Raw genomic sequence first — 72,089 nt, forward strand, 5'->3', positions numbered from 1 at the left:
GAAGATGCTTGGGTCCTTAACTCAAATACGTTTTTTTTTCTTCATTTAGATCATTGTTCTGGGGTGGGGTTGGGGATGACTTGTTCAGTATGTAGATTGTCCTAGGCAGAGAGGACAACCACAGCTTCTTCTCACCACAGCAGATTAGGGACAGGTGAGAAATGCCTATCCATGGCCAGTGCAGCTCCATTGGGCACAGCTGGGAGAGAGACAGAAACAGACAGACACACAAATAAACTTTCTGAAATATATAGTAAATAGTTATCCCTTTCTCAATCACTGCCCCCTACCGGCCCAATGGAGTTATAGTTGTCCTAGTCCCCATCTCTGGATCCTTGCTGCCCCACAAAAGCTTATTCTGCAGTATAACACTCTCCTGCCAGAGCCTTTCCTTTCCCTTTTATGAGAAACAATCCAATTCCATGCACATCCTATTATCCTGGCACAAGGAAAACCGGACACTGCTTTAAGTTATGATAAAAGGGAGCTGCACACCAAATGTGGTGGTCCTAGCTCTTACTATTTAGGAGGAGTTCTTGAACAAATGGACTCACAGATGGACAGACATACAAACAGAAGCACATTTCTAAAATATATAGTAAGATTTCTAGCATTTTGTTAACAGTTCAAATTCAGATTTTGAATATCAGACCTTTGTAAAAAATTTATAGTCCAACCAAAATTCATAGAAATAGTTCACCAGAAAAATTCAAGAAAGTTAGATGTTTGTGCTCAATTTGATAACATGAAGAGCATATCAAACTATTTTGTTAGAACTATTCACTATGAATTATTCACTCATCTGCATTGTATATGTTTAGTTTAGATCAATTCTATAGTGCTTTGCAGATTATCTAACCAGACCAGGAAGGAATGATACCATGCACTTGGCTCAAGCCTTTTTCTCAAGGCTTCAGCTTTATTTATTCTAACTGGAACTAGTACAAAACATCAGTCAGCCCGCATCTAGGGTATTCTAGGGACAATCTATTACCCTCAGGTTTCCACTGTAGAAGCCCTTCTGAGAGTCACCCTTCTCCAGGGCCTCACACAGGAGTCAGCCTGTAGCATCCTCCCCATCCTAGCACATCTTCTTCGTGGCTTTATAATCTCCTGATCGCTGGCAAATCAATTACATCTGAATCTGGGCCCAACTTCCCTGTTGTGGTCAATTGCGGAAGAACTTTGTACATGTTAGCTTAGGGGTAGTGAGGCCTGCATTCTTTCCCCCACTTTCCCTTTTCCCTACTACTGATGAGCCAGAAGCAAGTACGCCATTTAAGATAAGCATTGTTGCCAGTATAGCAAGAACACGTATGAGATAAGGGTAAAGGGCAAGAACTCATAAACAATTCTGTTTACCCTAATGTACTGATCACGTAAACAAGACCAAAGGACAAGAAGAGCCAGATCACAACCAGATAGATAACTAACAGCTAAGCCCGACATCAGCACTAATGAGTAAGCTCTGGAAATTTCCAAACTGCCAAACAAGGCAGGAAAACTGTATTTAAGGCTGCATCAGAGCCTAGCAAATTGGACTTCACTGATGAGCTTTGGGTACCAGCACCTCGGAAGCTGAGACAACCTCCCACTTCGTCCGCAGCCTACCTGGAGTCCCAGGCTTGCAGGAAGGGATGTAAGATATGCCGCTTTTTTGTTATGTTGTTCTTCCATTATGGGGCACAGCTGTTAGTTGTCAGGAAATAAACTACTTGGCTGTGTCTACATTGGCACCCTTTTCCAGAAAAGGGATGCTGATGAGACCAGTCGGAATTGCAAATGCCATGGGGATTTAAATTTTCCCCGTGGCATTTGCATGAACATGGCTGCCGCTTTTTTCTGGCTCGGGGCTTTGCCGGAGAAAAGCGCCAGTCTAGACAGGTATCTTTCAGAAAATAAAGCCTTTTCCAGAAGATCCTTTATTCCTGATTTTAAGTAGGAATAAGGGATCTTCCGGAAAAGGCTTTATTTTCCGAAAAATACCTGTCTAGACTGGCGCTTTTCTCCGGCAAAGCCCCGAGCTAGAAAAAAGCTGCAGACATGTTCATGCAAATGCCGCGGGGAAAATTTAAATACCCGGGGCATTTGCAATTCTGACTGGTCTCATTAGCATCGCTTTTCCGGAAAAAGGTGCCAATGTAGACACAGCCCTTGTGTTTGACAGATACCTGTGTAGCTTCCTTTGTACTTTGGGAACCCAGTGTCGGACACTAGACTTACTCTTGCCGACTACATTCCCTTAAAGGACTCGCTATCCTGCAATACTAGCTACATTTCAGCCCAAAATGTCACATCTTATCTCATGAGACCAGATTTCTACTATTTTGACCTATGGAGCTCTTCCTAGATATTTTTTTCACAACTTTTTGTCTATACTAAAGTTTTCAAGCTTTTTTCAACAGAGTTTGAAAATAGTCATTTTTCAATTTCAAATTTCACCTAGAATCAGTGCTGATGTTTTGAATACAACACTCTTCTGAAATTAAAAGGAACATTGGGATCTACAGAGCAACACTAATTTAAAGAAGCTGAGGAGCTCTCTCAAAGTCTTTGGCATTTGAAGATGCTTTCTTGCCCATTCCTTAATAATAGAGAGGTAGCAGTGTTAGTCTGATCTTGCTAAAACAAAAGGAAAACAATGTAGCACTTTAAAGACTAACAAGATGGTATAATAGGTGATGAGCTTTCGTGGGTCAGACACAATTTAATAATGTGTTCACTTTTTTTCATTGTATTCCTTTGGTATATATGGTCATGCCAATTCTCATTCAGAATATGATCTGAGGAAGTGGATCTGGCTCACGAAAGCTCATCACCTATTAAATCATCCTGTTAGTCTTTAAAGTGCTACATAGTTTTTCCTTTTGTTTTTGCCCATTCCTTGTGATTATATGACAACTTTCATTGTGGGTGGGGGATGTAAATAACTGGGAGCATGACACCAAAGATAAGGCTGCTTTTAATCAGACACTGTTGTACATGAGTCCCAAATTTCAATGTAACGAGAGGATGTGTTTCTAGGACAAACGTGTTTAGATTTAATGCATTACTTATAATGTCACTATCTACACAGTTCTTTGCTTTAATGTTCCTTTCATCCACGCTAGCTATGGGAGTTTGACTTGCTCTCTTGTGAGGTGAAGAGCTGGTTCTATAACAAACCACCTTTTACTCATCTAGAATGTGATCTTTTGCTAGATATTAAAAGACAGCCCAGTTTACATAAATTACCCTCAATTTTCCTTTCTTGGGGTTTCAAGTGTTTAATATGATTTTGAACTGTATTTGTTATTCAGCATTTGAGTTCCACTTTTGAAAAGCACAACCATTCCCAGTTTCTATAATTAGAGCCACTATTAAAGCTCTTCAGTACAGGCTATAAACTCATGCTTTGTGATTTATCAGGCTGCAAGTTCTCTTCAATGAATCTTTTCTTCTGGGGCTTTGATTGACCAACTGTATTTATTATTCACTTCACACGTGTTTTCTTTTTTAAAAGGAATGAAGAGCAGTATTTCAGCTGAACCAGATTGTTCTATAATGTCTGTTCCTGCACCAACACTTACAGCAGCTAAATCTACAGTAACCCTAACTTTTCCTAACCTCTAAGCAGAGATAGAGTTTCACTTAATATTTGAAAGCTGGAGACTAAAACACAAGAGGACATTTACTTACTGCCTGGTTCATAAATCTCTGGCATATTTCTGCAGAGTACATGTGTACTCCATAGGTCTTCAAAATGTGACTACTCTGTAGGGGGAATGCTGTATGGAAATGGTTGTTTTTTGGGATTTTTTTGCCAGAATTCAAAATAATTTTCCCTTCAGGTCAGGCATACCTCACTTTTAGGTCACAAGCTTAGCACACAGCAAAAGATCAAAATAAAAGTGACTGTTTCCACACATACACATTGCTGATCACCTCTAATTTATCACACACACACTTGATAAATGGCTGAATGAGTGAGTGCTTGGACTTTGAATACAATAGCAAAATTATTAAATTACTTTATAAAGAGAATTAACTCTCCTCTTTATATCTCTCCTATGCAATGACATACAATACCGGAGGTTTTTCAAGATAACAGGTCAGTGTGAACTAGTACAAATTCTTCCTTAAAAGGTACAGGTTTATTTTCCTGTGGCTGGTAGAGACTTATGACTCACCTTTTTTCTCAAGGTATATAATTATATTTTACTTTATAGAAGAAAACAGATCAGATAACAAATATATACTCCACATCAGTGGATAATTACCCATTATACACTCATAAATTCAGGACATTCAAATGACACTTGTGATTTCTTATGGGGGTTGCTGACATTGCCTTCCCAGGCTTAGAAGCAGGTGGCTTTTTCTCCTCAGACATTTGAGTCTGCTTCTTACCTTCTGTTGTCAATGTAGCATACTGGCCTGGACTAGAATGGATCAGGGCTGGAGCACTATCTACTACCAGAGGTAGCCAGGAGCCAGTCTCCTTCCCATTGAGCAGCCAGTTGTCTTCTCTTCTCAAGTACTACTCCACTCATTTACAGTTGGCTAGCATTCTCTATCCCAGATCTTTCCACATGAGTCCCATGGAAGAAGTTCTCATGATCCCTGATTCTACACAGACAACCTCTTTCAGCTCTATTACCTGTTTTGAGGGACTCTACCTACAGACACTTCTCACATCAAATGGTTCTCCAAATGGTTCTCCCAACCTGCTTTTCTTCAGCAAGGACTTGCAAGCTGCAAGTCAAGACCAGAGCCTGGATAAAAACCTGGTTCAGAATGCTTGTCTGTGGGAGCGCTCACAATTGCAGACAGAAGAATAACTAGAAGCGCATTACAACTTCTTCCTTAGAGTACTTGGAAGTGAAGGGAATTTATGTCAGTCACTCAGTAGATACATTTTCAGAATGACATTTCCCTAATCTTTGGGTCTTAGATAGGATACAGGAGACCAGATGTCTGGAGGTAGAAGCCTGAATGCTGAGAAAACTTTTATCCTGAAAACTTGGGTGCCAGAGGCGTTTAGTTACCTATAAGAATTAGCAGAAATTGTGGATCACAGTGGAGCCAAAATTAGAATTTAGGCACCTGCTAAATTTACTAAATGGTAAAATTTAGGTGGCTAAATTCTAGTTTTGGCTCCACTGTGGTCTACAATTTCTGCTGAACCCTGTAGGTGCCTTGAGACTTAGGTCCTAATCCCCAACCTTAAGCACCTTTGACCCTTTATAGAGTGTATCCAACATTCCATCATAGAGGCTACAGGGAGCTCACATATCTCCTGCAGCTCCGTCACTTCGACAGTATGATTGTGGTTCTTCTGTAAGAAATAACTTCAGATGGCTTCCTCATAAAATATTTAAATACTGGAAATGAAGAATTAAGGCAAGAACAGAACAAACATACTTAGTTTCTTGCAGGGAAAAGATTTGGGCAACATGAGTTGTTGCCAGTCAATGTTGAGATGAAGAAGGAGGGCTTCTACAAATATATCAGATGGAAAATAAGGGAGCTGAGGTGTGTATATGAGGAAACATCTGAAGATCTAAATAAGATGGTAAAATAATGACTGAAGTCTGGTGATCTAAACCCCAAGGGAATCAGTGAAAAGATTTCCACAGAAAACAGGAACTGAATCAGGCCTTCAGTAGTGAGACAATAACCAGTACCAAGTATTTGGATCATACAATCATAAATCATCTCCCTTTTGCACACTCAGTAGTACTTTATTGCACAATTAGTCCTAATAGTTTCAAAGGGACTACTCATTATGTTACTAGCTAGCATAAAGACATCAGTATCTGGTCATAAGGTTGAGATAAATTGTTTATTTTGGCACAAAGACATATAACTAGTAAATACTAGATTATATTACTGTTTCTGAGTATCAAAAAACTGTGTTTAAGATTATATAATGGATTTCCATGTTGAGCTGGTTGAAATGTTTGGAACAAAAATGAGTTTTGCTGAATATTGATAGGTAGAAAAGTAATTTTTTTGAATTTTGTTGGATTTTTTCCCCTACTTTCTAAAGAAAAGCAACCTTTTTGAACTTTGATATTTTTATTTAAATATTAAAATTACAGACATGTTTCTCAATCCCCATAATTTTTCTATAATTATTTACACATTGTTTTTAGAAAGGGGTCTATTTTGAACACTTCAAATGTAAATAATATTGAATTTCTATTTCTCAAGTTGCTTTTCATTCCTAGGAATGTGACAGAATTTTTCACCACTTGCATCATATATACTTAAATTAATACATGGGGAACAGTACTGGCCATAGAGGCAAGTACACGGGAACTCATCAGGTTATTCCATCTCTATTTTTTATGAATAAAAATGAAGTAATAAAACTCTCCCATTCTATAATACTCAGATTAGTGCTACAGGTGCTACCATTATATATGGGCTTAGAACTCAGGAACTGCCAGTTCCAAATGCTATTCACAGATACCAAAACATACTTCTCTGATTTAGCATTCAGAGTCTTATTTTTCAGTTCTACACATTTTTTCAATACATACATTTCTACATGTAGGACTTTTGACCCATTTAGAAAATCCTAATGTTGGTGTTATTTTAACTACTATAATATTTTTGATAAAGCCCATTATGTAAAAATTCATCTTAAATTTAACGCAGGCTGTATGAGCAGAAGATGGATAGTCTTTTGAAAGGTTATACCACATAGCATCTTGTTTTCATCTTCACCCACAGGATTTTACCTTCCCTTTCCACATATGCAAATCAAGGCTGATATAATTTGGGGGACAGAAGAGTAATTTCCATATACAAAAAACACATAATATTCACTTCCCTGAAAGCTTTTCCTAAGTTTTCTGATTTCCTTTTGCCAGAATTTTTCTTTGTGTTTTGTGGTTTCTGCCAAAACACACCTGTATTTGTCAAAAAGGGAAGACACTTCTCCTTCCTGTAATTTTAATGGAGTACTCTTTCATATTAAATATTATGTAATTTTTATGAACAATATATTGTAGCAGGATATTCACACTTACACCAAATGAGTTCATTATGGTCAGCATTATTTGGCAATCAGATGGCATTCCAGGAAAATAATTCTTTTAAAATAAGAGTAAATACAGGTCCTGTAAATACAGGTTGAACCTCCAAAATCCGGGACACTCTGGTCCAACATCTGTGTCTGGCAGGACCATGGATGTTGCTAGATCAAGGAGCTCCAGCACCTAGGAATGTGAACCACACTTGTGAGCCGCATCCCTGGGGAGCACTGGCCGGGTGGGGGCAGTAGCTGGGCAGCCAAGGGCGAAAGCAGGGCAGACAGCAAGTCTCATCCCCGGGGATCCTTGGTGGAGCATGGAAGAAGCAGGGAAGCTGACAAGCCCCATTCCCAGGGATTCCTGGTCAGGTGAGGGAGAAACAGGGACATGGTGGCTGGGGAGCTCCATCCCCAAGGCCCCCCAGCTGCCCACAGCCTAATTCCAAGCCCTGCAGGCTAGAGCCCAGTGGCAGTGGGGCTGGAGCAGAGCCAGCTGCAGGGAGGGGGAAGAGTTCTGCAAGGCTGGTGGCAAGGGACCTCCTCTGATCCAGCAAATTCCCTCATTCAGGATGGGTCAGGCCCTGAGGGTGCCAGACAAAGGAAGTCCAACCTGTAGAATACTAAAATAGTGTGAATAATAGTTATACTTGTTATGTAAAGAGAATTTACGCTATGTCTATTTCCAATTAAAGAGAAGGTGCAAATGAATATTTCTTTTGAAATTATGTCATGCCATTGTGCCACTACTCCTTAGTCCTCTGTGAGTAAGTAACCAGGACCTGGCCCTGAGGCAGGACTTTCAGTGATATATACCTATTTTCATCTGGGAAAACTGCTCTCACTTTTTATAACTGTTTTCTTAACAGAAGTGAAAGTGCAGATTGATGCAGTGTGAACTGAAATACATGTTCTCATTATTCATGGATTTATGAGCAGGCCATGTTATTGAATTATCAGCAAATGGTTGAGTCCATCAGAAGTTGGGCCAATTCCTTTCCATGATAGCTTCTAGTATGTAGTCTAATCATTACTCACGTTTTATGTAATCCTTTTTATAGGAGCCCATGTCAAAACAATGCGTGGGGATATTTTGTTAGCCTATTTTTTAACTCTATGATCCATGTCCAATAAATTACACAGCAGTACCCAGTGAAAGTTTAACAGCAGCACCTTCTCTTTTCACACTTAGGGAATTTATTTTTCATGTCTTTTCATAGTTAGTGGGTCTGATTCTTCATTCGTTATTCGGGCAAAATTTCCAATGAAGTCAAGTAAGTTTTCTATAAAATTGGACTATCAATCAGTTCCTGTATGTCATGGTGAAAATGTACCACATAACAAAATTGTTATTCTGAGCATACAGAGATCAAGCATGACCATATTTAGTAAGATTATCTGGTCAGTTACCAACTTTCCAACAATAAATATATTTTATGCAAACAGGGAAAGGTTTCCCTAAATTAAAGAGAAATTAGATTGTAATTATAACTTTTAATCACCTGCTGTCTCAATTTAAAATGGACTTTCCCCCATTCTTGAAGGAGGTCTAGTACAGCTTTCACATAAGCTCCTCCATTTGTTTCAAGATAGTGAATATCCAAATTTATAAAATAAATTATTATCTTTTTGAGATTCATCTTTCAAAGTCTGTTTATAATATACATACATTTTATCTCCCCCCTCCTTCTCAAGCAGACTTGCTTATACTTAGTAGCGAACTGCTATATAGCAACAGTTCTAGACAGCATCAAACTCTTGCCTATAATTCCATTAATCCGTCTATTATTTTTAAGCCATCTTCTCTGATCCTGTTATCTCCTGTCTCTTGTACTCCAGCCCTCTCAAGTCCTGCTTCATTGAATTCAGCCTCATGCCCTGCATCAGTGGCTTTCTGTGCCATTCTTTACTTGCGTTACAGTATCTTTCAGTTGTCTGTCCTGGTCAGTCAATTGTCAGCTTCTCTTTTATTCCATAGTTCCACTCTTGTGTCTTGCTTCATTGACAGCCTCCTCTATTATTCCCTCAACTTTAACTCTGTATTATCCATTTCTGGCTCACTGCTCTCCTTTATATTTCCAAGCTGTCCCTTGTGACTATACTGAAATGTGTTTGCAGGCTTCTTTTTTCCCCTTCCTTGCTCTGCAGTTACTTATCTAATGATCTTCAGGATTATTTCTGTTCTTAAACTTTCAGTTTTGTGCATTGTACCAACCAGATTTTCCATCTGCTCACTCTCGCCTAGGTATCTTCATTCTTTCCCCACACATTGTCTGCAATGTTTTCTAAGTATTTTCTAGTGACCAGTACAAGTTGAATATTTTTACTGCTTACTTCTATCTTCTCCTATCATCATTCTGGGGTTAATGTACAACATATTACTGGTGCAATTTATTTCAGTAAATGATTTTTATACAATAAGAACTATGTTAGATATTTCTATGGCACTGTTTTTTTCAATACTGTTTGTCTGTATTATAACTGTACTGTTAGCTATGTACTCAAGGTTGTTTCTCAAATGACTGAGCTGCAACTACACAGTCAAGTGAAAAATAAAGCTGATATTAAGGCTTTAAAATCAACAGATAACTAGATCTCTTGTCCCGAGTCTCAGTTCAACATTTTTGTTATTTTTAAGGTGCCTATAACCATGACTTCTAATATTTTAGAATTATTTACTCAGTTGTTAACAAATTTATAAAGACAATTATGGTTGAGCCTCTAACCCACATTCAGGCTAGTTGTCACATTAAACCATCAGGAATAGGCAATATTTATCCAAATAAGCATTGAAGGATTGCAACCTATACCTTTGTGCTTCTCAACACATTTATGGTTTGATACCACTGAATGTCACAGTGTATCAGCCTCCTGTTATCCTACTGTTACTATTATAAGGTCAAATCCCACTTGCATTCCTCACATCAACAGTACTATAGAAACAGGGGATTATTCATGCGAGAAAGGTGAGTGGTATTTGATCTTTATCCCTGTTTCTGATTATTATGTCTGAACACTTCTTTATAGATTTTCCCATGGAGGTCAAGCAGAAATGGTGTGAGGTTTGTTTTCTAGGTCTACCCAACAGCTTAATAAAACCCTGCTAAGTGAATGAGATTCTAAAGGCTTGACTAAAATGAATACAGAGAAAAAGAGGTTACTACTGAGAAATGCAGCCTGTAATGTTGAAGTTGATTTGTTTAAGTTCTGTAAGTACAGTGACTCATATAATCATAGTGAGAGAAAAGTCAGCAATAACAATAGTCCTGATTACAATTTTTCATATTTCCTTTTAAAGAAACATTATACCAAGCCCTTTGACTACACTTTCATAAGTTTCCCTCTAGAAATCTTTTCCTGTGTCTTGTTTAGATTCAAGTTAAAATTCTAATACAGTGTAAAACAGGTTGATAGTGAATACTTTGACAAGCCACTATATAGAAAACAACTCTGGTTGGAGATCACCCTTTGGAATATAAGACTCTGAACACTTTTACTCTTTTACCCAAAAGCCCTACTAATACAGGATTTGGTGCTTTCTAGTTTTGCTTAAATGAAATTAGGTTTCATATTTCTATTATTTTAAATCCTGTTTTAAAGACACTGAAACAAAATTGCTGGAGCCTGCCATGCAAAGACTCAGCCCTGGAATTCATTCTAGCAACAAATCTAAAAAATTAAAATAATCCACACAATCAGCTACTCCATAATATCACTAATTCCTTTTGGTAGTTTGAAACAAAATATTTAGAAACAGCTGAAAATAAACCCATATAAAGCCCCATTACTAAGTTTAGATTTTCATGTGATTCTCCACCATTTTGAATATGTGTTCATTATATATATTTGTAATTATGTATAATCAACAAATTAAATTAAATCATTTACCTAAAATCTCATCACTACCAAATGGAAGATTCATAGTTGAAGAAGACTTTTTGAGACTTAGTGATAGAAATGTAGCCGTGTTAGTCTGGGGTAGCTGAAGCAAAATGCAGGACAATGTAACACTTTAAAGACTAACAAGATGGTTTATTAGATGATGAGCTTTCGTGGGCCAGATCTGAGGAAGTGGGTCTGGCCCACGAAAGCTCATCATCTAATAAACCATCTTGTTAGTCTTTAAAGTGCTACATTGTCCTTCTTTATTCCCCATTGTCCTTCTTTATTCCCCAAAGAGACTTATCTTTGTTTGCTTGGGTGGGAGAGAAGAGCACAGACTAAAAGTTAGAAATGACATGAAAATATACTGGCACTGCAATCTGGAATCTTCGATCTCTCTACTATGGATTTATTTGTAAATTACTGCTTATTGATTGCTCTTGCAAACTGAAAAGTTTATAAATTAATGTTTATTTATAGTAGCACCTACTTTGAGTAGACACTTGCCAAACACTCAAGGGCTGAAGAGTTTACATTTTAAGGCACTGGAAAAAACTCTAGGCAATTTATATGCATGTCAATCTGATACACTATAAGGTCCTATCTATACACAGTGTTGTGCTATTCCTACAAAAGGAAAGGGAATAAGTTTTAACAGCATAATGGTGTCTTAGGGTGCATTTACACTGCAGGGTTTAACTCGAAATAAGCTATACAAATTGAGCTGTCAATTGTGAAGCTTTTTTTGAAATAAGGAGCATCTACACAGCACTTATTTCAAAATAGAGCACTCTTACTGTGACTTCCCTTACTCCTCATACAATGAGTCTACATCTACATTGGCAAGATTTTGCGCAAAAGCACCTGCTTTTGCGCAAAAACTTGCTGCCTGTCTACATTGGCCACGAGTTCTTGCGAAAGAACATTGACGTTCTAATGTAAGAAATCAGTGCTTCTTGCGCAAGAACTATGATGCTCCCACTCAGGAATAAGCCCTCTTGCACAAGTGTTCTTGCACAAGAGGCCAGTGTAGACAGGTAACATGAATTTCTTGTGCAAGAAAGCCTGATGGCTTAAATGGCCATCGGAGCTTTCTTGTGCAAGACAGCATTTACACTGGCACGGATGCTTTTGCGCAAAAGCACATCTATTGCGCAAAAGCACATGCCAGTGTAGATGCTCTCTTGTGCAAATACTTTAACGCAAAAACTCTTGCGTTAAAAGTATTTGCGCAAAATCTTGCCAATGTAGACGTAGCCTGAGTGTTACAGGAGTTGGAATAAGATTTCCTCCAGTTTGACAATATTGTGACACTATTTTGAAATAATTGCTTGCTGTGTAGATTCAGACTAAGTTATTTCAGAATAGCTCTAGTTACCCTTAGACTGGTATAACTGAATGCTAACTTTCCACTGATTTCTGTAAGTTATCGTTATCCCACAAAAGAGAAAGTTATATCAGTCCAAAAACTGCGCAGACTGGGCATAAACAGGACACAAGATGCAATCTTTACAAGGAACTAATTTATTACTCCTATGCTCTCCACAGCTATTTAAAAACAAATGTAGAAATAAACATTGTGTTAAATAAACTTTAAAAGTTTGAAATGGGTATCTGTTTTAGTATGTATCTGCAAAAACAATGAGGAGTCTCGTGGGACCTTATAGACTAACAGATTTATTTGGGCATTTATATGTCAGTTGCATCTGACATGGATTTTGCCCCCAAAGCACATGCCCAAATAAAGCTGATAGTCTTTAAGGTTCCACAAGACTCCTCATTGTTTTTAAAGTTTGATGCTCTCAACCTTAACATTATCCTACATTTCCCAATATAGCTGTGATTTTTCATGGTACATGTGATTTGTTCATGGTACATGGTTCATGTAAATTTCCTATGTTTATCATTGTAAGTGATTTTAATTTTCAACAAATTGAAGGGCTGACAAAAGTGGTTCAAACAAGACATAGAGGCTATGTCTACACTTGCGACTTCTTGCTTGAGAAATATGCAAATGATGCTAGCGTGAAATATCGCCAATCCTCATTTGCATACCTAATGAGCTGCCATTTTTGTAGAAGAGGCTCTTGCACCAGAAGGAGCTGTCTACACTGCCCCTTATTGTGCAAGAAAAATGCTCTTTTGCAATGCCATTATTCCTGAAAATAATCGACGTAGCGGCATTGTACAAGAGGGCTTTTCTTGCACAAGAAGGGGCAGTGTAGACAACTCCTTCTGGTGCAAGAGCCTCTTCTGCAAAAATGGTGGCTCATTAGGTATGCAAATGAGGCTTGGCAATATTCCACGCTTCACCTCATTTGCATATTTATCACGCAAGAAACCGTGAGTGTAGACATAGGCAGAGTGTGCAAGGTCTGAGAGAACATCTCTGTCAACCTTCTTCATACCTGGCCAATGGTATCCCAGGTATTCTAGTCCCTGACTACTCCTGAGCACAGATGTTCACAAATGGGTAGGTAAATAAAGTAATTCATATTTTGGGGGCATAATGTAGAATTGAACTCAGATCTCCAGAAGCTCCATGAGACTGTCACCCATCTCTGTCTAATCTCCCTCTTTACCGTACTAAGTAGTGCTATTCTAAATCTGTGTGGACTGGAGTTGTAAATAGTGCAGTATATTAATTTGCACAATATAGTATGTTTTCCTGCAATTCTTTTTCTAGCCCAAAGTTCGTTTCAGCTGTTATCTTACTTGCATGTAGATGTGGTTAATCCCCTGTTTCTAAAAGAGCATGCGTAGACCATGACTATCAGAGGGGTAATACACTGCAAAAGGCAACCCAAGACTGTTTGTCAAGGATGGCATGCTGATGAACAGAAGTAGACTAGATGAAAGTGGCTGTTATTGAAGTAGTACAGGGAAGTTTCTAAAGGAGTCAGGCACTTCTCATCATGAATAGCAGTAATCTTCAAACCCATGGGTAGCAGAGATATTAACCCATCCATTTTGAACTAATGCTCCTGAAGCAATGTATTGCACATTTATTCTCTGAAGAAGGAAATGGCTCTAAACACAGAAAACTCACTATTTTAAACCGAAACAGTAATTGTGCTGCGGCAGCTTTTATCTCAGGCTGGCCAGAAAATTCTCTTCCCATTCTGGAAATGGAATGAGATTTTTTATTTTGCATTGGAATGAAACTGAGGCCTTTTGAAAATTTAGTCCTGAACATGAAACCCAGGGAAGTCTTCATTGACCATTGATGTGTTTTGACAAAATATTTTCTGAAGGGGGTTGTAACAGAATTTTTATTCTAATTAGCTCTATTTTGTCTGAAGACAAATCTCGTCATAAGAACTGTTTGGGGCTTAACTTTTAGAGTATTAGCAGCTTGAAAATTTCTAGCCAAATAGATGCTTGGATTTGTGCATATTTATTTTCCAAACCACACCAAAAAAACTCCATTAAGATCAAGCATACATACAACCTAACCAAGCCTTGTAAATAGAGAAAATTCAGAGTTAAGGTTTAATTTACAAAGAAGCCAAACAGGTTAAGCATGGCAATAGCCAGCTAAGGGTATCCTGTAAAAAGACACTATTCTCTTAGGGTATGTCTACACTACAAACTTAATTCGTACTAGCGGAGCGCTTAGTTCGAACTAGGTAAACCTCATTCTACGAGGACTAAGACTAGTTCGAACTTACTAGTTCGAATTAAGGGGTGTGTAGCCCCTTAATTCGAACTAGTGGGAGGCTAGCCCTCCCCAGCTTTCCCTGGTGGCCACTCTTGCCAACACCAGGGAAACTCTATTGCCCCCCTCCCGGCCCCGGACCCCTTAAAGGGGCACGGGTTGGCTACGGTGCCCGTGCCAGGTGCAAGCCTGCCAGCATCCAGCTAGCAGACCCTGCACCTGGCACGGCTCAAGCCAGCCATCCGATGCCCCCCAGCCCTCCCCCTCTTCCCGGGACCAGGCTGGCGGCTCCCGAGAGCTTGCCCGGGACCGCAAGAGGCGGGCACCCGCCTGGTCTAGTGCGGACATTGTGGATCTCATCCATGACCTCTGCACTAGGCACAGGAAAGTGGCAGTCTAGGGCAGGAGAGCTGCCAGCCTGGCCACCCAGGAGCAGGTGTGCATGAAAATCAAGGTGGTCCACCAAGACCCCCGACCCTGAGCTTACAATGGCCGTCCTGGGTCGGACCAAAGGTCCATCTAGCCCAGTAGCCTGTCTGCTGACAGCGGCCAACCCTAGGGACCCTGGAGGGGATGGACCGAAGACAGTGACCAAGCCATTTGTCTTGTGCCATCCCTCTCCAGCCTTCCACAAACTTTGGGCAGGGACACCACTCCTACCCCCTGGCTAATACCACTCCATGGACCCATCCTCCATCACTTTATCTCACTTCTCTTTAAACTCTGTTCTAGTTCTAGCCTTCACAGCCTCCTGCAGCAAGGAGTTCCACAGGTTGACTCTTTGCTTTGTAAAGAACAACTTTCTGTTACTAGTTTGAAGCCTGCTACCCATTCCTTTCCTTTGGTGTCCTCTAGTCCTTCTATTATGAGAACTAATGAAGAACTTTTCTTGATGCACCCTCTCCATACCACTCATGCTTTTAGAGACCTCTATCCTATCCCCCCTCAGTCTCCTCTTTTCTAAATTGAAAAGTCCCAGTCTCTTTAGCCTCTCTTCATATGGGACCTCTTCCAAACCTCTGATCATTGTAGTTGCCCTCCCCTCTCCCACCCTCTCTCTTCCCCCTCCCACCTCCTTTTCCCAGTCTCCCCAAGTTTTGTTCAATAAAGAGAGATTCTATTTTTGACCACACGTTTTCTTTATTTTGTACATTAGGAAGGGGGGCTAGGGAAGGGTAAGTGGAAGGAGGTGAAGGAGGAATGGGGTACAAGCCCCCGATGGGGAGGACTCGGCTGGCTCTACAGGCCTCTGGGGGTGGAAGCTCTCCTGCAGCCCCCCAATTACCCCCTCTCCCCAGATGGCAGCCTGCGGCAAGTGCAGCCGGTCTGATGGCCGAGTGCTGTAATGTGCCCAGTGTGGGCACTCAGGGCACTCCAAGACAGGACTGCTTTGCAAGCGGGGCACCCCTGAGAACTGTCTGTCCGGGGTGGGGGTCGGGTCCCTTTAAGCACAGCCCTCGGCTAGCCTGAGGCAGCAGCTCCACGCTCTAAGTCCTCATCTGATGCTCTGCCGGCACTGCTTCCGGCCATTCTTAACCCCGGTTCAGAGTCCACTTAATGTGGACATGCTAGTTTGAATTAGCAAAACGCTAATTCGAACTAGTTTTTTAGTCTGGATGCACTAGTTCGAATTAGAGCTGTAGTTTAGACATACCCTTAGTGCTTTGAAATCTCCTAATAGCCATCTAGGAATTAGCTTACCCCTTTGGTCTGATAATCTTTCCTGAATTGCTCAGACCACCATTTCATTTGTTCAGCCTCTCAGAGCTTAACCTTCCAGTCAACTCACATTGCAGTGCCTTCCCATCCCCCCCACAGGCCCACCAGAATATTATCAAAATCTCTCACCAAACTATCCTTGAGAGGCCCCAGACAGGTTGCCCCTAGCATGCCACTCTCACAGCAGCTTGTAGAGGAATCTGAGGCCACCTGTCACACCAGATTTCATTCCAGAGACCCTCAACTTAGCAGTTCAAATTTTCATTCTCTCAACCCTCACTTGTGTTTCTTACACTGTCCATGACAGACTCCTGCTCTCCCCTCCTGTAACTCAAACTAGGACTACAGACTTCCCCCAGCTTGCTGGCTTTATAGAAGTCTGTCCTGTTTCTGACAAGGTGAGCTTAATTGCCAATTAAGCCTCATTGTGGCCAAGCTCTCCTCCAGGTGCAGACTCTGACTAATTGGCCTCTTTTGCCTATATTAATTATGGGAGTGAACCCCTACCACACACCCAAGCAACCTTAACACTGGTTTATGATGATGCCATATAACAGCCAGACAATTTTCATGTAGGCATTGCAGTGTTTGTAATCCTAAACTGGGTTAAACTGATTTACATAAGTATACATAAGTATCCTATCTTAGGCTAGAAACTATTTGAGACAGGGAGCAGTCAGTGCTATGTTTGTACAGCAACCAGCACAATGGGGCCTGGTCCTCTAGAAACTACCACAATGCAAATAATAAAAATAAACTTTGAGATGTATGGTTGGTTCCTTCAGAGGACTCTCAGCACAGATATATTTGGCCAAGAAAAGGACAAATAGATACATGATGAGCATGACAAGCAGATAGATTATATGTATGTATGCACTAGGTTGTCACCTTTTCTTTAAGCAGAGGAAACAAATAGAATTCTGAACACAAACAACAGGGCTATGTCTACACTGGCGGGTTGTTGCACCAGAAATATGCAAATGAGGCTAAGCGTGGAATAATGCTTAGCCTCATTTGCATACCTAATGAGCTGCCATTTTTGCAGAAGAGGCTTTTGTGCCAGAAGGAGTGTCTACACTGCTCCTTCTTCCGCAAGAAAAACCCTCTTGTGCAATGCCGCTATGCTGATTATTTTCAGGAATAAGCAAGTGTAGACATAGCCCAGCTGTATTTTACCTTAAAATTGTGTTATGATCAGATGAACACCATGGCTTTTTACTCTTGTTAGAGAAGAAAATAACAAAGATTGAAGGGGAGGTGGCTTATTGACCTTGAGTATCCATCAGCAAAATAGATGAACTATGCCTTCAGAATTTTTATAATTATCTTACACCTATGATGTTTGGCTTCTAGGTGGTTTGGAAACAGTAGAAGCATAGTAATTCTGTTCTATTTCTAGACCACTCTTAACCAGTACACGCTTAATTCAATAGTATATCATGCAGGAATTCTAGTCTCTGCAACTTTATGGAAACTACAGGCAGTCCCCGGGTTACGTACAAGATAGGGACTGTAGGTTTGTTCTTAAGTCGAATCTGTATGTAAGTCGGAACTGGCATCAGCCGCTGCTGAAACTGATCAGTTTCAACAGCCACTGAATCTGGACACCAGTTCCACTTACATACAGATTCAAGGTAAGAACACCAGGCATCCCCAAGTCAGCTGCTGCTGAAACTGATCAGCAGCTGATTCCAGGAAGCCCAGCGCAGAGCAACTCTGCCTCGGGCTTCCTGTAGTCAGTCGCTGGTCAGTTTCAGCAGCGGCTGACTTTGGGATGCCTGGGGCAGAGCAGCTCGGTTGCTGCTGGCTTGGTCCAGTAGCGCGGCCGCTCCTCGGAGCTACTGGACCAACCCAGCAGCACCCTAGCTGCTCTGCCCCAGGCATCCTGATTCAGCCACTGCTGAAACTGATCAGCAGTGGCTGAATCAGGACTCCTGGGGCAGAGCAGTTGGGGTGCTGCCGGGTTGGTCCAGTAGCGCCAAGGAGCGGTGCTGCGGGACCAACCGGCAGTGCCCCACCTGCTCTACCACAGGCCCCCGGCTTTGCTCCACGTCTCCCTGGTCTGCTGGGGGGGCACTAGCTGCGTTCCCCCCCCCCCCCAGCAGACCAGGGAGACGTGGAGCAAAGCTGTGGAGGACCCAGGCCGAACCGTGGCACTTCCAGATCAGCGCCGCGGTCCGGCCCGGGTCCTCCGCGGCTTTGCTCAGCGTCTCCCTGGTCTGCAGACCAGGGAGACGCTGAGCAAAGCCATGGAGGACCCGGGCGGACCCGCGGCTTCCGGATCAGCTGAAAGCGCTGCGGGTCCGGCCTGGGTCCTCCGCCGCTCTGCTCAGCGTCTCCCTGGTCTGCAGACCAGGGAGATGCTGAACAGAGCGGCGGAGTACCCGGCAGGACCCACGCCGCTTCCAGCTGATCTGGAAACGGCCGCGGGTCCGGCCCGCGGTGCTCCGCCGCTTTGCTCCCGTCTCCCTGGTCTGCTGGCTCTGCCAGCAGACCAGGGAGACGGGGAGCAGCTTTTCTCGCCCCGGAGAAGGCGGGCGGTGGGACCAGGCGTCCCGCTGCTCTAGTTCTCCGGGGCGAGAAATCCCTGTTCGTAACTGCGGATCCGACGTAAGTCGGATCCGCGTAACTTGGGGACTGCCTGTATTCTTCCAAGCATATTAGCCTGATTTTAGAACCTCCTTTTTCCTCAGTTTGTCAAAATTAAATCAATCTAGCTGAAGTTTCACAGGCATGATCTTATACAACTCAAAGAAGAAGTTCTGAGGAGCCAGAAGTCAGAAGTTTCATTTTTTTTAAAAATATCTTTGTTATTTTAGCTTACATAATTAACAAATATGTTGGGTCAAAATATTCACAATTTGTTTCAAGCTGTTGGTGTTGGTGGGAACTGGTGCCACACATTCATTTTATGGGTTCAATATTTATGGATAAATTCTTCAACTCTTATTCTTGTTGCATTGCAATAATTCCATTGGCTCTTCTTGAGATACTTGTATGTTTAAGTGCTACTGAATGCAAATAGAGTATCTGAATCAGACACTTATTTGTAAATGAAATCTAGGTATAAGCAAGCACACAATGGAGCTCCTAAATCTGAATCAACCTTTACAGAGTTTAGGTAGCCCTCACAAGTTGAAAGCAACTTCCTAAACTATACACATATATCATGCTTGTCTTATGAACCCACAAGTGGCAACAGCTTTCATATTCTTTAAGGGATACACCAGAGCATCTACATAGAATTTGCACAGTTTGAAGAGTTTGAAATAAGAGCTTCCAAAAGTGCATAAAATTGAAGAGATGGAGAGCAGAAGAGATGGCTTCATATGTGTTGTATGATCTGTGGGAAAATAGTGTAGGTTGACATATTGGGCAGCTTGAGTTCTATTTTCTATGTTCTTGTGTTTCTTTGTCCTAATCATCAGGGGCATTTAAATAAGCACTACAAACATGCTACAGTAAGTCTTACCTCTCTCCTATAGTATGGTGCCAAAATATAATTATCCCTGTTTTACCAAAGGACACAATGAAGTTCAACAAGTTTAAGTGATGAGCAAGACAGTGTCTGATCAAGGATTAGAATTGTAGTCTCCTGGCAACCTGGCCTATGCCTAACCAACTAGACAAGGGCACCTTCCATCCTCTACTTCAATTTCTCCATTTGCAAATGCCAATTGTTATCCACTTCACCAAGGTAGTAACAACTCTTACTTAATGCCATACTGACATTCAATTTATTGATATCCATCTATTAACAAGAGTCTATTGACTAGACAATTCACTTCCTAATAATCATGTGACTCTGAGAATGGAAGTGCTCCCACAGAACCACATTGCAGCAGCCACCAGGAGGATGGGTATTCTACTCCGCATATGTAATTTCTAAAAATTACATCTTGTGTTTAATGCATTCCACACACTGATGGAGGTGATGAACAGTTGCCTGTTTTCTCTTTCCTTCAAAGTTTGTCTTTTCATTCAGTGACACAAATGTAATTCACTGTGTGTTGGGTTGATCTGGGAGAATGGCCGTTCTTGCGCAAAAACTTGCAGAGCATCTACACTGCATGCGCATTCTTGCGCAAGTAAATTTACAGTAAGGAGTCAGAACAGAGGGCTTTTTGTGCAAGAGTTATTCCTGTCCCCTTGAGGAATAAGCCCTCTTGTGTAAGAGCTCTTGCGCAAGAAGGCAGTGTGGACGGGCAACAGGATAAAATGGCCATCAAAGCTTTCTTGCTCAAGAGAGCGTCCACACTGCCACAAAGCTCTTGAGCAAAAGCACAAAACAGTTCTTGCGCAAGAAGCCTGCAGTGTAGACGTAGCCTAAAAGTTTAAGCAACTCCCTTTTCCAGATGACTTGAATTATAATGCTGTTTTTTACTGTTAGACCATCAGTAAGTTACTTGTCTGTGATGGCCTGAACCCCTGCATTTATCTCTGGTGTATTATTGTAATACATTATAATATTATTTTGTGCAAAGTATGCTGTGGGAGCTATCATTTGAAAATTCATAATTTGCTGGTAAATATTTATGTGATAAAATATGTATGTCTACATAGTATGTGAAGTTATACAATTATATTATATGATTTTATTAATACATATTCCAAACCTCAGAAGAACAGAAGTTGGCAAACAGGTCTGTCTCAAACAAAAGATTATGTCTCTGCTTAAGTTGCATGTTTAAGTAGTAAGCAGTCATCAAGCACAATGGTGGGAAATATTGCAAGACATGGCCTCCCTTATAGACTTTTTGTCTCCTCAATCTCAGTAGGAAATGTTTTCTAGAAGGGAGCAGACACTGAAACAATAAGGCACAAATATCCCAAGGAACCTCTCCTGTTCCTTTGACCATCAATAGACTGCACCAGAAAGAACAAAAGAAATAGCCATTACACAGAATGTTCTTGGCCTAGAAGTTTGGCCAGCAAAACTATCAAGAACATGTGGTGAAAGAAACTGCTTTGAATTTAACACATTGGCTACGTCTACACTGGCCCCTCTTCCGGAAGGGGCATGTAAATTTCACTAGTCGTCGTAGGGAAATCCGCGGGGGATTTAAATATCCCCCGCGGCATTTAAATAAAAATGTCCGCCGCTTTTTTCCGGCTTTTAAAAAAGCCGGAAAAGAGCGTCTAGACTGGCCCCGATCCTCCGGAAAAAGTGCCCTTTTCCGGAGGCTCTTATTCTTACTTCGAAGTAAGAATAAGAGCCTCCGGAAAAGGGCACTTTTTCCGGAGGATCGGGGCCAGTCTAGACGCTCTTTTCCGGCTTTTTTAAAAGCCGGAAAAAAGCGGCGGACATTTTTATTTAAATGCCGCGGGGGATATTTAAATCCCCCGCGGATTTCCCTACGACGACTAGTGAAATTTACATGCCCCTTCCGGAAGAGGGGCCAGTGTAGACGTAGCCATTTAGTTCTGTTAGGCATTGGTTGCCTTTTATCTTTATTCCTCTTGTGACCATGTCTGATTTTTATGCCTCTTTACTTGTGTTCACTTAAATCTCTCCCTTTGTAGTTAATAAACATGATTTATTATTTTATCTAAACCACCATGTTTGAATTGAAGTGTTTGGCAAACTCCTTTTGGGATATAGGATGTGTTCATATTATTTCTATTAATGAAATTACTTTATATAAGAACTTGTATTGTCCAATAATGTATTAGGCAGTACAAAACATACATTTCTGGGAAAAGCCTGGAGTTGGGAGTGCATTGGGGTCATCCTGCAGAATAATTTCAGCTAATGAAAGCCTGAATATGACTGGCAATTTCCAAATGCACACAGTTAACAAACATGCTAAATGCTGTTTGTGAGCAATTCAGAAGTAGAAGCGACAACAGCAAAGCAATGTAAAGGACATCCCAGGTTAGACGGCAGGACACAGCTAATCATGAGTCTAGACCAGTTTTCCCCAACCTTTTGGGGCTGCTGGGTGCCCAGGGGCGGGGCCACTCACACACCAGGTGCCCGGGGGTGGGGCCAAGCACGCGCCTGGGGACAGGGCCACCCATATGCCGCATACCCGGTGCCGGAGCCACCCATGCACTGCACACCCGGGGTTGGCACAGCCCATGCACCGCATTCCCAGGGGCAGGGTCGCCCATGTGCTGCACGCCCAGGGCTGGCACAGCCCATGCACTGCACGCCCGGGATTGGCACAGCCCTTGCGCCGTGCACCCGGGGACAGAGCCGCCCATAAGCTGCATGCCCAGGGGCCGGTACCGCCCATGTGCCACGTGCCCAGGCACGGGGCTGGCCCCAATCACTCGGTGGGCTCACAGAAATGGCCCAGCGGGCACCATGGCGCCTGCGGGCACCACGTTGGGGACCACTGGTCTAGACTGTGCCGTGGGTACATCATAATGTCCTGCCTCTATTTCAATATCTGTAAAAAACAGGATAATAATACTGATTGTACCTCACAGACAAACGAAAGATTAAGTAATGTGAGTTTGTATAGTGGTCTGAAAATATCAAGTCTATATAAGCATTATGGTTAAGTAAATGGCAGAAAGGCTGCTTTGGAAAGAATGTCAAGAATCTCTAATTCTGTTACCTTCAACAAAGCCCAGAAACTGGACGGGTTGTCAGGGTAAATACAGTTACTTGAAGAGGAAGTTAGTTTTATGGAAGACTATTTTCAGAGTCTTTTTTTAAAAAAGAGCAATGAGCAGGGGAGCCAACAGACACACCAGGCCCCGGGACAAGGTATGAGGGGGATTCGATTCACATTCCTGGAAGTGGCAGAGCCTCAGGCAGAAGTGGTAGGCCAAAAGCACCCAGCCCTCAGCACTGGCTGGAGCGTGCCATGCTCCCCAGTCTTCAGCGCTGCCTGGAGCGTGCCATGCAATGCTCTGGTGCCTATTTAAAGGGCTTGGGGCTCTGGTTTCCACTGTCACCGTAGCAGGATTGGCAGCTCTGGGCCCTTTTGAATCTCAGAGCCTGGGGGCAGTTGCCCTGTTTCATCCCATTGGTGGACGTGACGATAAGATATATATTACAGCAACAGAACTTTTAGAGTTAGTTGGAAAGTGGGATATTATTGGACTATTATTTTAGAGTACAGGTTGAACCTCACTGGCCCAGCATCCTTGGTCCCAAATGAGGGAATTTGCCAGACCAGGGAAGGTCCCCTGCTTCTTGTCCCCTCAGCTTGCTGCCCCTCCTCGCCACCACTCCCTTGGGCCCGCTGCTGGCCAGGTGCTATGGCTGGCCCAGTCCTGCTACCATAGCTGCTGCTCCGGACTCACTGCCAGTATGGTAGCATGCAGCCCTGGCCCCGCTGCAGTGGTGCCAGTCCTGCTGCCTGCCAGCACACAGTCCTGATCGAGCTGCTGACCTGCCAAAGACCCAGATGGGCCTCCCCTTCTGGGCAGCCAGAGCCCAGCCTTACTGCCAGACAGGCTACCGTGGCTCAGTCCCCACTTCCAAGACCCACTCAGGCTGTTGCAGCACAACCCCACTGCCAGGCCGGCATGCATGGGCTGCCTCTGCCTCGCTACCATGGACCCTCTACCGCCACCGGTCTGCTGAGTGCCTGGCTCCACTACCACCAGCCTTGCCTTTCACGGAGCTCTCAGCTGGTGGTCTTCCTGCCTTAGGCTCTCTAGTTCAGCAATACCCGTGTTCCTGCCAGACCTCAAATGTTGCTGGATGAGAGAGTCCAGGTTTAGGAAGGTGCAACATGAACAAACACACCAGAAGAGAATTCCCTACTTTAACAGGCGGGAATATTCAGTCTTTATGGAACTAGAAGTTAAGTTCTCTGTCTTAAAAATAGATACATTGAGTACCATGTAATTAATTTATTTTATTTTTTCAGGCAAGACCTTAAAATTGTAGTGTGTGGCTATTACATATTTTATAACGTATTTTGTTACAGAAGGCATTCACGCTAGAATTGTGGTTTCTATCATCTCCAACAGCCCACTTTCTCTTCTTTCAAAATCCTCCTTAATGCTCACTTTCACCTTCCTTTTCAACACTGATCTCCATGTGCATGCTATTATTCTTTCCCTCTTGCATCTACAAATATTGGAACTTCTAACATTGCTTTCAGTTAAATTTGACACACAATCCATTTGTTTTAAATGTTTCCCCTTTCTTTACAACATTCTTTGTATGTTTTCTTATCCTATGTTTCATGGTAGAAGCACATATGAGGAAGGCACCAGACTGAGGGTGCAGTGTTTTTTCAGAATAACTGACATTATTCTGAAATACCATAGTCTGTGTCTACACTACGAGCAGTTATTTTGACATAATGTCAAAATAATGTTGAGCTGGAGGACTCCTTCTTACTCTAACTCCTATAACCCTCCTTTTATGAGGAGTAAGGGAAGTCAAAGACTTCCTGCCACGTAGACAGCGCCAAAAGCCAAAATAAGCTATTTTGTCTTAAACTACACAGTTGACATAGCTGAAGTTGGGTAGCTTATTTCAACTGTAGCCCTGCTGTGTAGACGTAACCTGAGTCCCAAAGACAGGAGTCGTGATACCTCTCCGTTCAGGACTCTTATTCCCAAAGCACTTGGAAATCTATGGATTTTACTATACTATATTTATCTGTTTTAGACATCACCCAAATGAAAATGGAAATGGAAAATGTCATGAAAAATTATAGAGATCTATTAATGTTTTAACAGTGAAGAAAGATGTGCCTGAAAGTGTTGACCGGCGCATTTGTGCATTCTTTCCATTCATAATAGCACTCCCCTCTCTTCAGGAGAACAATAGCAATACTTTTATTCCACAGTCTACATGGGCCTGTCTTCACGTATAGTGCTAAAAATGGTGTAGCTGCACTGTTTCAGCTGTGCTACAGTACTGTGAATATGCTACTGTTCTGATGTGAGAGTAAATATGCTAGGGTATGTCTACACTAGCCCCCTGGTTTGAACTAGGGTGGCTAATGTAGGCATTTGAATTTGCAAATGAAGCACGGGATTTAAATATCTGGGGCTTCATTTTCATGTTCCCGGGCGGGCACCATTTTTAAATCGCCTTAGTTCGAACTGACTGCCCACGGCTACACGCGGCAGTCAGAAGTTAATCTGAACTAAGTCCTTAGTTCGGATTAACTGTTACACCTCATTGCAGGAGGAGTAACAGTTAATCCGAACTACGGATTTAGTTCGGATTAACTTCTGACTGCCGCGTGTAGCCGCGAGCAGTCAGTTCGAACTAAGGGGATTTAAAAATGGCGCCTGCCCGGGAACATGCGAATGAAGCCCGGGATATTTAAATCCCGGACTTCATTTGCAAGTTCGAATGCCTACATTAGCCACCCTAGTTCGAACTAGGGGGCTGGTGTTGACATACCCCTACTATGCTGATGGGAGAGATTCTTCCATTGACATAGTAATTAATTCACCTCTACAAGAGCCAGTAGCTTTGTTGACAGGAGCAGTTCTCTGGCCTTCATAGCATTGTCTCACATAGGTTTAATTTGGTATAACTATGTCACTCAGGGAATGGATTTTTCACATCCCTGAGCAATGTAGTTATTCATGTATTCGTTTGTAGTGTCGACCTGGCCTATGTTTTAAGTTCTTCAGAAATAAAACAAATTCCCTTGTCTGTTTTATGCTTGTTGTCATAACAGCACTTGTGGCCTTGATATCAATGTGAAGAATTATAAGGCACACCGACGGTGAGAGAGCATTCTCTACATTTTATTTCCTTCCACCTGTGTAAGCTGAGAGTCTTTGATTTCAGCCTCACCTTTGGTCCTCATTGAAATCTATCTGTAGATTTATGGAGTTAGCAGACACCCTGTCACTTGCATCATTCATTTCACTTGAACATCTCCACACAAGAAGAAAGGTACCTGAACATTTTCTTGCAAAACACTTACTCCGCCATTCATGATGAACTCAGGTGTGTTTGTGGATTGATAGTGAAGTCACCTGAATATGCAGGTTTTCAAAGTTAAATCCTCACCAAGGACAAAATCTACAGCAATACACACACACAAACAACAAAACACTTGCCAGCCTAGTTGAATAATAGTGTGGAAGTAATAACTTTACTGAAAGGAATATCACGCATTCTAACAAATGTGCAAATTTTCATCTTACCTTCACTGTAAATTTTGTGCTGATAAACATTGCATGAATGTCTTCTCAGATTATACTACCCGAAAGCCTCCTTGGCCATCTGAATTATTTATATTATTAATTAATCAATCCATCTGTGATTTCCTACCCATTTAATTGATTTAGCAATTGTTGTTGCTATGTTGCTACCAAAGTGGCTCAGAAGTCATGGGCTACTGTTACTATTGCTCCCTGAATCTCAACACACTTCCCCTCCTGTGTGTCTCACCTTATCAGACTTTTCTACAGCAGGGAAGGGAGTTCAAAGAGCTGACACTACAATCTTGCTGTGAATAGCCGATGACAGACTAAGGCTCAATGTTCAGCTGGTGTAAATTACATACCTCCACTGACTTCAATATAAAAAAAATTACTTTTTTCCTAGGATTTAGATTTTAATCAAACAAAAACAAAGCCACAGAAGTTAGCTGCTCCCATAGGTTTGACTGCTTCTAAAATTCCCAGAAAATTCTCCTCTGTCCTGGTCCCTTCTTTTTAAAAAATTAAAAGCTGCACTTACCACAGTGAATAGTTAGGGATCAATCAAGAATAATTCTGCAGCATGTTAACAGGGTGGTGCAGGAGAAAAATCCTTTCACAATTCTAGTCAGCTTTCATAATCAAAGTCTGATAGGTTGAATCACAGGCACCCCCTTGGGGTTGTCCGTTGGTATGCTGATCCACTGATACCCATCTTCTTGCTCTCTGGGGCTCCCCACCATCCTGTCCTGGTGGGCCAGAAACCCTGACCTCCCCCAGCAAAGATACAGAGTTGAAGTAACCACCCTCATACAGAGCAACACAAATGTTTAACCAGTTCAGCTATGGGTGGAATCAGCTATAAGGGCTTAGCACCCAGGAAACTCAAACCCCATACCCCCAAATAAATCCATCTTATGCTGTGTAAAAATTTACACAGAGAAAACGTATAAGGTGTCTGCCCCCTTTGTCAATGAAAGAGAGATATGCATAGTGATTGCTCTCACCCTCTCTCCAGGTAACAATTATTTATATTGAATGTGATAAAACAAGTATTTTGAGTACAAAATGTAGGATTTAAGTGGTTGCAAGTGAAAACAGTTCAAAGTAACTCAAAATGAACAAAACACATTAGATATTTCTAATCCCCTAAGAAACTTTTTTATGTACAAATTTTAACCCTAAAGAGCTCTTCTTATCTCAGGTACAGAACTTCAAATTAGAGTTGATCTATGCTCTGGCCCAGGTCTACAGCTTCTTCCAAGTTCTTTGTATCCTCTAAGGACAGGACAAGCAGTTTCAAAGGCTAACTAAAGACAAAGGACTCATGGTTTCCTGTTGATTAAATAGACTTTTGTGCAGTGCCAGAACCCCTTGTTCAGAGTATCCTATCCTCATGGGAAAATACCAGATTTAAGATATGTTACAGCCCCAGGTGGCATGGTCACACATCTTTCTAGGTCCAACCACAGTTTGGGTTTACAGGACAAACAAGACTATTCAGAGGTCATTGGCTTGCACAACACAACTAACAGTATCACAATTTTTCATAGTGCCCAGAATAGGCAGTTGCCTGGTGCTGTGGTGAGTGACCTTGGATATAGCAGACATGAAAGAAACAGGTTTAAATTTCTGCTCTGAATCAGGTAAAGCACACAACTCCTACATCCTAGGGCAGTGCCCTCTCTACTAGGATATTGAGGAATTGGCATCTTTCATTATTTCCCAGTGCAGCTGGTCTACTGGGTGTAAATAATTAAAAACTCAGGGATTTGAACTTGGGGGCTTGTGTACACAGTACATTGAAAGTTCCCCAATGCATATTAATCTAGTCCTATTTCAAACAAGACAATTGGGGTATATTTCCATTGCAATTCAATACCTATGACAATTTGTAGCCCTTCAGCCTAAGTAATCTGTGGGTCTTTTATTGCACTGTAGACATATCTTAATGCACAGTACAATTTACATGCCTAGGCACAGACTAACACTTTATGTAAACAAGCCTTGGGTATCCCACATTCCAGGTGAATGCCCTAACAACCAGGCTATAGAGTCAGTCCATTGCTTTCTGACCTAATTCATATATACTAAAAGTGGAACAGCTCCAGCAGGACAGCTTGACCTACAGCAGAATAGGCAATAGCTCAATGGTCAGGGCACTCTGCTGAAATTAGCTCCTGGTCTCAATAGTGTAATGGTATCCTGTGGCAATGTGTTCCACAGAAATGCTTCTATTCGTAGTGAATTCCTCACTTCTTACTGTCAATCAATGCCCCTTTGTTTGTACATTATGGGAGAGGATTTCTAGACATTCCTGATCCACACCAATGTTTATTTGGTATCTAGACAAGTTACTCCTATGATTCCTATTACCATATTATCCAAGTACCTCACAATTTTAATGCATTCAACATCAGCCCATATGAGATCTGAAAGTAATATTACTTTGTGTTACCTGAGGTTCAATCACTTCCTCAAGCCCACACTGCTGCAATAATAAAGAATATGTTCTGAATGAAGATTCGACAAGTCTTTGTTAAAACCATACCTTGCAATTCTAGTCTTTGTTTTAATCTAGCAGTTCCCTTTGCTCAGCTCTAACCTTCACTTTACCCAATAAGCACTTTTTCCATTTTTCTGCACCCAGTTAATCTATTAGCTATGTCTTACATTATTGCATGTCCTTATGGAAATGTATTTCCTTAAGTGTCTCTGTGACGATGAAAAATGCCTAAACTTAGCTCTTCCCATTACACTCCAATTTCCAAAGCTGTCATCTAGAAACTGAATGGCAGCTCGAAGATTAATGATACACAAGCTGAAAAAATCCCTCTTTGAAGACTCACCACTAAAAATCTCTAGCCACCTCAAGCAGAAATTGAATTTCTATTTTCTTTTACTTAATTCACGCCTTTTACACAGAGTGCATATCTCAGCCTAACAAACTGTGAGCTATCGTCTGCTAGTGCATACCTATCTTCATCTGTCTCTCTACACAGTGACTCTGGCTGTCAAGCTCGCATACCCTCTTGCTTTATTTGCCTTTATTTCACTTAATATATTCTCATCTTGTTCATGCCCCTTTCAGGTTTATAAAGTAAAAGAGAGAGGGAGAGTTACTTAAAAAAATAAATTTTAAAATAAGGAATGGAAACTTCCTTTTTTAGGAGAACTCTTGGACTGATTTGATTTTTGCAAACACTTTCTCTGACTTGGATTGATTGAATTTGCCCATGGCACTACTAGTGGTAATGATATTGTGCTTATTTAAGCAGAGAGTAAGTTAAAGACAGAATGAGAGTATTAACTTTGAATTTACATTGTTTTATTGTTTTGTGTTTCCAGGGGTTTATATTCGAGATCACTACAATATATATTTTTTGAAGATTAACCTGCCATTGCTTGGGTCCTTAACTCAATTAATTTTTGTTTATTGGAAAATAAAATGAAAATGTACAGTTGCTGCAGCTCCAGCAGGCACAGGTGGGGAGGGATGCAAGTCCGCCAGCTGAGGCAGGTCCTCGTTTATCTGTTCACAATGCTCCCTAGCCAAAGTGAGGAATTCAGCAAACTGTGCACTTTCCCTCATTCCCTGACAAAGAGTAACAGCCAGAAATGTTCCCATACGAATGGGAGAGGGAGCTCCAGCCTCCCACATCCTCCCTAACCACAGCTGGGGCAGGTCCAGGTTCATCTGACACCTGCACTTCCCAACCAAAGTAAAGAAAGTAGAAAACTGCACTTTTCCCTTGCTCCCTGATGAAGGAGAACAGACAGCAATGTTTCAGTACGAATAAGAGGGGACCTTCAGCCCCTCCGCCCTCCTTAAAAACTGCCTGGTGGTGGAAGGGTCAGGGCTGGGGAAGTCCTGCAGGGGAGGCTGGAGTGGCACACTCCCAGCCAGCCCTTTTTACCTGCTTGGTGATTTGGTCTCTTTTCTATATGGTTTTATGAGAAGCAATTCCATTCCAGATACATCCTATTTTCCTGGCACAACCAAACCCTTCTTTGCTGCCCCCTGTGGTCATTACATGGTATAACTATGCTTGCTTTCCATCCCATATCCCCTCCTGACTTCATTTGATCACTGTATAGCAGAGCCTTTCTTTTTCATTTTATGAGAAGCAATCCCACTCCAGGCACATTGCATTGTCTTAGACCCACCAAACACTTAGCTTGCTCTTAGTTATGATAAGAGGATGCTGCATACCAAATTTGGTGGTCATGGCTCTTACCATTTAGGAGGAGTTCTTAAACAAACAGACTTACAGATAGACTCATAGAAGCTGTATCTAGACTACATGCCTCTGTCGGCAGAGGCATGTAGATTAGACACATAGGCAAAGGCAAATGAAGCCACGATTTAAATGATCGCGGCTTCATTTACATGGCTGCCGTGCTGAGCCGACAAACAGCTGATCAGCTGTTTGTCGGCTCGCGCGCTAGTCTGGACGTTCCCCCTGTCGACATCAAAGCCCTTTGTCGGCAGCCCCTTTGTCGGCAGAGGCATGTAGTTTAGACGTACCCAGACAGACTAACTCTCAGAATATATAGTAGTTGTATTATTGATTACAGCCCCAGTTTAAATAAATATTAATATTTGAATTTTGCTGTGGAATTTTGATGACATGTCCATGTATGATTGCAAGATTACTGGGATGACTTTGATGCAAAATGTGGGTAAACTGTTAACCATTTGTGGGACTTGACACTATTTTACTAGTCTGTGTGGCAAAATGGCTTTTCTCTTCAGGGACACCAACTTATTGTTTGTCTCTCACTTTTTCATTTGCTTTGCTCTTCATGGAAAGGTAGCTAGTACACAGTATTTACTCCTGCTTTTCTCTTATTTTCTGTTGGATAACTGCAAAAATGCCTGATATTTCAAATTACAACCCAACCCTTGCTCCTTTGCTTCTGCTTTATATTTTCTCTCCAGTTTCCCTCAAGCTCTGGGTATACTTGCTTTCCTGAGCTAGTATTTGCACATTCTTTAAGAGTCAGTAACCATTTACTCTTTAGGTGCTACACAGACTTTCTGTCTATTTGCAGCATTGATTTTATGATAACTTTCTTCATTTACAGCCTATACACAAGCAATTCCTCCCTTATAGTTAGCATGCTGCAAAAGCAGTCTCTCAAAAAAGTCCCACATTTCTTTTTCACATTTAATTAATTTTTCTGTTCTGAAAAATGTGCTTAGAAGTATTCTCATTTAAAAAAAACATGCAAAAGAACAATTATTTTCAATAGATCTAGATAACATAATCTGGTGAGATTTATAATAATTGATATGAATTAACACAACAGAGACTATCAGCACAAAGATGTCAAACAAATGGGCTTTTCATGGCCCTAATAAATGAAAACAAAGTTTAAGAGTTAATTGCATATTGACTATTTTCAAAAGCCCACTGTCACTGTGTACAAGCACAACATACATTTCATGGCTCTTGAGACTTAATTTTCAAGGCCTGCAATTCTCACTCACTTCAAGGGCTCAGCACGCCCCCCAAACAGGCCACTCTTCTTTATTAATGTTATTTTTACATGACACCGCAGTTCTAGAGGGTTCTACAGGAAAGACGCTCATTGAATACTCTACACTATTCTAAATGTACTAGGCTTGTTCAGAATAATATAATTTAACTCAATAGGCTGGAAACTGGCTGTTGCAGCTGGGAAGCATCATAGATCAAGAGAGTTTGAAGAAGTTCTGCACCTGAAAAGAGAACAAACAATTTTCTGGTTTTTATTCAGATTCTTAAAACTCGAGTGCTAATGTGCACTGTTAGTTCATTGGCTCCCTGGTTACAATTTAAACTCAAAGGCCTAGATTTGCAAAAATAACTAATGATTTTGGATATTTCCATTTGTAGGTACATTAAAGGAGATTCATCTTCAGAAAGTGTAGAGTTTATAACCTCTGAGGACTCAGGTCCCTCTAACAAATCTCAAGTGTGATGTACACCTACAAAAAATGAGGAGCCCAAAATCTCCTCACATAAATCTCACATCCAGGTTTTCACCTTCCATTATTTTACCAGGCCTACCAAACTGGGAGCCATACTATGTTAAGCTTAAAAGGCTTCATGATGAAAATCCAATAGCTGTATTGCCCCTGCCTGTTGATGCATGGCATCCCCATGACAGCATTGTTTCCTTAAGAGCCCTGTTGGCATTGGCTTCTCCACCCACCCTTCACAATACTTCACACCTTGAGCCAAGCTAAGAACAGCATTGATATTCATAACATTCTGGCCTCATTCCCTCTTCCCTAAATATTCATTCATATGCCCATACCTCAGATACCTGCATATGTAGAATGGGAGCAAAGAGGCCTCCATAAGCACCCAATTTATAATATTCTCATTATGCAAAATCTTTTGAAATTACCTATTTATGTACTTGTGAGACTCACATCTTTGTGGAAGCTAAATGCCAAAGCCATTCTAACCTTTTCTGCATCAGTCTGATTTTTGGTATATGTAACACAAATGCAGACCAAGTTACTATGTAAATTACTTGTTAGGGATGAATTCATGACTAAAAAGTGTAATCTGATCACATTGTACGCGGATTAATATACATGGTCTGATTCTGTATGACAAAGGAATATGACCATTGATAACATTGCTACCACTGTTTCACAATTACACTAAATCTGATACAAAGTAGGTCATGTAAGGTATCAATGAAAAGTTGTACTATTAGACTAATTTATCTGGATGGGAATCAGAGGATGAAATGCTTAAAGCGGGACTGTGTTTTGGCTTCTTGTTACCTACTGTGGTGCTACAGAAGCTCATTTTGTTACCGATTTGGTGGCTCTATTGTGATATAAACTGGAAGTTTGGGGGGAATGTCATTCCTGTTTCTTGCAATCTGCCCTGAATTTGACATTGTTAACATGATTCAATCTAGGCAATGATCATATATGGAAATCTTTATTTATAAATCTTTGTTTATAAATTCCCACACATTAAAGTGGGAAAACCTGAATTTCAGATTCCAGCTATAGTGGTTGGATGAAAAGTCTTTGTGGTTCTATTCTTCATTAATTCTGTACAATTGATGCAAGTGAGAATTACAGTTCTAGTGTGCAGTACAGTTCAAATGAGCAGCACTTATTTATACATTTTAAGCCTTAATTACAGATGTATAGATTTTTCTGAATTGGTACTGGTGATGTGAGGAAATGCGTACCCTAAACTCCAAAATGCAACTCCAAGTAGAAGAGGAGGGTACTCATCACCTCCCAGTATTGAGCTCTTTGTGGTTTTAATATTGTTTAGACATAGTCTTTGTAATACAACATCCTTTGGTCTCTGCTGAGTGCCTACAACTCCCACTGATGTCAATGGGAGCAGTGGCTGCTAAGTACCTTTTAGGATCAGGCCTTTAGGAAACATAGAAAAGGTGGTAGAGAGAAAAACATAGTGGAGGATGTATAAGAGCTAACACAATAGACTCTAATCACGCCTTCAGAGTAAATGTAGGTTATTGTCTAAATACATAATTACAGCATTTTTAAAAACATATCTTGTATACTTCATGTTTCAAATAGCCCTGGAGGATTCTTTCAGTTGGCAGATTAACGAGTTATTACAGTCTGTCAACTCCATGTGGGTCCCCAATATGTCCATTAAGGTCTCTATGCATTCATAATGATTCATAGCCTTCTGTAACACTCAAAGCCACAGAAAGTGTGGAAAGCCATGGATTTTACTTCAACAGCAGCAGGCCTTCTTGCTTAATAATAATTGGCTCCCAGATTGAGAACATGTATTTCTGGTTTAATCCACAAGTTAATTAAAATGGCTGATTTATGAGTCTCTCTAAAAAAAACCCCTCTTTTTTTTAATAGGAAGCAAAAGTCAAACTTAGCCATAGCAGCACTGCTGGGGCCTATTATAATTGTACCATTAGTCTATGGAATTGGTTTTCTCTGACTCAGTACTCATCTGTGTTTTGGTCTTTCTTAATACACTTGATCAACATGTGAAGTTATCACTAGAAATCTTAAAATGGAAATATTTTAGCATCTCTTAAATCCCTGTAAATACATTTTGAAAACCCTCTTGTCTTAAAATTGCAGTCAACATTTACCTGAATGCTTTTAAATAAACCTCCTATATGTTTTGCTTTAGTTTTACATTCTAGTTTCAATATATATTTTTCTTGACATTTAAAAAAGATTTCCCGCTAATGATATCACAACAAAATTGTTAGGTGTGTCAGCGAGCTAGACCTCCTGTACAGCAGATATTCCGCTTCTATCTACAGAATTGGTATCTTTGCCAATGAGAACCTCATGAAAGTTTCCAGAATAATTTCACCAGCAATTAGTGACTGAAACATTTAACTTCTTGTATCACAATATTCTTGCAGGAAAAGTATGTGGGTTTTTTCAGGAGTTGCCTTGGAAAACTGGTGGATCAACATTTTTACGTTTTCCAGAATATGTTTGGTCTTTAAAAATTCAGTATGAGATAAATTTTGTCAGATTATATTTTCTGTCTCAGAGGGAGTTTTATACTTTTTTTTATATCCAACAATTGGACTGTTTTTATGAGAACTGGGAGAAAAATACATCCCTTGAAAAATTTAAACTCTATTAAATTTTTGTCGAGATATCACAAACTTTTTAAAGTGAAATGTCACAGCCAGTGTTCCCTCTAAACTGGGGGGGCAACACAGCTTCACAGGTGATTAATCAGCCCCTCCCAAACAGTCAGCATGGAGACCTGAGCTTCTAATTGGGTGGGGCTTATTAATCACATGTAAAACTATGCTGCCATGCAATTTTACAGGGAACACTATTCACATCCTGTTACTGCTTAAATGTGATTATTTACGAAAATGAGATTTTCCAAAGAGTTTAAAATTCTGCTGCTATCATTATTTAAGCATGTGCTTAATTTTTCATGGTGAGTGAAGTTATCAATAAGCTTTTACAGGTTAACTGGAGTTAGGCACTGATTCCATTTAAACTGAATGAATGTTGGTTTCCTCTCTCCCTTAGAGTCCTTGGAAAATTACAGCCATAAGGCATGCTCACATGAGCAAGGATTGCAGGTATAGGCAATTATTTCATAATTTAAATTACACCTCTGGCTATTTTAGAATAAAACCAGAAACAATTAAGCTATTTAGTTTCAAATATGCTTTATTTCATAGGACGAAAAATTTTCAGTGAACATTTTTATGATGGCAGCATGGGTAGATTATAAAATTATTATGAAATGAAACCCCTTATTTTACAGAACTCATGCAGTGATTAAACAGGAATCACGACCCAGAATAACAGTGCAATAAAAACTAGGGATGTAAGTGACTGGCCAACTATCCAATAAGCAAATGCTTATCAGATAGTCAACTCGACTAGCCACTTCCCCCACGCTTGCTGCCTCTATCTGAGAGAGGCAGCAAGCATGGGGTGGGAGCAGGAACTGGTGCTGGGGGGAACTGGTAAAGCTGGTTTTCCCCAGCACCATCTCTGCGGGGGGTAAGGGAGGCAGAGGCACAGTGGGAAACTGTGCCTGCATGAATTGCTTGTCCCCACTCACACCAGTTCCCATTGCAAGCACTTCTGCCTTTGAAATATACAAGAGCCTTCCAGGACTCTTGTACATTTCAAAAGCAGAAGTGCCACAGGGAACACAGGGTGAGCAGGGATTCAAGCAGTCCCTGCTCATCCTGTGCTCTCTGCAGTGCCCTCCCTCTTGCTGCCTCTCAAGAGCCGGTGCTGGGGGGGAGCCGGCTTAAAAGCTGGTTCCCCCCAGCACAGTGTCTGGGGTGCTGCCCTATTGCCCCTCCCCCACTGCTTCTATCAGAAGCAGTGGGGGGGGGGGCAATAGGGGATGCTGCTGTGAAGCAGCCCCTGTCTGCAGGGGTCCCAGGGAGCAGCAAGGGCTGGCCACGGACAGGGGTTATTGCTGTCAAACAACCCCTGTTCATGGTGGTCAGGGCTGGCCTCACACAGGGGCTGCCCAGGCAGCAGCTCCTGTCCATGACCAGCCCTGGCTGCCATGAACAGGGGCTGATGCCAGAGGTCTGGAGCTGGCACAAGCCAGGACTGCTCAGTCTCAGCTCAAGTCAACTGCTCTGGAGCTACCGCCACTGCGGCTGTGCTGAGGCATTTATTGGCTAATCATATAGTCGATACAACTTGGACTAAGCCGTCCATTATTTTGAAATTATTTAAAAATAACAGAATGACTGTGTAGATGCTCACATTGTTATTTTGAAACAACGCTAGTTATCTTGAAATAACGGTGCAGTATAGCCACACCCACAAATATTATGTAGCACACAACAGGCTGACACCACAAAGGGAATGTTGCATTCACTGAGGTTGAACCAAATCAGAAGACTCCTAAACCTACCCTTTAAACATCCAAAAGCACATTCAATCACCATCCTGCACTTGTTCAGCCCATACTTGAACTTCTCCTTGCTGGGGTCCAGGCTGCCTGTGTATGGTTTCATTAGTCACTGGAGTAAGGTGTAGGCTTGGTTGCCAAGGATGACAATAGGCATTTCCACTATTCTGATTCTAATTTTCCTATCTGGGAAAAAAGTTCCATTCTGCATCTTCTGGAGGAGACAGGAGTTCATATAGATACATGCATCATGTGTCTTTCCCGACCATCCCATGTTGATGTCAGTGAAACATCCCTTTTGATCCACCAGTCCCTGTAGCACCATGGAGAAGTACCTCTTGCGGTTTATGTACTCTGCAGCAAGGTGGTCAAGGGCTAAGATGGGAATGTGCATGTACCAAAGGGGGCCCGAGCCCGTCGGGTCTTTGGGCCTCCTGCCCCCTTCCCGCGTGTGCTCGTCCCCCACAAGTCCAGTCCTCCCACTTTCAAGGCGGGCGATTCGGATCGTCGACCGCATTCAGTATAGCCGCACGGGCGGTCCTTTGACCATATGCTCCTCCCCCCCTTTACGGAGGGGGAGGGAAAGGGGGGCCCGGGCCCGCCCTCACTCACGGACCCCAGCCCAGGGCCCTAAGGACACGGAAGTAGTTAACTCCGGTCTGGCTGACGGGGCTCCTTGCCGCAACTCGTCAGGCCACAAGCACAAGTGAGCTCTGCCCTGGGCTGCTTCCTTTCCCTCCTCAGGTGTCCCTGCTCCCCCCCTTCGGGGTGGTCACCTTTGATTCGTCCGTCAGCCTGGCGGTCGGGCGCCCGTACCCTGCGCTGGGCTGGCTCTACAGTCGGGGTGGCTGCCGGTGCTAGACTCCGGGAGGGGAGTTGCTCCTCCCGACCTCCGCCTCCCTTTCAGTAACCCTCCGCTCCTGCTCGCTACCGCGCGTTTCTCCCCCCTCTCCTGAGCGGAAGGGGTTCCACTTTTTAAACTCCCCGCCGGGCTCCCGCCCCCGCTTACGTCACTGGGCGGGCATTGTCACTGCCGTCCGTCTGGTCCCCTGATTGGCCGGCTCTCCTGTCCATCAGGGCGGGGAAACGCAGCCCGCGCTACCCCTACGCTGTCTGCCGCTTCACCGCCGCTCGTGGGGGAGGCCCGCTTTCCCTGCCCCGGCGCGGCTCGCGTGCACGCGGCACACCCCTGGCAAGCCCCCCCCTTTGCGGCTAGAAAGGCCTGCTCGGCGGCGCCCCAGGGACATGCGGTGGTCGCCCCGTCACAGTGCATTTCATCTATTGCCCCACTGTAGTTAGGGAACCCCATCATGGCAAAGCCATCCACTATGGTATACACATTTCCTAGAGTCGCAACCCCCGTCGCAGAATGGTATTGATCACCTTAACTACTAGTATAACAACAGCTCTCGTTGTAGATTTCCCCATTCTGAACTGATTCCCAACTGACTGGTAGCTGTCTAGCATTACAAGCTTCCACAGGGCAATTGTCATGTGTTTCTGCACTGTCATAGCATGTCTCATTCTGGTATGCTTGCACTTCAGGGTGAGGAAAAGCCATTCACAAAGTTCCAAGAAAGTGGCCTTGCACATTCAGAAGTTTTGCAGCCACTGCTGATCGTTCCATAACTGCATCACAATGTGATCTCACTAGTCTGTGCTTGTCTCAGCACCAGAACCAGCATTCCACTGTGTCCACAGGATTGTCTGGCAGCTGTGTTTGCATCAGCATAAGGTCTTGCATGAACAGTAAGTCCATGGGATCTTGAGATTCATCCTGATCCTCCTTCTGACAGTGTGATATGCATACACTCTCAAAATACTGCACAATTAGGCATCAACATCACAATAGTTGCATGCAAAATGAGATCCGTGTTATGGCATCTGTGCAAGCAACCAGGGCCAAAAAAGGCACAAAAAAGAATGTTTCCCATTGATCTCAAACAAGGGAGGGTGAACTAGACCAGTACATTATAGGATGCTGACAACATGAACTCACAATCACTCTCTGCACAGATTTGGTCCCAGCATGAATCAGGAGCATAATCAAGATTGCAAAGTGGTGCAGGAACTGAGGGATAGCTATCCTCAGTGCATTGCTTTCAACGTTGATGGCAGCCTCCCTAGGGGGGTGTGCTACTTCGAACTACATTGAGTTCTTCCCCACTTTGAGTACATAGACCTTTGACTTTGCAAAATCGGTGGTAAGAAATCAACCATAATAGATTCAGCTTTATCTCGTAGTGTAGATGTGGCCCTAATCTACAGAAGATGATACTGCATCTGACACAACCAGGTTGAGGGAATGACAGCTGTAAGGTACAGAGAAATCTCTTTGATTCAGCACAAGAATCCTTGCCTGGACACCACTATTTCTTTCCTTCATGTTTGTGCCATTGCTGTAGATTTGGCGGCAGCAGTTGTAAAGCTTTACTTTATCCCCATTCTTACCTTTCATAAACAATTTTGTTAGGTCATTTCCAGTAGACTTGGTCACGCACAGCAGAGAGATAATATGTTCCTTTATTTGGATACAGCCTTCCTCGTCAACAACTAATCTTACTATGAATGGCATCATTTCACTGTGTTGGTTTTCTGAATCCATGCATTTATTCAGCTTGAGCTTGGACTCAATCTCTATCCTTTGGCAGGGTGATTTTTTATGTTGCTTCAGAGCATCAACTAAATTGTGTCAATATTTGAAGTCAGAAAGCACAAGGAACAATTTGGGATTCATGTTAAATATTTTGCTAGAAAAACAGGAATTTGTCAGTTGATTTTGAGTAAATTAGCCAATACCGACTCAGTTTCTTATCATTCTCAAGCATTCTTTTGCAGTGTGCCTTGCTTCTGCTCATTTACTGAACAGGTCATATTTTTGAGTTTGGTCTTCCCATTCAAAATGGTATGATTAGTATCGATAGGGATTAGGATCATGGCCATAAAGCAGGATCTGATGTATCGATTTGTACAGTGTAATTTTTCTCACTCCTGTTTGTTCCATCAAGCAAGGCTGATTCTTCTCTATCATTACTCTCCTTTTCATGTAACCATATTTGTCTTTGTCATTGCTCTCCTTTTCATGTGAGCCACATTCTTCTTTATCTTCTTTATGCTGCCAGGAAAACTGTATGATTCTCCATCACTTTCTTCACATTTCCACTCCTTTATCTTCAGGTAAATATGCTTATTCCTTAGTAATAGGACTTCCATCATTTATACTTCGCTCCTCAATTTCTTCTGGATTGGGACAATCGCTACTGCCTGATCTATGTTGTTCTGTTTCAGAAATTTTCCCATCAAATATGTGACTTGCTGCAAACTAAATTTCAGCTGAGTTTTTTGATTCCTATACTGAGCTCCTGAAGGCTTCTTTGAGTGCATCTTTTCTTTTCTAAGGGGGAAAAAGACTTTTGCTTTCCCTAATACTATCCATGTGCCCCAGTCTTAGAAAGTAAATCAAATATTATGTGTTCAGAAAGAAGTAACAGTATTTCTTTCATACTGTACGTAGATAGGGGATTGCTATATATCCCTGACATTTCATTAATCCTCCATTAGTACCTACTTATGCTATTCAGATTTTAAGACCAATTTTAAGACAGATTTCAAGTACGTTGTCACAATTACACAATAAAACAAAGTTTAAAATACTCAGAACTGGTTCTCACTTTGTTCTTATATCTAATTAAGGCTATGTCTAGACTGAGGTGCTATTTTGGGAAATCGTCAGTATCCCAAAATAGCTATTCCACATCTTTTGAGCGCACCTGTTATTTCAAACTCTATTTTGAAATTAAGTGCTATTCCGAAATGTCCCTTAACCCTCATGAAATGAGGGTTACAGGATGCTGGACTAGCACATCCATTATTTCAAACTCTATTTTGAAATAATGGATGTGCTAGTCTAGCATCCCTGTAACCCTCATTTCACGAGGGTTAAGGGACATTTCAGAATAGCACTTTCTTTCAAAATTACCTCAAAATAAGCTATGCAATTTGCATAGTGCAGTGTAGACACACCATAACTGACTGGCAATACCCCACCTGTAAATAACCACCAGATCATGGCTGGAAAAATTATCACTAGTTCAAGGAAAATGTAAATCTCAGAATGTCTGGAAGGCTCCACAAAATTCCACAAAGGGTGGGAACATTGTACGAGGTTAGTGAAAAATCAACCTACATATGGAGTACCGGAAATATTTTATGTCAAACGTTCTATATGTCCTTTCTTGCTAAGAAAAAAAGCAGCACCTTGAGACCAACACCCCTCCCAAGCCCAGAACCCCAGATCACCCACCTTTGAATCTGGCCCGGCAGGCTGGACACTGAATTATACCATTGAAATGCTCAGTAATTTTTTCAAAACAATGTATACATTATTGTATTAAAATGCAGCTTAGTGTATAGTTATTTGCCTAGGTTTTGCTTCTCTCCATATTTTCATTTAAATGGGATAATAAAGAATGGATTTCTCATTCCTTCATCCTACTCTAACAAACTTTCCTCAAAAAAAGCATGGCCTGAGTAAGAAGTAATCTGGGATAGGCCCTTGGATTTCATGGCAACCATGAGGTCAAAAGTCAATATACCAAAGCTATCTGTATGGAAGCAGAAATCACCCCCAAGACAATAAGCCAAAGCAAACAAAAACTATGTTTCAGATAGGATCTCTGAAGTGAAAAACATAGGCTGTACACTACAACAACTCATATCTGAATCCCATCCCAGAACTCACAAAAAGTGTGTACACAAACAAAATTCAGCTCAAAAGCAGAGATTTCCTACAACTGAAGCCAGATCAAATAGAGCAACAAACACCCATTGGCTCATGCTATGCCAAATACCCATCTGGATAAAGCTGCTCTAACAAAGGGCCAGCTGAATCATCCAGCCTGGTCTCAATTATGTATGCAGAACTGAGGGTCTCATCCATGATTCAATCATGGATAGAGGAAACTGTATTGAACAGTGATCATGCATAAAATAGCATGACCCAAATGGTAGCATCCTCCCCTGCTGATCTACTGCACTCCTGGAAGAGTCAGGTTTTTAAAAAATTCTGACAGCGTATGCAGTGTACCACATCTATTTCAAATGCTCTCACTTCCTTCCCAGGTCCCAGCTGCTAAGACAGCAGAAGTAACTTTGAAGAGGACATGATGCCAGTGGGATACACAGGCACGCTGGCTCAGCAAAGCTGACTCTAAAAACCCGAGTGAAAGAAATGGGGGAAAGAAGGTCTGAGCTCAAAGCAGGGAGAAAAAAATATTTTAAAGAGATATCCCCATCCCTGAGGAAGTTCCCAGACAAAGAAACAGATGTTGCATTCAGACTTATTTGCAGCTTAGATATGACCATTCTATCCATGAGGAGTAACAGTTAATTTGAACTAAAGACTTAGTTCGAATTGCCGTTTCACTGCTGCATGTAGCCGCGGGCAGTTACTTCGGACTAGTGAAATTTAAAAATGGTGACCGGATGGGAACATGCAAATAAAGCCTGGAATATTTAAATCCCGGGCTTCATTTACAACTTCGAATGCCTACATTAACCTCACTAGTTCAAACTGGGGGCTAGTGTAGACATACCCTTACTGATGTTAATATGCTAAGTGAGGGCTATTTCAGAAACCTGATGACTGATTGATAAGGACAATGATCTATAAATGGGTTTGGTTTTCCTATGGGCCAGCCTGTAGGGAGGGGCTCAGAATCTCCCCCCCCCCCCTCCTTTTCCCCCTGCCCAGAACATGGGTTCAGATCACCTGATATGGGAGTCCATCTTCATTTTAGTATTTTTCCACACAGAGGAAGGGGGAAGGTTTGCCAAAAACAAAGCCTTACTATCTTCTGGGCAACATACTTAAGGGGAAAGCCCCTACATGCAAGGCCACCAGTCCTGAGAATACCGCTGTTTACCCTCTGTGATGTCTGCTGGAAACAATTGAAATTGAACATTAAGAAGGATTGGGCTGAGACTGAGGGCTTTCCGGTCTGTGAAAGAAGATGATTAGAACTACTGGGTTAAAATATCACATGTAACAAGTTTCTTAGTGTATTAATCAATCATAGCTGGTGTATTTTATTTTGCTTAGTAATTTACTTTGGTCTTATGCTATTACTTATGGCCACATAAAAACTACTGTTTATGCTTAAGAAAATCACTTTTGTTTATTAGTAAACTCAGTAAAAATAATTGTTAGTTGGGGGCGGGGAGCAGCAAGCAGCTATATCTCTCTCTCTTTACATAAAAAAAAGGGCATGCTGAGCTCACCCTGTACGAAACTTTATACAGTGTAAGGCTGATGTATCTGGGGTTAAGGTCCCATTGGGACTATGCACCTGGTTGCAGAGGTGAATTCCTTTCACTGAGCCTTCGCAGAGCTGAACTGATCTCAGTGTCTGTGTTACACTGCTGAGGGCTGTGACCCCATCTCCGAGTCAGTGCTGGAGGAAGCTGTAGGGCCTGGCTCAGCAAGACAGAGAAAAGGGGGCACCCAGGAATGGTTCAGTGGTATTTCAGCACATGAAGTAATGGTAAGAAGGGGATTTCTGTGACCGAACCCATCACATTGGGATCAGTTGCTTTAACTCATCTAGGTGGCCGCCACCCTAGTCAGCCATCTAAGAATCTCAGGACATCTGAATCTCAGAGGTCTTTGTGCCACACTCCTTTGTCCTGAGAGTACCTCTTATACTGGGGCCAACAGTGACCCAATGAATTTTTACTTGTTAAATGAAATTATTGCAAAGAAATTTAAAAAATAGCTCTATTGTTTTCAGTCTTGTTATATTTTATATTTACAAAACCAGACTTTTTGATTATACTTTCCCTGTCATCATCCCTATAATGTGTGTGAGGAGAGGGAATTAAAGCTACAATTAGTAAGATCACTGTCACACTCCAGGGCTTGCAGTCAGTAGCTAATTTCCAACATGCATTTTTCTTGGGTGGGTTGAAGATGCCCTAAACATGTCCAAGGCCTGCATGTATGGCTGAGTCAGTTAATGTATGCCAACATTAACATAAAATAAAAGTTTTGCTACTGACATCTACAAGAGCAAGCCCATGTTCATGATGCGCACATGCCCTGGAGTGAATTACTATGTAAATCACTGAAAAGGGTTTTTTTCTGTTACCTTTTAACTGAAGTCTTTTCTATTATTACTATTAAAGTCAACAGGCATTCATTGGATTTTTGCAGGCCAAATTAGAAATGTCAAGTAGTTTTTCAATGAGGAAATTATTTTTAGGAGGTCTCATAGTAGGTGTTTTTCAAACAGAACACTAAGTTCAATTATCTAGTAGGTTACAGAAACTACAGTGAAAATGGGTACATTCTTAATTCAGTCTCATAGGTAGTGATTACTAGATATGATCTGATTTATATTGCGCTTCAAAGCAATATAAGAAGTGCTGCTGGAGGTCAACAGTAAACTGCAAAATATTTAACAAAAATATTTCCCTTCACCTTCTATGAAAACCTAATTGGCTAGAATATTATTGGTTAGGAAACATGAAGAAAACCCGTACAGCATGTCCGTTAGTTTATTATATGCCACCCTTGTTTATTATTGGTAAAAAAGTTATACAATTTGCTCCTGTGTCTAAACTAGAATTAGAAAATGTGAGTACCTAGTTCCTGTTCCTGAATTCTGACCACTCAGGTCTGCACCACATCCTCTCATGATACATGTATTGCTCAATGGGTCAGAAACACAGAACGGTTAGATTTTACTATATTAAACACAGAAACACATTTAAAGTGTGCAGTTGTTTGGCTGAATGGGTGATTTGTCACCTTATGGGAACCTGATTGGATTGTTGGACAGCAACTCCCTCTTATGCTCAACATAATCCGATTAGCAAGGGTTGACCAGTGGGCACTAGTTTCAATTAGTGATGCAACGCATCTGAGTTTCTCCCCTGCCCTGAAGCCCAAATGGTTGGCTTGCTGTGTTTTGCATGGCATGTAATCATAATCGTTCTAATCAAACAGGCAACCTTTGTCTTAATTCATAAAATGAAAGAAATAGTTCGAAAGCAAAAGCTCTTGCATGATTAAAATAAACACAGCTTTCTTCCGTTTGTTATGAAAATCCAACTCCATTAAGACTAAGCAGGTATGCATTTCATTCTGAATTTCAATATTCCATTAAAATGAGAAAAAAATACCTTGCAGGAAATTTCTTTAGCGAAGTGACAAGCTAAAATATGTAGCGTTACATTGCAAAGCATACATTGCCTGTCATATCTGGCAAGGAGGTCTTGGCTTCCATTCTGTTTCTGCCTGTATTTCTCTTCCCATCCTCACTGAAGCTTATAACAGCCTCTGGAATCACAACAGAATACGGCTGCCTAGCAGCATTTGTAAATTTGTATTCATATGTAAAGTGCAATAGACGCTTTTATAAATTGAAAAAAAATTATGAGGGGTAATTTGTTGTCTAGGTGCTACTGTGATGGACATCACAGAAATGTATATGTGCTTCTGAAGTAATATGAAGGCTTGTTTATGTCAGTGCTTCATGAGAACAAAATATTGCATGTAACAATATTTGCATACAAGGGAAGATAACCTAGTCAAATATAATATATAGTAAATAAAATAATATTAATAAATGAGCCATAGCAAATACTGAAACCTATAACTCCAGGTTTGAAATTTTTAATCATACACTGGTTAAATTACAATATCTCCAAAGCACTATAATAATAACTAATAATACTTAATAGCTATCTATTACTTAGCATTTTTCATTAGTAGATCTCAAAGTGCTTCATAAAGAAGGTAAGCATCCTTATTTTCAATTTAGAGCTGGGAATAATACTATGTGTCTACCTGTTCATCCACCTATCTATCTCTTATTATCTCCAGTTGTAATCTGGGGATAGTGATGCTTGTCTCCTGGCAGTGGTGGACAATATGGCTGTGTCTACATTGGCACTCCTTTCCGGAAAAGGGATGCTAATGAGACACTTCGGGATTGCAAATCCGCAGGGGATTTAAGTATCCCCCGCGGCATTTGCATTTACATGGCTGCCGCTTTTTTCTGGCTCGGGGCTTTTGCCGGAGAAAAGCACCAGTCTAGATGCGATTTTCTGGAAAATAAACCCTTTTCCGGAAGATCCCTTATTCCTACTTTCAACTGGTGGTTGTCTAGTGTAGAACGTCATATGGAAGGTACACAGTGATTAGAAAAATGGCTCGGCAAAGGACATAAAAAGGAGCTGATTGTTAAATAAGAAGAATGGGTGGCGGGTGGTTCAGGGCTCCTATGACTGATACAGGAGGGTGTCAACCCTCCTTTTTATAATTCACTTTAACCCTTGTTTTGGGGTGAGAGTGGCAATGGTAAGGTCCTAGCAGTAGGTTCACTGAGGGACCTGAATGTAAAAAAGGAGGGTTGATATCACACGTGGATATCGAATGAATATGGAGTTTCGTGCTCTGTACTCCTCTATCTTCCAGGTAGTGCCAGACATCTAATAATAAAATTGCAGCCTGATTAAAGCCATAGCAAGTGTCTCCTGTGCTTTTTTTTGGTATAGCCAGGCAATGATACATTGCACCTTAAGTGGGAGGGGCCACTGTCTGACATTTTGGGGGAGTGGGAGAGAGGCTCAGAGGCTGTAGCAAAAGGGTCAGTGGGTCAGAGTGACAATACCAATTCACCCTCAGGTTCCTTTTTTCTGGACCTGTTGGGATTCAAGCTCTTTGAATCACATCATGGCAGGCTTAAGACCAGGTAATGGAAACAAAACAGGTGGCACATGATCTCTTCAGGACACTGGTACTGAGGATAGATGTGTTTGGTAATAAATATTGATGTTTCAATAGCGTTTCATTGCTGACAGAAATAGCAGTAGTGGACAGAAATACCCCACAGTGGTATCATTCATTCCTCTCAATGCAATCCTGAGGGATATTTTTAGTTGACTCTCTCTACTCCTGAGATAAGCTCATTTGTGAAGTCCCACATATCCTGTTCCAACATTTTTGTGTCAAGTGCTTAAGGGGAAGATCATAAGACAGCATGGGCTATAGTGTCATATTCAGCTCTTTGACTTTTTTATCTAACCCAGGGTATGTCTACACTACCCCGCTAGTTCGAACTAGCGGGGTAATGTATGCATACCGCACTTGCTAGTGAAGCCCGGGATTTGAATTTCCCGGGCTTCATTAGCATAAGCGGGGAGCCGCCATTTTTAAATCCCCGCTGCTTCGAACCCCGTGCAGCGCAGCTACACGGGGCTCGAACTAGGTAGTTCGGACTAGGTTCCTATTCCGAACTACCATTACTCCTCGTGAAACGAGGTGTACCGGTAGTTCGGAATAGGCACCCTAGTCCGAACTACCTAGTTCGAGCCCCGTGTAGCCGCGCTGCACGGGGTTCGAAGCAGCGGGGATTTAAAAATGGCGGCTCCCCGCTTATGCTAATGAAGCCCGGGAAATTCAAATCCCGGGCTTCATTAGCAAGTGCGGTATGCATACATTACCCCGCTAGTTCGAACTAGCGGGGTAGTGTAGACATACCCCCAGACACTGCTGTGTGTCTTAAGAATCATTCAGAGCCTGGTGGAAAGTGAAACCTAGATGTAATCACATTGGCTGAAGCTCAGTACAGATAAGATGATCATGATGCTGATTGGCAAAAGGAAGCACTTTTTGTGTAGCTGGTAGAGTGCATCGCCACACAGATGAGAGTTTGTGCTTAGACAACGTCAAAGTAGTCTACATTGTCAAGGGCTTATTAGAATCACTATGCTTCCAGAGTCTCGGTGTGCATTGCCTTTATTCATCTATAAAAAGTCTGTCATTCATCTATAAAGAGGCAAACTTTGTGCTTGATTCCATAGATCAATTATACAGCAGTATGACTTTATTGACATCACTGGAGTTACACCCATTTTCAAAATAAATGTAACAGAGTGAAAAATGTATCCCATAGGAGCTTCTAGCCACTACTTCTTAAGGCTTGACCAAGCCAATCAGCTCTGCTTAGAACTAATTACCTGATCCATTTAATAGGAGTCTTTCAATCGACTTAGTGGGTGTTGGTTCATGCCCACATGGTGTAAGCTATCCAGGGAGCCTCTTGCTAAAGCAGAATAGCAGGTATCTTCCTGAATCAGGCTGTGTAGTGACAGCATCTGTGCTCTGTACTCTACATTGGGTGATAGAAGAGTTCTGTGTGACATTTTAAGTGCTAATTGATGTCCAAACCCTTGTGTTACCTCAAGGTCCACCATAAAACTCAAGATAACCATTCTATAGATGAAGCTTATATCAGGTCTAATCTTGTGGAATTGGCTTTAACCTGCTATAAATTACATGTAAGCTTGGCTGTGATTAGAAAGAGTTTCAAGGGACATCTCTTTGACTAGATTCCACACTATGAAGTTTAGGGCACTTAAACCACTATTCACTTATTTCAGTATTCTCTCTTGGTATGTCTACACCACAGCGTTATTTCAAAATATCTTATTTAAAAATAGTTAATTCAAAATAAGTTATTTTGAAATACCACGTCTATACACAAAATGCATTTCCAGATCGTGTTTTGATATTTTGAAATAGTGCGTCCACACTGAGTGGATGCTGAATCACCTTTAAGGCCGGCAGGAAAGAGGTCCGGGCATCAGGTCAGGCAGGGCATCAGGTCAGGAGATACTTTGTGTGGCTCCTGCCTGAGGCTATCTGAGGCCTGTGCTTAAAGGGCTCCCCCTCCCCTGGACAGCCGATTCTCAGGTGTCCCTGCTTGTTTGCCTGCCTCGATGAGGGACAGCAAAGCATTTTGTCTCTGTGTGCTCTGATTGCCCTCACTTGGGACATCACAGCACTCTGGAACATGGAGCCAGAGCTGCCCCTGGGCATTCTGGTGCTTCTTATGGATGCGTTGCTGCGAGCCTGGCTGCAGTTTCTGCAGGCTGCCACCTGGGAGGTCCATCGGGGGTCTGTCAGTATCCAGGAGGCCCTGCGGGAGAGATGCCACCCTGAGGAGCACTAAGAGCCTCCCTGGTCTGCCCCACTGGAGTCTTGTGCCTCATTACTTTCTCACATCCTTCCACTTACCCCTTCCTAGCCCACCTTCCTGATGTTAAATAAAATTCACATATTTTCATGAACACAAACTCTCTTTATTTAACAAAACTGGAGGGGGGGAATGAAACTCTGGTGAGACCTGGGAAAGGAGGTGGGAGAGAGGAGGGGGAAAAGTGGGAGGAGGGAACTGGAAGGGAGGAGCAAGGGGAAGAAGGAGGAGGGGAAGCTCAGGGCTCAGGGGTGGGGGTCTCACCGGACCAACTTGATTTTCATGCAAACCTGCTTCTGGGTTCACATGTGGCCTTTGGTGGCCAGGCTAGCAGGAAAGATGGATGTGTTCCTCCATCTAGTATGGAGATCATGGACGTTGGGGTCATCTCCCCCAAATCTGAATACAGTCCATGATCTCAACCCTGGACCAGGAAGGCGCCCACCTTCTCCAGGCCCTAGCAGGCTCCTGGGAGCTGGCAGACTGCTCCTGGGGAGAGGTAGAGGGCTGGCTGCCAGTGGCTTGCTGGCTCATGTTTTGGGGTTGGAGCAGTGACGGCTGACTCTGGGCTGGCAGGCATGGAGCTGGCACAGGCACTGTGGCCAGAGTCAACCCCTTTAAGGACTCTGGCCACAGGGAGAGGAGTGTTCTTGGTTGAGGCTAGAGTGGCCACCAGGGCACCTTGGAAAGCCTGGAGGCCCCCTATTTCGATATAAGTGTCTACACAGCACTTATTTTGAAATAGCTATTTCGAATTTGGCGTTATTCCTTGTGGAATGAGGTTTACCAAATTTGAAATAAACACTCTGCTATTTTGAATTATTTTCGAAATAGTGGTTTGGCTATGTAGACACTAGTAAAGTTATTTCGAAAGAACGGCTGTTATTTCAAAATAACTTTGCTGTGTAGACATACCCTCTGGGTTTAAAGTTATGCATGAAAGAAGGTCATGGTGTCTTCCCATTTTATCTGAAAATGTTAATGATACAATTTAAGACACGTGAAAGTGCGTTCAACTGCCACATGTGCTAATAAAGAACAATGAAGTTTTCCTTAAGTATGTTATTTTTGGAAAGCAAATATTTTATGATAATCCTTCAAAGGTGAACTGTTATGGCATTAAACTAAATTCTGAAGTCTTTTCCAACCAGTTAGAATAAATCCCATGCTTTATATTTGTGTTTAATTCACTAGGCGTAATTTTCCATTGCCTTGAACCTCGTGAAGTCAGTGACACCAGAGCAAAGTGGGAAAATGCTACCATTATGTTCCAGCTGGTTGTTGTCCAAATCCAAGAATCATTCCAATGAAGAAAAGGTGCATAAGACTCACTTCACATGGGTGTGACTACACTATTAGTACCTGCTGGCAAATAGTATTTTTTTTCTTTTTTTCCATATATTTGATTCATGCATATATATTAACTATTCTTTAGAATCTTTATTTTCAAAAAAAGAGTATGTCTAAATTCTAAGGGCCAGACCACCAGTCTTTGACCAGTAAGCTGCCCTATTCAGGAATTTATTCATTATACTGTTTCTAATAGTAACTCTGGGATGCTTTTACATCCATAAAATTCCAGATATTCTTGGAAACCATCTCTGAGATAGATAGATAGATAGATAGATAGATAGATAGATAGATAGATAGATAGATAGATAGATAGATAGATAGATAGATAGATAGATAGATAGCAAAGAGTGGTAATGTATCAATTTTTTTATTTCTGTATTTTCTATTTCTGTAACCTGTGCTGTACTAATCTCTGATTAATACTCGTAGAATAAATAATTCCATCTGAGTGTGTTATTTTGACAATCTTGAGTCATTAACTCAACAAAACAAAGTACGAAACAGTGGAGAAGAAGGCCCATTAGATTTATGTGAGCATGACTACTTATGAGCTTGTTGTGTGGTCTGTGCAGGTCACAATAAAGAAATTTGACTTACAGTAGAAATACATAGGGAATGCTGTCATGTATTTGCATGCTACATCTAACTAAAAGAAAAGGGATTTTTATTTTTTAGATTTTATACTGTTTATTAATAAAGTTTAAGGGGAGAGTTAGGACACAAGTAGATTGTAGGTGCCCAATTCCCATTAATTTTCAACAGGATTTGAGTGCAAAGGGTGTGTCTCTACAGCACCCTAAACTAAAAATAAAATATATAAACTGAAATTTGGTGCATCTACACAGCAACAAATTTTGAAATAAGACGCTATGTTGAGCCATCCCTCAACCCTCGTGCAATAAGGTTTACCGGGATGGCAAAATAGCATGCACGTTATTTTGAAAAATATTTCAAAATTCCGGACAGCTCGTGTAGACACCGTATCCCGAAATAGCTGTGCAGTGTAGACATACCCATAGTCCGCTTTGAGCCTTTAAATATCTCCCATTTATTTTTTTTTAACTGATAATTATGCCTCAAAATGCTGAGTTTGGGCCATTTTTAATGGCACAATGTTTGCATTGGTTAGGATCAATTACTGAAGAACTGTCCAGTTTCTTCTTTGTCTAAAAGTACATGAGGCATCATTCTTGCAGGGTTAGATGCACTAAAATATCTTATGATCATAAAACAGAGAGAATGCCAATGAATAGTAGCATAATGGTTAAATATAGGAGAACCATAATTAGGTTTGTATAATATAAGTAGGCATATTGAAAAAATGTCAAATATCCACTTTTTTCATAGGTAATAAAATATTACCCACTAATGAGGGACCATATTATACACTAAACACTCATGAAATTGTTTGTCTTTGGTGCACAAATTTAGGGCCAGGTTGTAGTGCACAGAGATCTTCCAGCCTCTCTACCACTTTTGCAGAGTCTGCCCACAACTGCAGTCTTGGTATTCTGCATAGTGTAAGGATGGCGGCATTGCTAGCTATCCCAAAATGGAAGCAATGGTGTAGTGCAATGGCCCTGCTCCCCAGCCCATTGGAGTGGCCCACAGAGCTTACCAATCATGAAGAGGAATGTATCTTACAGAGTTTGGTAGAGACCATCCCTTCACAGTTGTGTTGTTTTTCATTTTTCCGCTCTACTCTGCTCTGGTTAGGCCTCAGTTGGAGTATTGTGTCCAGTTCTGGGCACCGCATTTCAAGAAAGATGTGGAGAAATTGGAGAGGGTCCAGAGAAGAGCAATAAGAATGATTAAAGGTCTAGAAAACATGACCTATGAAGGAAGGCTGAAAGAATTGGGTTTGTTTAGTTTGGAAAAGAGAAGATTGAGGGGGGACATGATAGCCGTTTTCAGGTATCTAAAAGGGTGTCATAAGGAGGAGGGAGAAAACTTGTTCATCTTGGCCTCTGAGGATAGAACAAGAAACAATGGGCTTAAACTGCAGCAAGGGAGGTTTAAGTTGGACATTAGGAAAAAGTTCCTAACTGTCAAGGTAGTCAAACACTGGAATAAATTGCCTAGGGAGGTTGTGGAATCCCCATCTCTGGAGATATTTAAGAGTAGGTTAGATAAATGTCTATCAGGGATGGTCTAGGCAATATTTGGTCCTGCCATGGGGGCAGGGGACTGGACTCGATGACCTCTTGAGGTCCCTTCCAGTCCTAGTGTTCTATGATTCTATGATTCTATGCACCTTCCTGCATGCCAGTAAGCTCCACTGGAGCCTGAGCCTGGAATCCACAAGAGAATCCTGAGCGTAGTTTGAGCATGGTCACCGCTAGATTCTCCAGCATGGTTGTCCTGAAAGTGAGTTTGAAAATGTCCTCAATATCATCGACCTGGGGTGCTGAGATAGCAGTGCATTGCTGCCACAAGAGTCAGAATTTCATAAATGAATTTCATTATGAGTCAACAGTGTGATGCTGTTGCAAAAAAAGCAAATATGATTCTAGGTTGTATCAACAGGTGTGTTGTAAGCAAAACTCGTGAAGTCATTCTGCCGCTCTACTCTGCACTAGTTAGGCCTCAGCTGGAGTACTGTGTCCAGTTCTGGGCGCCACATTTCAAGAAAGATGTGGAGAAATTGGAAAGGGTACAGAGAAGAGCGACAAGAATGATTAAAGGTTTAGAGAACATGACCCTATGAAGCCAGGCTTCATGAACTGGGCTTGTTTAGTTTGGAAAAAAGAAGATTAAGGGGGGACATGATAGCGGTTTTCAAATATCTAAAAGGGTGTCACAAGGAGGAAGGAGAAAATTTGTTCCTCTTGGTTTCTGAGGACAGGACAAGGAGTAATGGGCTTAAAGTGCAGCAGGGGAGGTTTAGATTGGACATTAGGAAAAAATTCCTAACTGTCAGGGTGGTCAAATATTGGAATAAATTGCCAAGGGAGGTGGTGGAATCTCCCTCTCTGGAGATATTTAAGAACAGGTTAGATAGACATCTGTCAGGGATGGTGTAGACGGAGCTTGATCCTGCCTTGAGGGTGGGGGGCTGGACTCGATGACCTCTCGAGGTCCCTTCCAGTCCTATTATTCTATGATTCTATGATTCTATAAAGAAAAAAGATTATCAAATGAAGAAAAAAAAAGCTTCCAGCAAAGTCAAAACAACTTGGTTCCTCTTCATTTATAAATAAAAAGCAATACATGGTAATTCCTCTCAGCTGTCCCCTTGCATTCTTCTGCCATTGCAAAATTCATTCTACCTTGGATGTCTGGATTTACATTTTTTTCCTTAAAATCCTCCTTTCTTTTAACTTTTCAGCAATGTTCTTACCAAGACATTGTCACAGCTTCAAGTAATATCCTCTCCCAATGAAAAATATACTTGAAATATGTTTGTGTTAAGTGTGTGTTAGATGATAAGATTGTTTGAAGAGAAACTGTCTTAGTTCCCTCATGTGTGTAACACAACCACATTGTCAACATTGCACAAATACTAACAACAATGCCGGCTTATAAAGCTTTGATATCTGATGCCACATAGACACAAAACTACTGCCGTGAGCCGAGTTGTTTCATTACATAATCTTCAAGCAAAATGTTTTCTGTATACTATGATTGTCATTCCAGCCTACAGCTACAGCAACAAGATCAGGACTGAGGGAAGAATACAGGACTAACCCCACTTCTTCTAAGTTGCCAGACTGAAGAGAAGATCACAGGAGAATTATCAAGACCTGTCAACTTGATTTGTTTGGATTTGGTGGGACTTTTTTGCTCTTGTTTTGTTGCTGCTTTTTTTTCCCAGCACTCACAGTGAAGTGGCCCTAGACAACAGAACATAGCTGAAGGGCCTTTTCTTCCCCCCCTTCTCAGGGGACTCCAGACCTATATACACCAACCTTTTCCTGTGTATAGCTATTGGCATTTCCATTAAAATTCTCTAGTGCCAGGTAAGTACTGCTTCAGCACAGGAAATGATTGAATGATACAGCCTGCAAAGCCACAGTATCTTTGAATGCATACAAAGGATAGAACTATAAATTTAGTGCACACATACCACAGCTACGGGATGAGGACTGGAAGGAAAATATTTTGATTTGCTTTCACAAATACCCAAGTTGGGCTAGAGATTGCAGAAGAAAGCAGGGTGAGCTAATTTTAAAACTGTCTTTTGCTTTTGATGGTTGGATTTGTTGTTATTATATATTTGCTTACTATTGCATGGCACTGAACACACATGCTGTTCCCTTACATCTGAGCTACTCACCATGCGGCCTGTGGCCCATCTGTTTGCAGCAGGCAGTGCGGTTTGGATTTACACGGGGCTCAAAACATGGCCCGTAGGTGAGAGTAGTCACACACAAAAAAGTAGTCAATATAATGGTCTTCTGTAGATATGCTTTTTAGTAGTTAAATTCCTGGACTGTCATTGCTCATTACAAGTGTTGTCATATGGGTAGAAATCAGGTAAATATTGCATTTTATTAATATCAGCAGAACTGACTTAGATGAGGCCTGTGTGTTGTGTAGTCTTGCCTCAATCTTTGTATTCATTCCCGTCAGTGTGAAATAAGCTATTTGCATATATTTGCATATATATTTGCATGTATATGCAACCACACTTAAGCTACAGCCCTCGACATATACTGTATCATTGTGGCCCCCGGGGCTTCCAAAGTTGAGTAGTGCTGCTTTACATGATGTATCATGCTAACAAAAATGTTGCTTTTTTTAAAAAAAAAATCCACCAAACTCAAGTGTGCCTGTGGTTCACAGCATGTGTTAAGCAACCTGAGCCTCTTAGAATCACTGAAGATGATTCACTATCTTCTTTTTCCTTTCTGACATGTAAGTCAAAAGTAATCTTGCCAATGTTCCAGATGGCAGGTTAACAATTAGCTTCTTCTCTTGTGGATTCAGGGTGGAACCAGTGCTTGCATTGGAAAGCTTAGGGGTGAGTGACATCACATTTCCGGATATTGTTGTCTTGTCAGTAGCTCATTCCATTCTGGAGGGCTATTGCAGTGTAGTTAACTGCTCACAGGACTAGCAGGTATGAGTTCTCACACTGGCTCAGTCACTGGCCTTACTGGTTTCCCTAAGGATAAAGTTTTCATAAGTGCCTAAGTGATGTAGGTGCCGGAGTGCTAGTGATAATGCTACCTACGCACCCCAGTCATGTATGTCTCACACTGAAGCTGTATGTGTAATGTCCAGGCCATTCAGACATAATCTTGCTAGCTCTGACCATTCTAGCACACTAAAAATATCACTGTAGCCATTGCAACAAAAGCAGCAAGGCAGGGTAGCCACCCTGAAAACATTATCTCAGTCAGAATTGTACTCAGAGTGGTGAACCCATTCGGCTTCCTGCAGCTAAACTGATATTCGTACTATGCTATTTCAATCAGAGCTAGTACATGCCCAACGTAAACATCACACCTCCAGTTCACGTACCTTAGACAGCTTTGCAAAATGTTACTTCTTAGTCACAACTGTGTGTCACTTTCTGTATCTGTAAAAATAAGATGATTAAATGTACCTATCTAATTTGCATGGGAGGATTCAAATTTGTGATGCACACTGATGTGAAAGCTGCATGCTGTTATTTCTAATCCCTATAGACTAGCAAACAGGGTGTGGAGATAGACCAGGAACAGGCCTCTAGTGCATTTTCTTTCCCCATTTGCTATTTGAGACTCCAAAACAGTCCTTTAGGCTCTCTGAGTGGCAGTGTAAAAAACTGAGAGTTTTAAATCACAGCATCAGTTTTCAACTTGAGTTTTAAAAGAAGCAAAATAGACAATGGAAGAAATGCTCGAAATCACTCTTTCTAGTTAGGAACAAGCCCCTTTAGTTCACAGATAAATTAGAGTTAAGACCAAGCCTAAGAGCTCAGAATCAAATCTGAATTACCTCAAGATTCAGGGTGATTGGATCCAGGCTCATGGCTTTGACCCTTCACTCATACAAAGGGGTATTCTCTCACAAATATGAACAACTTCAGGGCCTATTGAATTGGAAAAGGACTGTCAGCTCTTTACTCCCCCACCTGTCCCAACTGCCATATCTATGTGGAACCATCTCCTCAGGTTCCTGTAACATCAGTGCCTCCACTTTCTTACTAGACTCTAACCTACTTCCTGTGGTCCTAGCACACAACTCAGGGGATCTTTATGTGACTCAGAAGGGAAGGAATCCTTCCTGCATGCTGAGGATGGGCAACAAAATGTTTTCATGGACAACTCAGTATCTTTAACACTCAGTAATCCATGAGATCCCGATCCCTCCATTCTGCAAGGAAAATGGCTGTTGGATCGCTGAATTCCTTCCATGCAGTGTGCTTATGCATTAAGCACATGTAGCTCTGCTATAGAAAGTTCTGGCATGCTAACTCTTTCAGTCCTGCTCAGTAGTACTGCAGCATTTCAGTGAGTGTCATAAGCCTACTCTGATGCAAATGTAGGGCATGGAACAAGATATGATGTAGTGCAAAGTGACCTTGACACACATATACTAACAATTCCATATTTCTTAGTGTAGCACTCTTTTTGCTACTCTTTCCTTCATCTCGGACTATTGCTCATTTAGCTTCATTGTCAGAGATTTCTTTATAGAAAGCACAATGATCTTCTCTGTGATAATCAAATAGGCAACAACTGAGAGAACATCCTGCTCCTTAACTCGGAAAACAGGGTTGGTACTCACATGGAGGCAGTGCAGGATGGGTCTGGAGCCTCTGGAGGCCACAGCAGCATGGGGCCAGGGCTGGAATCCCTTGGCAGTCCTGCAACAGCATGCTGTAAGAGTCTCCTGATAATCCCCTGGAACCCTGCAGCAACCCTTGGGATTGTGAGGTTGGGCTGGAGCCCCATGAAACCCTGCAGCAGTGCAGGGCAGGGGCTGAAGTCCCCAGGCAGCCCATGTTGGCACAGGGTTGAAGCTCCATGGCAGTGCCTAGGAATGCAGGGCTAGAAACATAGGGCAAGAACCTCGCATCAGCCCCTGGGAACACAGGAGTGGGCCAGAGCCCCACAGCATCCCACAGCAAGCAGGGCCAGAGCACCACAGCAGGGGCCAGAGTCTGTACTGCTCAGGGAACTGGCAGCATCCGGGCAAACAGCCCAGCCAGTATGGTGGGGAGGAGAGTGAGGCAAGGTGCCTGCTGGGGTAGCTTACCAGCAGCATGGCTTTGAGGTACATGGCAGACCTCACCAGTCCAGCAAATTCTCTTGTTCGGACCGGTCAGGTCCCAGCAGTGCCAGACCAGGAGGTCCAACCTCTACTTGTAAGCTGTTATCATGTCTTCTCTCAGGGTATGGCTACAATACCACCCAAGTTCGAACTAGGGTGGTAGTGTAGACATACCCTCAGTCTTCTCCATTGCAGACTAAAAAAAGTCCAATTTTTTTAAATCTTCCTCATTGGTCATGTTTTTTAGACCTTTAATCATTTTGGTTGTTCTTCTCTGGACTTTCTCCAGTTCATTCACATCTTTCCTGATGATGCTCAGAAATGGACACAATACTCTAGTTTTGAGACCTAATCAGCAGGAGTAGAGCAGAAGAATGATTTTTCATGTTTTGCTTCCAACACTCCTGCTAATACATTCCAGAATGAGACTCGCTTTTTTTACAGCAGTGTTACACTGTTTCAGAGGGGTAGCCATGTTAGTCTGTTCCAGTAAAAATAATGAAGAGTCCTATGGCATCTTAATGACTTACAAATTTATTTAGGCATAAACTTCCATGGGCTGGAGTCCACTTCTCCAGATACATCCCTGGCAAAATGGGATCCAGCCCACAAAATCTGTGTCCAAATAAATTGGTTAGTCTTTAAGATATCACAAGACTCTTCGTTAGCGTTACAGTGGTGACTCATATGACCTCTAGCTCCCTTGGTGTAGTATTCCTTCCTAGGTAGTTATTTCCCATTTTGTGTGTTTCCAGCTGTTTTTTCCTCCTTGAATGAAATAATTTTTTGTTTGTGTCTTTATTGAATTTCATCCTATTCAGTTCAGACCATTTCTCATGTTTTTACAGATAATTTATCCTCCAAAGCACATGCAATCCCTCCCAGCTTGGCATCAACCATAAACTTTATTAGCAAACTCTCTATGCCATTATTTAAATAATTAAGATATTGAATGGAATGAGACCCAGAACTAATCCTTGCAGGGCCCCATGCCATCTCAGCAGGTCTGTGAGTCACTGATAATTATTCTCTGGGAACAGTTTTCCAACCAGTTTTGCACCTACATTATAGTAGCTCCATCTAGGTTTGCTTATAGGAAGGTCATGTGAGATAGTATGGTATGAAGGTGTTTGGAGGATAAAATATTATATTTGTTAATCTAATCAAACTGCATTGATAACTCTGAAGAAATGTCCTGAATATTCTGCCCCCCTTCATCTATACTCCACTGGCACTGTATTAAGACAGCTGCTCTTTTTTATTTCTATAAATGATATACTAGCAATTATTACCAAATGTGCTATATGCATCTTTACACTGATGATGCTTCAATTTATAGTGCTTCAGATTGTGTTAACACAAATGAGAGGGCATTATAAGAGGACTTTAATTGAGTTCAAATTGGTTGACTGAACAAAGTGATATTAAATGCAGTAGGAATCTAGAAGCTGAATAGTTTATTATTTGGCTTCACATCAAGTTGGCTCAAATTATTAAAAGCATAGCAGACTTCAAAACAATAAAGGTGAATGGAAAGCAAGTTAACTGCTTCAGAGATTTAAGCTTACTCTTTAATTGTTGGTTTTAATTGTTGGTTTTTGTAGTTGACTATAATGAATTTAGTGCTGTTTAAAAGCTGTTATCATGTCTTCTATCAGTTTGGTTGAAATATTAAATGTACCATAATAATACAAGGTTTCTTTTAGATTCTTCAAAAAAATATTGAACTTTTAATGAATTATCTGATTTTATTTTTCAGGACACTAAACATAATAAACATGCACAGAAGACTGAAGAGCGTGATCTAATTTCTTATCAGTGTTGCTCATATAATAAATATCAACAATTCAGAGAAATAAACAAAAAGGGGTATATTTGGATTAAATTCTTATTTGTACAATTAAGTCAGTAATATATAAATATGCTTTCAGTGCATAACAAAATGCCTCACTTTTTATCATTTAATTCTTTTGAAACTAACTACTCTGAAAATACAGTACTTTAAGGATAAAAATTGTCATTAGCTTATGTTTACTTGTTTAGTGTCTCCACTGCCTTACATTTTGCAGAGTCATACACCTGTGCAAATTGGCCAGATCAGCATTGGTAGCATTTCACACCAGCTTTGCATTGGTGTAAATGACTACATGTGATGCAGAGCAAAGAAAAATCAGATTCTTGTTGTTTTCTAAGTAAACAGAATATGAACTCAATTCAGAGTATCGTAGTGACAATATAATCTTATGCCCCCAGCACATACCTGAATTAAATTGAGGTGGCTGGAAATTATTTGCTAGAACATTTGCCCTCCAGAGAATGCCATTTTATCAAAATCTAAATGTTTTATAGACATGGTTTGAATTCAATGAAGCTGCAATGCAACCCAGGCAGAATTCTAAGGTAAGCCTGCTTTGCTGCTTCTAGTTCACCAGTCTGGCTCCTCAGTAACCAAACTGGCAGCCAAAAGGCAGCTGGGAGCCTGGAAGCCTTTTGAGTCATGGCTGCCAAACTCTCAGGCCCCTGACTAAGCCAGGTCTTCCAGGGGCCTGACTCTTCTATATCGTTCCAGGCAGGCTGCTGAGAAACAGGCTCCCAAGCCTGAAAACTCTCAGCTCATTCAGGGCTCCCAAGCTCACAGCTGCCTAGCAGGCAAGTCTCTCAGGGCTTCCTGTACCCATATGTTGATGGCAGTCTGCCATATGGGCTGTCCCTGGGCCAGTAACTCTGGAACAGCCCACTGTGCAGACTTACCTCTAAGCCAAGTTCTTCATTTCCTTTCCTGGGTCATTTTTTTTTTTTTGGTTTTAATTTCAATTGGAAAAGAACCAACTCATGACATATCAAAATCCCCTGTGAAACATCATTACCTTTCTCCACACAGCTCTAGGATCAGGGCCGTTAATTACTGTGAGGATTAGACATTTAGGCATCAATCCATTGCTATCTTTGTTCTTACTATTTCAGAACTGAGATGCTTTATAGGCTAGGAACTATGAACACCATTTTGTATGGCATTAATTAATCTCATTTCCCAGCGCAGTGCAAACTGACAGCACTAAGCATTTTGCCAGGAGAGAAGCAATTTTCAGGTGTTGGGTTGCCATATGACTAAGACTTTAAAATATTTATAACTATATTTCTTCCTCCAATCTCCAGCACAGGAAGTTTGGGATTCGCTGTTTATGGACACTAGAAATTACCAATTATTTTGAAACTAGCCAATTAGCCCGTCATAAGATGGGATTTTCAGGTCTCCTCCACGTCGGTCTTCTCTCCTGAGCCTCTGGTCTCTCGCTCCATCTCTCTCTCTCTCCTTCCCTCCTACTGCCTCCTCCTCTCTCTCTCAGCTCTCCTCTGCCTCTCTCTCTGTATCTCTCTTTCTCTTCTCCTCCCCCTCATGCCTCTCACTCGGGGGACCGTGGAACCCATACGGCTGTTTGGGCACCACGCTCCCCTTGCTGCTGAGGAGCATGGAGCCCAAATGGTCACTTGTGCCACTAGCTTCCATGCGGCGGCCTGGCTGAGTGGCACAAAAGTCAGCCGAGCCCCACTGCAGGAGGCAAAGGGTGGCAGGGCGTGTAACGTTCACAGCCAGGGGGTAGGGCCTGGAGCCGCTGTCACGCCGCACATCACCTCCCTGTCCCCCTTCACCTCCCGCCGTGGTGCTCAGCTGACTTCTGAGCCACTCAGCTGGGCTGCCATGGGGAAGCAAGTGGCCGTTTAGGCTCCCCTGTGGTGGCCCATCTGAGCGGCGCAGAAGTCAGCCAAGCACCACTGCTGAAGGCTCAAAGAAGGGCAGGGCGATGACATACGTGGCCAGGCCCCGACCCCTGGCTGTGTATGTCACCGCCCCGCCCCCGTTTCCCTCCCGCCGTGGTGCTCAGCTGATTTCTGCGCTGCTCAGCTGGGCTGCTGCAGGGGAGCAAGCGGCGCAAGCAGCCGTTTGGGACCCACTTTCCCCAGGCAGCACCCTGTCCCCTGTGCTGCATGGGGACCGTGGCATCCAAACGGCTGCTTGCACCGGTTGCTCCCCCATGGCAGCCCAGCTGAGCAGCGCAGAAATCAGCTGAGCGCCACGGTGGGAGGCGAAGGACATGACTCAGGCAACAGCACCGTCCAGAGGGAACAGTCAGGGAGACAACAGCACCGTCCAGAGGGAACAGCCAGCATTTTAGCATTACAGAGTCACAGACATTGGGCTACTATATTTTTTGAAATTGCAGACTTGAAGATAGTGTACAAAAATTCTCTTCAGGAAAATGTTGTACTGCTATGATGGGTTAAGTCCAGGGGTGAAAGTAACTTATAGGTACTGTTGTATTGCTCCGCCACCCCCAGGGGCTGAGGGAGGATCTTACAGCAGGAATTGGGGGTGTGATAGGACAGTATCTGTAAGAAAACTTAATGTTGGGTGGAATGTGTGGGGCCCAAGCCAGGGGGTTTGGGGGCTCAGGGCAGAGGGCTATAGATGTGAAGATGTGCAGAAGTCAGGGTTGGAGGGTGTGAAGTGGAGCTCAAGGCAGAGGTCATAGACAGGGTGGGAGAGGGAAGCACACAGAGTGGATCACTCGCTCCTCTGCCCCCGCCCCATAGCAGCCAGGAGGGAAAGGCATGCACACTGGGTGTGTGCATTTCTCTCTCTCCCTGACAGTGTTGGAAGGGTAGCAACAAACTGCATCAGTAGGAATGGAGGGAGGCTTCAGCCCCTCCTCCCCCCCATCCTCCCTAAAGGGTGACCTGGGAGGGGCTCAGGGCTGAGGCAGTCCTGGACCGGTGTGGGGCATAACCCCAGCCAACCCCTTTCACCTGCCTGCAGCAGAGCCCTGGGAGCCTGACTGGGAGCATTCTCCACTGACTCTTGCAGCAAAGCGCCCCAACTGGCTCTCCCTGATGCAGTACACCAGAGCGTCACAAGGAGAAGGGGAAAAAATTGTTCTTCCTGGCCTCTGAGGATAGCACAAGAAGCAATGGGCTTAAACTGCAGCAAGTGACGTTTAAGTTGGACATTAGGAAAAAGTTCCTAACTGTCAGGGTGGTTAGACACTGGAATAAATTGCCTAGGGAGGTTGTGGAATCTCCATCTCTGGAGATATTTAAGAGTAGGTTGGACAAATGTCTATCAGGAATGGTCTAGACAGTGCTGGTCCTGCCATGAGGGCAGGGGACTGGACTCGATGACCTCTCGAGGTCCCTTCCAGTCCTAGTATTCTATGATTCTATGTGTGAAACTGATTGTTCCTTCCTAAGTGGTTACTTTGCATTTGTCCTTATTAAACTTTATCCTATTTACCTCAGACCATTTTTCCAGTTTGTCCAGATCATTTTAAATTATAATCTTAACCTCCAAAGCACTTGCAATCCCTCCCAGATTGGTATAATCTGCAAACTTCATAATTGTACTTTCTATGCCATCATCTAAATTGTTGATGAAGATATTGAACAGAACTGGTCCCAAAACAGACCCCTGCGAAACCTCACTTTTTATATCTTTCCAGCATGACTATGCACCATTAATTATTCTCTGAAAATAGTAATCCAGCCAGTTATGCAACCACCTTATAGTAACCCCATCTAAGTTGTATTTTCCTAGTTTATTGATAAGAAGGTCATGTGAGACCGTATCAAATGCCTTACTAAAGTCTAGGTATACCACATCCACCACTTCTCCTTTATCCACAAGACTTGTTAGCCTGTCAAACAAAGCTAGCCGATTCATTTGACATAATTTGTTCTTTACAAATCCATGCTGGCTATTAACTATCACCTTATTTTCTATCAAATGTTTGCAGATGAATTCCTTAATTACCTGCTCCATTATCTTTCCTAGCACAGATGTTAAACTGACGGATCTGTAGTTTCCTGGGTTGTTCTTATTTCCCTTTTTATAGATGGGCACTTTATTTGCCCTTTTCTAGCCTTCTGGAATCTCTCCCAACTTCCATGATTTTTCAAAGATGATACCTGAAGGCTCAGCTGTCTCCTCTATCAGGTCCTTGAGTATTCTAGGATGCATTTCATCAGGCCCAACTTTTCTAAGTAATTTTTAACTTGGTTTTTTAAAAATTTTATCTTCTAAACCTACCCCATTTCCACCAGCATTTACTATGTTAGGCATCCCTCCATCATTAATCTTCTGGGTGAAGACCAAAACAAAGAAGTCATTAAGCACATCTGCTATTTCCAAGTTTCCTGTTATTGTTTCTTTCTTCACTGAGCAAGGATAACTTTTGAGTTATGTTTCAGGCCAATTCCATAAGCCACATACACAGGAAAGGGTTGGAACTTAACTTCATTTATAAGTGAGATTCCTTTCATAGAGGTATGAATAAAGACATCAGCTGGCTAGCACACTACCTTCCACATCCTAATTACTAAACCAATTAAACAATGGGCACTTACAAAGGTGCAAATTGTTCTTATCAGCATCTTGTAACTTGAACACTCTAAGTCACTTTTTTCTCCTTTCCTTTACCCCTCCCCCCTTTCCCTTATTTATTCTTGGATCTGGACTTCTAATGCTCCATTCATCTGAAGAAGTGGGTTGTACCCACAAAAATACCATCTCCATGTTTTGTGAGAATTTAAGGTTCTGCTAGACTATTCCTTGTTTTTTCAGTTTTTCCAGACTAACTCAGCTACTACTCTGAAGCTCTTGTGTTATCCTTATTCATGACTGATTTAAACCAATAGTTTAGTGCTCATTAAGGTTCAAAATATGCCACATCTGTTAGTCCACCTATCTACCATTTTAGCACACAGTCCAGACTCTTGGCTTTTACCTTCCAAGCCATCTATGGACAAAGCTCAATGCTTCAGATGTAAAGTGGCCAAATATGCCTTCAGTGACTATAAGCAGGGCCTCTATGATGCAGATCATACAGCTACAGGCTGTATCCATCAGCAAGAGTGCCTAGTTTCTTTATGAACTTGCACAGTGTCCTCATCTCCCTGATATAATGTATAGTTAAAATATTTAGAACACACTTGACTTGAACATCTGTGTAAATGCAATCATATTAATAAATAATAAACTAATAGTATGAAAAATGGCCATTTATGAGATTAAAGATTGCTTATTTTAGTAAGAGTAAAGACAATTGTTCTATCTTATTTTGCATACTAATGCAATTTTTTCCATGTGTCTCTTCAAAGCTCCAAGTCTTCCTGTATGTTACAAGTTTCAGGAACAGGCTGTGGGTCCTAATGTTTCATCAGGATCTGTTAGCAATCATTCAGTGCTATCTTGGATTCAATAGACCTCTACATGATTGCTTACAAATTGCATTTCATAACGGGAGCCTTGTTTTGCCTGCTGACTATTTAATAAAACAAAGGATAATTAGATTTTCTATCTCTGTATCCTTCTTTTGGGAACACAATTTTAACAAACATGAAAAACAGATACTGGAAGTATCAGAAGTGGCTCTGATCCTGTATTCCTTCTGCATGCAGGACTCTTGTTGAAACTAATGGAAGTTGTATATCTAAGAATGAAATCCTAGCTGATTCAGCAAAACACTTTAAACATACGTCCCACAGTAATTAACCTCTTGCTGAAACTGGGCCTTAATGATATAACATGACACATATTGTATTAGAATGGATCACTAGTGCTATATGTCATGTTAAAACAATGATTATGTTAAATTAGCATAATGTATATGTAAACCTTCTGCCAGGTAGCGCCAGCAGCAGTTGGAGCTGGGTTCAGTATCTAGGGGTCTCTTTTCATCCATCTCACACACAACCGACTTGAGCCCCAACCCAGTAGCCAGGGAAATTCACACACTCCTGGGTGCCTCTGAGATGCAATGCTTTCCCACTCACAAGCACAGACTCTGAGCATAGAAAAGAACTTTTAGGCTATGTCTACTCTGCAGGGTTCTTGCCCAAGAACAGCCATTCTTGCGCAAAAACTTGTGGAGCGTCTATACTGCACACTGCATTCTTGAGTAAGTAAATTTAAAGTAAAGTGTCGGAACAGAGGGCTTCTTGTGCAAGAGTTACTCCTCTTCCCACGAGGAATAAGCCCTCTTGTGCAAGAGCTCTTGTGCAAGAAGGCAGTGTGGACGGGCAACAGGGGTTTCTTGTGCAAGAAACCCCTATGGTTGAAATGGCCATCAGAGCTTTCTTGCACAAGAGAACATCCACACTGCCATGGACACTGTTGTGCAAAAGCACATCTCTTGCACAAAAGCAGATGGCAGTGTGGACATGCTCTTGCGCAAGACCTTTTGCCGAAGAACTCTTGCGCAAAACAGTTCTTGCGCAAGAAGCCTGCAGTGTAGACGTAGCCTTAATGAAAGAGAGAGAGAAGTCATATGGCATTAGCTTGGGAAAATATCATAACCAGAATTCATAACCAACCTATGAGTAACCATCCCATCTCAAATGGATTGAGCTATGTCCCTTGCCTCTCAGGCTCACCAGTCCAACAATGTAAGGGTCCCATTCACATACTCAAACTTTCTCCGTACCCCACTTCAAACGTCCCACTTTCAGCTCTATCCAGTCAGTATGGACACAGACACATCACCCGATGACCTCCCTCACAGACCCTGATGTGATGCCATCTATGTGCTACCCCTGCTGGTTGGTCGCTCCTGCCAGCTGCTTTGCTGGCTGCCTACCGCTTCCCCTACCAGCCACCCACCGGTCGTTCCCACCAGCTGCTCTGCTGGCCACCTACCACCCACCAGTCGTTCCCACCAGCCATTCTGCTGGCCTCAATCAGGCTGGCTCCACGCCAAACCAGTGACTTCAGCTCTTAGGCTATGTCTACATTGGCGGGTTCTTGCACAAGGGTTCTTGTGCAAGAAGTCTTGCGCAAGAAAACATTCACATGCCATGTCTGAAATGTGCTTTTGTGCAAGAGTGCCCATGGCAGTGTGGATGCTCTCTTGTACAAGAAAGCTCTGATGGCCATTTTAGCCATAGAGCTTTCTTGCGCAAGAAACCCCTGTGTGCGTCCACACTGCCCTCTTGCACAAGACAGCTTACATCTGTTAGAAAAGAGCATAGCTCTTGCACAAGAAGCCCTCTCTTACCATGCTTTACTGTAAATCTTCTTGCGCAAGAGCGGGTGGGCAGTGTGGATGTCCTGTGGAAGAACGGCTGTTCTTGCGCAAGTACCCACCAGTGTAGACATAGCATTAGTGATTTCAACTCTTTAGCCACCACCTAGGCTGACAAAAGGTTCCAGCTTCCACTGGAATAGCAAAAAGACTCCTATTGGAGTCTTCTTTAGGTTTATCCTTAGAACAAGGGGGGAAAGAGGCAGGCTGAACCAGTCTTACAGCTCACACCTGGCAGTCATGAAGCAGGCTGGCTCAATCCCTTTCCCCCCAACTCAGTTCACTCAGCTCTGTAAGGGGGAGGCTTTTTCATCTGAGACCCCTTACAATGATGGACAATGTAGAACTAGGTAAATCTCATTCTACAAGGACTAGCGCCTAGTTCGAATTAAGCAGTTCAAATTAAGGGCTGTGTAGCCACTTAATTTGAACTAGTTGGAGGCTAGTCCTTCCCAGCTTGCCCTGGTGGCCACTCTGGGCCAAACCAGGAAGACTTTTCTGCCCCCCTCCTGGCCCCAGAGCCGTTAAAGGGGCATGGTCTGGCTACAGTGCTCGTGCCAGTTGCAAGCCTGCCAGCACCCAGCCAGCAGACCCTGCACCTGGCACGGCATGAGCCAGACACACGCTGCCACCCAGCCCTCCCCCTCTTCCCAGGACCAGGCCGGCGGCTCCCAAGAGCCTGCCCGGGGCTGCAAGAGGCGGGTGCCCGCCTGGTCTAGTGTGGAGATCGTGGACCTCGTCGAGGATTGGGGGGAGGCCTCCAACATCCACAACCTCCGCACTAGGCACAGGAATGCAGCCGTCTAGGGCAGGATAGCTGCCAGCCTGGCCATCAAAGGCCATATACGAACCCAGAAGCAGGTTTGCATGAAAATCAAGTTGGTCCAGTGAGACCCCTGACCCTGAGCTTAGAACATAAGAACATAAGAACGGCCATACTAGGTCAGACCAAAGGTCCATCTAGCCCAGTAGCCTGTATGCTGACAGCGGCCAGCACCAGGTTCCCCGGAGGAGATGGACTGAAGACAATGACCAAGTGATTTGTCTCGTGCCATCCATCTCCAGCCTTCCACAAACAGAGGCCAGGGACACCATTCCTACCCCCTGGCTCACCCAACCTCCATGAATTTATCTAACTTCTCTTTAAACTCTGTTATAGTTCTAGCCTTCACAAGCTCCTGTGGCAAGTAGTTCCACAGGTTGACTATGTGCTGTGTGAAGAAGAACTTTCGCTTATTAGTTTTAAACCTGCTGTCCATTCATTTCATTTGGTGTCCTCTAGTCCTTCTATTATGGGAATTAATGAAGAACTTTTCTTTATTCACCCCTCTCCACACCACTCATGATTTTATACACCTCTATCATATCCCCCCTCAGTCTGCTCTTTTCTAAGCTGAAAAGTCCCAGTCTCTTTAGCCTCTCTTCATATGGGACCTGTTCCAAACCCCTAATCATTGTAGTTGCCCTTTTCTGAACTCTTTCCAAGGCCAAAATATATTTTTTGAGGTGAGGAGACCACATCTGCACACAGTACTGAAGATATGGCGTACCATAGTTTGATACTTCTCCTCCTCCTTCTTCCCCTGGCTTTCCCCTTCCTGCTCCTTCTTCCCAGGTTTCCCCCTCCCCTCTTGCACCCTCTCCCAGTCTCCCCAGAGGTTAATTCCCCCCAGTTTTGTTAAATAAAGAGAGTTTCTATTTTTGCACACACGTATCCTTTATTTTTTACATCAGGAAGGGGGGCTAGGGACGGGTAAGTGGAAGGAGGTGAGGGAGGAATGGGGCACGAGCCCCCGATGGGAAGGACTGGGGTGGCTCTGTGGTCTCCTCGGAGTGGAAGCTCTCCTGCAGGGCCTCCTGAATCCTGACAGCCCCCCGATTGACCCCCCTGGATGGTAGCCTGTGGCAAGTGCAGCCGGGCTGATGTCTGAGTGCTGTGATGTGCCGAGTGTGGGCACTAAGGACACTCCAAGTCAGGACTGCTTTGCTGCCCCTCATCGAGGTAGACAAGCAAGTGGGGAACCCTGAGAACTGTCTGTCTGGGGTGGTAGTCGGGTCCCTTTAAGCACAGCCCTCGGCTAGCCTGAGGCAACATCTCCACACTCTTAAGTCCTAACCTGATGCCCTGCCAGCACTTGTTCCGGCCAGCCTTAACTTCGGTTCAGGTTCATTCAATATGGACATGCTATTTCAAATTAGCAAAATACTAATGAGAATTAGTTTTTAGGTCTAGATGCGCTCATTCAAATTAGCTTAGTTCGAATTAACTAATTCGAATTAAGTTAGTTCAAATTAGTGCTGTAGTGTAGACATACCCTTAGTCCTGCCTTCATGCAAAGGGCTAGATTATTTAACCTATCAAGATCCCTTTCAGTACTATGTTTCTAAGAGTCTATGGAAGTCTATACAATGGTAGAATTTTGAAGTCAGTCACTATAATCCATTTGTAAAATATGTAATACACAATAACTTACAAAACAATGAAAATGTTCTAAGTGATAGCAATAATAGTTGCAATTTTTTGTTATTATAACAGCACTGCTCAGGATACCGCAATATGGGTTGTTTTACTGCTTTTTCTGTTATAGCTCCATATTTTATATATTTATAAACTGTTCATAAAATATCTGCTGCTGGCTATCTGGGAATGTGTAGAACAAAAATGGTTTAAGTTTTTTAAAAAAGATAATAGTTTGGATACTTCTGATGTTACAAATGTGGTTTTTGAACCATCCTCCCCATATGATTTTGATAAGTTTTCTGCAAGCCTTTATTTCCAGGACTCTTTGGGTTTTTTCATGCACCAATGATTTGTTTTCGTGTGTGTGTGGGGGGGGGGGGGGGGGGTAAAGATTCCCATTAAAACTGAAGGTGAGACTGAATTAAATGTTCCTTATAGGTGTGAAAAAAATCAGGACCTGTGTAGATATTAGTAGAAGCTAAAAGCTAAATACAGTGTTTTGTGGTAACAGTCATTGTCCTGTCTCCTGTCAAATGGCCAAAATAACTATTACAGTCTGTTCTAGGAATTCAAAGGACAAGTAATTTGTCATGTCACTTTTTAAAATCACAATCTCTGACAAGAAAATTCTATGTACATGTCCATATAATGCTTTAACAAATCTGTCTAGGTTCAAGGTGACTGTAACTGAGAAATTAACACATGCAGAGCTGGTCCAAATGAATGGTACCTACTGGTGTGTGACTGCCCAGAACCACACCATCGAGGTAAATGGAAAGCCCTGTTCCTCAACACACCTATCCAAGTGCATAACGGTCCCTTGATGAGCAACCCTGACCATTGACAATGATGGGTAACCTAACATGGGATCTGGAGTGGCACTATGGCAGTAAGTAACTAAAGGAGGGTCTACTGACCCTGCAGCCGAAAATCGAGTTGGTGGCTGAAGCCCAGAGATGCATTTCGAAAGGCCAACTGAGGTATACTCAGATAGGGGAAACCATGGACCAAGCTAATACCAAGTACTCCAAGACCCTAAACCAGGCAGTGCAGGTTAAAGCTATGATCATGGGCAGTGCCATCTTGGGGAATGAAATACCTTGGAAATGGATTTGGGTGTTGTTTTGCCAAATTATGTGGGGTATCAATTATAACACTCCTACTGGTACTGGTGCTCTATCGACAGTCCAAGAATAAGCTAAAAATGCTAAAATTATTGTATTTAACCTGACGGGTTCATGAACCCTGAGGTTAAGAGGAGGGACTGTAGGGTAAAAATTTCTGAGGAAGGCTATGATATTCTGTTAAGAACCCCTATTCTAAATTTGGAATCTAGAACTGGCATATTAACACAGTACATGATGGTTACCCCTCTGCCTAGCCCATCAAAAAAAGGTCATCATAGAGCTAACAACCCAGGATGGGAGACAGGACATGACACATTCAATGGTGCTAGGAATAAAAGCACAATTATCAAGTACTCCTAATGCCTCTGCTTTAATCCCCAGATGGACCATATCCATACAGAGATACCTTCCTGAAGCTGACAGACACATCGCCACTTAACACATAATTGATAATTGATGTCTGCTTTGTTTAAATATTTGTTTTACTAGATGTAAGGTATTATGTAAGCTATGGGCAGAAAACACTATGTAACTTTTATATTATTGCTCTTATTTTGCCTCACGATTAGCATCTATCCAAGGGTCTGGGATTTCCCTCCCTCCTTCTCCATCATTTGATCTACCCATTGAGCATCTTATATAATCAGTTGTAACCTATTGTTTGGAAGTGTTCACTGAGCCTAACAAGCAACGTGACACTCCACCAGTGCTGTGTGTGTAATAAACGCTCCTGCTTGCTTCATACACAGTGTATAGATTCTGTTCCTACAAAAATAATGAAAGAAAAAATTTATACTTTTACACTTTTGTAAATGTAAACATTTACATGTATTTATTCAGCAGCTCAGAATTCATATTTTTCTGGACAAATAGCCTGAAAAGTTTCCTGATCAGTTATGTAATCAGACTTTGTGATGTATGAATAACAAAACAATAAAATAAGTATTTAGAGGTTTGAAAAGGAATTGCAAATTCCTGTTGGAAACATCCTTATGCCCTGATGTAAAGTGATAGAATTTACACTATAATCTACTTCTTGGAGGAACAGAATTGAAAAGATGCAACAATAAAATAAAATGCTTTAAATGGTACAGGTTTACAGGAGAAACAACAAAAACGAAACACTGGAAATACTATGTACTGAACCTGCAAATTAGTATTATTACTGCTTGGGAAAGATTTAAACAAACAGTTTTGATTGCAGTGGAGTTTGCCAACTCTAGGCTCATGCTTTTGATAAACAAATGTTTCATCTTCTGTGTCATACACATCTCGTGCACTGTATAAAAATGCTATTGTTATTAGGGATATAACAGTGTAGTCGATTAAATGGTTAATGCAGATGCTTATTGGTTACTGCTATTGGCTACATGCATCCCTCCCTTCTTCTGCCAGTAAATATTTTAGCAGGTTGGCCAGCAGCCTGGCTCAGTCCCAGCTTCCACTGTGTCCTGGGAGCTACCCCCCACTGTGGCTTTCAGTGCAGAACCGCAGTGAAGGTTCTCCCATGGTAGCTCCCAGACCCATGCAAGCTGGGACTGTGTGCTTACAGTGCTAACCCTTATCGGTTAATCGTGTAGTTGACAAAATTTTTGTTGACTGCACAATTAACAAATTATATGCTTTTTAACATCTCTAACTGTTATTTCAAAGAAATATTGTCTGGTAAGTGCTTGATACTTTTGCTGTAATTTAGGCCGAAGTAAACTTTTACTATATATTAGCAAAAAATTTACTTACAGTGAAGGATCAGTACAGTCAATATTTTAATATTAGGATTGTTCTATTTTTTCAGAACACAAGTGATGCAAAAAATTTTGACATTTATACCTCTACTTCCAACACAAACCTAATCAAAACATGGGGCTCAGAGGAAAGATTCTATTCCAGACTTGGGTTTGGTTCCATCAGTTCATCTCTACTCATTCTGCCAGAACTTTTATTCATGTCTTAATGATTTCTCACCTTGACTACTTGTTTCTTTGTCTCTAATTTCATGACTTCGCTGTTTCTCTCTATCAAGGCATCAGAAATGCGGGTGGAACTAGAAATCGCTTTTGCTAGACACGCTGACCATTT

This window comes from Pelodiscus sinensis, chromosome 1 (genome assembly GCF_049634645.1).
Source record: "Pelodiscus sinensis isolate JC-2024 chromosome 1, ASM4963464v1, whole genome shotgun sequence".
Taxonomy (NCBI): domain Eukaryota; kingdom Metazoa; phylum Chordata; order Testudines; family Trionychidae; genus Pelodiscus; species Pelodiscus sinensis.